Here is a 72,089-nt window from a genome sequence, read left to right as displayed (position 1 = left end):
ACTGATTTGTGGGCGTGTCAAGTTGTGTGCATAAATTAAAATATCACCTGATTCATGTCACGCCACGGTATGTATTCCTACGCCTAGAATATCTGTTCATCTCGACATTTTTGTCTTCTTTGATATTTGAATCTATTTTGATTAAAATATTGACATAACACGTGTTTTCGTAGTCGAATTTAATTTTATGGATTGACTGTGTATTTTGTTCGGTTCATTGTCAATCCTTAAATACATATTCATCTTTGCTAATCAGTACAAACCATGATGAATTGGTTACAGGCCGGCAAAGCCACATTTCGAAAATAGATAGCCCAAATTGATGTGGCTCTCGCGGCAATGGTTATGGTTGCGTGATTGTATAATGTGGCTCTCGCGGCTATGCTGTCAAAACATGCTTTGTGATTCTAACAGGTTACCGTATATAACAAAACAAGTCTTGTTTTCTCATTTTCTATTCAACAAGGATAACATATTCATCAAAACTTTACATTGATGAATATGAATAGCATATGAATATCATAATGCAGATGAAGGAGGTCGCCCACGTAGTCAGCATATTCCATCTCACTCAGGTGTGGGTTCAGGAGCTGGATCTTGAGGGACACAATACGTGCATCGATTGCTCTGTACTTCTTTCTTCGTGAAGGTTCTGATCACTGGTGTGAGAGTCTCAGGACTGCAACCTCTTTGAGTGACTTGTCTCGCTGAAATAGCTTCACTACCTCGTAGATGTTCGGGTGGCACTTCTTGGCAAGTTTCTTTATCTTGTTGTGCAACACTTCCAGGTGATTGTTGGTACGGTGGCCTTGGTTTTCGAAATGGTTCCAAATCTCTGGCATGAAGGCCCCTCCTTGAACCCAACAGGTTGTCACGTAGTCCATGAAGGCAGTCACTTTAGGGCCAGCAGGAGAGTCAGCAATGGCATCAAGCCACACATCATCCACTTTGTCACGAGGTACTAGAGGGAGGGCAGCAGCTCTTGTCACCAGCTTTTTCACCTCCTTATCTTCCTTATAGTCCAACACCAGACCTTCTTTCTGCACCCTCCTCCAGATACATTGGGTGAAGTGAAAGAAACACCCTCTAACTAATGTCCCAGGAAATACCTCAGTCACAGCATTGTGAGCTGCACGTTCAAAGTCCAACTGAATTGTAAGTAGGGCAAACTCTATACCTCCTCTACTAGCAAAATCGCATAGGTACTGAAACATGTTGACATAACTTTTGTTCGATTGGACAACAAACAGTAAACTAATGGAAACATATGGCCAAACACCTCAGCATGTAAACAATAAATCTGATCAAACAACTTGGGACAGGCATAAAATGTACCATCACAAAATACAATGTCTGCAGTACACAAATGTTCAAAGTTCTTGTCTGTAGTGAAGATGATGATGTCGTCACTAACACGGTGTAGGAACTGGTCGCCTCGCTCAGTCTGGGAGTACCGCGCTTAGTAATTTAAATGTGGGACACTCATATAAAGGTATCGGTAATCGGATTAATTAATTACCCGCTAGAATAGGCGAAATGCACTCAGCTGAAAATGTGGCTTTACCGGCAATAGCCATTTCTGAAATGTGGCTCTCCCGGCTAGACACCGATGAATTCCAGAATCTGTCCATGTTTATTTATTATGCAATGTTACATAGAAAACATATTACACTTTAGTACAAGTAGTATTGTTATGTAATAATGTCTGCAGTGTACTATAAGCCTGTGGCTTCATGGGTACCGAAATAAATAAATATAATATTAGTTGTAATGTTTCATTTGATACCTTTACTACTTTCGTCACCACTCGCCCCTTTCCGTTACCTGCAATATTCGGCTTGTCCCGGAATAACACGAGTTGGTCACGAATGACCTTTACTAATGTGGGCGGTGGTGTAGCCTATTGGTCTAGCCTAGTGGTTAAAGTGTTCGCTCGTCACGCCGAAGACTCAGGTTTGATTCCCGATATGGGTACAATGTGTGAAGCCCATTTCTGGTGTTCCCCGCCGTGATATTGCTGGGATATTGCTAAAGGCGACGTAAAACCATACTGACTCACTCACTCACTCTAAGCGTGCGTACGTCTCGCCGAAGACCCGGGTTCGATTCCCCCCCATTGGTAGAATGTGTTATGTCCATTTCTTGTGATATTGCTGGAATATTGCTAAAAGCGGGTTCATTGTCAAGGAAACTACCCCATGTATGGCAGAGTATTTTACCTGCAGACGACGACAACACACACACACACACACACACACACACACACACACACACACATACAACGCCATTCTCACTGGAAACACGCTGAGGTATGGCTGAAAATCTTTGTTTTAGCTGCAGATGACACGAGAGAGCTGCTCATGTGATGGATGATTGTGTGGCTTTAACTCAATATATGGAATGTATACAGTAATTAACGGTCATCCTCCTTCATTGTTATATGCAGTGAATCGTAGCATGCTGATAGACTGATGTTTTCATTAGGACAGGTTTTATTTATACAGGTGGAATTAGATGTATGATTTGTCCAATCAGAATCAAGCTTTCTTCAGTTTCATTGAACAATTTCATTAGGTAATTTTGGGCTGTATGAAAAATGCAATAACATCTCAAATCAGATACTTTGGTCAAAGCGACATAATAAAATATCACCATAAAATATATCCTTCTTGAGCACTTGTAATAGTTTTCTGTCACATTCACTTTGCCTGTGTTAATAATGATGGGACCCGTGAAGATTCCGGGGTAGAATACGTCTTCAGCAACCAATGCTTGCAGTAAAAGGCGACTATGCTTGTCGTAAAAGGTGACTATGCTTGCCGTAAAAGGCGACTATGCTTGCCGTAAAAGGTGACTATGCTTGCCGTAAAAGGTCACGTAAAAGCATAGTCATGCTTGCCGTAAAAGGTGACTATGCTTGTCGTAAAAGGCGACTAACGGGATCGAGTGGTCAGGCTCGCTGACTTGGTTGATACATGTCATCGATCCCAATTGCGTGGATCGATGCTAATGATATCAATCACTCGATTGTCTGGTCTAGACTCGATAATTTACAGACCGCCGTTATATAGCTGGAATATTGCTGAGTGCGGCGTTAAACAACAAAACAACCAACCAAATAATAATGTCCTCCACATATCTACCATAAAACGTCTTAAAAGCTTTACTGAGGCCTTGAATGTTGTAAACTTGATAAAAAAATAAAATAAGTTCCAGTGTCCAAAACTTCCAAACTGCACCATCAAATGAGTTAATAATTATCATTTAGAAGACAAACAAGCTGGGCTTGAGGTAGTCTAACTGTAGATTAGATACCTCCTATTTGTATTTTTAAACGATGGCTTTAGTGCAAATGTAAATGTTGATGACCTGGTCGCATGCTCTTTTGTTATCCCACCTATCCCCAACAACGATTTCACAACTGCTTGTTTTGCTTCACTTTCGTTAATCCCATCTAGTTATCTTCAAACCTTAATACACAATGTACTACACAGTGTAGACATATCAACCTGTTAATATGCTTATGTATCAGGCGGCCTCTCACGAAGCTCTTATGGCAGTCGTAATTTTTATCGTAAGTAGCTAAGATTTGTCTTAGCTAAGACAGCTTCGTGAATAGGCCGCCTGAACTTCACATGTACCTATTCTCTATTTATCTCGAAAAGTAACCTAATCGTTAAAAACGTCCGCTCATCAAGACGAAGGTCAGGGTCGATTCCCCATTTGGGTACAATGTGTGAAACCCATTTCTGGTGTCCCCAGCCATGATATTGCTAGAATATGGCTGAACGCGACAAGAGGTAGTATTCAAGTATAACCTATCGAGTAATGAAGTATTTGTAAATAACAGTCCTCATGTTCTTCGACATTGCAATTGTGCCAATCAAATAAACGCGACAAAACTCCAATGTAGGTGCAAACCCATGGAAGCACCTCTGGCTTCTGACCAATATGGCGGCGGCCACGTGACTTTATTAGATAGTTTATCAACGTAAATAAAATACAACTCTTATCTATCAGCGGCTCTTTAAAAAGTCATTCCGTTGCCGTTTTAATACATGTCATTTAGGAGTTAAATTATAGCATTTTTTTCAATTCCAAATCTAGTCACACACACTGACGCTTTGGGCAGAAAACGTCCTATAAAGTTGACCAGTTTTCTGGTCGACTCTAACTGTAATTTGACAACGCAAAAGTGTCACTGTCAGCTGTCCCCGGACCAAGGCCAAAGACTTCAAGTACAACGGGTATGACGTCATCATCGCCAGTTCTGACGTCATACGTTTTATGTCGTCTGCAGGTTGAGCTGTAAGTTGGGCCCCGTCTCTAATATCACAATATACAGTAAGCTGGGCCCCGTCTCCAATATCACAATCTAGGAGCCGGTAGAGGCCAATGAGACGATGGCTGTGAACGAATGACATAATGGCTCTGTTACGTGCGTTTCTATTGGTTGCTATTTTTGGACCACGCTGCTTCGTCTGCTATGTTTACGTTTCGGCTGAGCGTTCAAACTACTGTATTTCTTTATACATTTTTCTAGTTCAATGGCGAAAATTGAAGACATGTTGAATAGAGTTAATGCTCTTAAATGTGCATTAATTCGATACTCTGTAGATTTAGATACTTCTGTGTTTTGTTTGAAGAAACAGCAAATTGACATTGTTTACGCTTCAGAAAACGGTGATGTAATGACTGTTCTGCCGACTGGTTTCGGTAAAAGTCTGGCATATGAATTGATTCCTTATTATATGGGAGTCAGGCGTTGTCAGGCAGCTTGTTCATGCGCTATGATATGCAAATGCCCTTTGCAGGAATATTTAACATCCATATTGGTTGTGAGTCCACTGAATGCAATCATCCATGAAAAGGCTAAGTATTACGGCCAAAGGTGTGTGCAAATTATACCAGAGCGTTTTGGATTCGAAAGTGTCATGTCCCATATGCCAACATATATTCTTGGGCACCCTGAGCACTTGTTACAGAAGGGGTTCCTTGGTGAGCTAAAAAAAAATATATATCAGGAGAAGGTATCGCATATCATTGTGGATGAGGCTCACTGCATTGAAACGTGGGGTGAGAGTTTCCGCACTGATTATCGACAACTGGACATGTTACGGGCTATACTACCACAAGCAAAAGTTGTTGCTTTGACAGCAACAGCTACAAAAACGACAAAAAAACACATTGCAAAACATCTTCGGTTTTGCGCAAACTACAGCTTAGTATCCGCATCATGTGATCGCCCAAACCTGTTTTACTCAGTGAACAGTAGACCCTCCCATAACTCTGTAAATAAAACACCAGAAGAAGCATACGAAGAAGTTCTCAAGCCCATACTAATGGAATTAAAGGTAAAGAAATATCCCACCACTGCAACTGATTATGTAATGTCTTGACAGAATCAGCAGCACAGAATGTAATAATCCCACCCTCCTTGATTTCATATAAATAAAATCGTACAGGACAATCCTAGAATGTACTTTGTGGTAACTAAAATATATAAAATTTCCACAGAAGAATATTTTAGCTTGTGATAATGAACAAAAAAATAAAACAGTGGGAACGAAGTCAGCTTGTCTGTTACCATCAGGGTTTTCCAATGTCTATTTTTAGATCAAGGCAATAACATTTCGATTTGCTTCGAGGTTAAATATAAACTTGTAGCGACTTTGTCTCGAACTATTAAAAACAAAAAGAGAAAATTGTGACTGAACATTGTGTGAATGACATGTAGGTCTAACTAAGTTACTCCATTACCTTGAACATGTTGAAAGAATAAAAACCAGGCAATTTTCACATGTTTTATTCAATTGTTTTTTTAATTGTTTAAGCTTCATTGGGAAAGACAAACATAAGTTGACGACGCGCATAGGGAGCCGGGAACCAGCTTAAATATACAGTTGACGACGCGCATAGGGAGCCGGGAACCAGCTTAGTTAAGCTGGGCCCCGTCCATATTGTGATCTTAGGGACGGGGCCCAGCTTATCCAGCCAGTGTCACGAACGTCTCAAATATCGCGCTTAGAGACAGGAAACCAGTTAAAAAAGCCAGACTGGTTTGACTAAATTATTCTGTGCGCTCTTTTATAGACGGATCCAAGTTTAGTGTGCGCGTGGAAAGACGAAATCGTTCTTTAAATTGGTGGTTCGGATTATGTAAAGGAAAATGACAATGAATTCGCACCTTTTAAGTGGAAAACATCATATAAATACTTTCCTTTGGTCCCCAGAGGTATGTTACATATTGAATTGTACTTGATTCATATTAGTAGAATAGATATCACAGCCTATCAGTGTGGCTGTAAATGCGCTAATCACTTTCCCTCACTAATCATTTGAGTAATTATCACGGAACTGCAAGCGATAATCCCACCTAAACTAATTGTCCTGGTAATCCCTAACCCACAATGAGTTGACACGGAGTTCATTTCGCTAATGCATGAGCTCGAGCTTTTGTTTGGGTAACAAGACAATATACAACCAAATGCGTCCAGAAGAGTGTCATAAAGAACGTGCGGTAGGCATGTGGCACGCAAGTGGGAGTTGGCTCAATAGAGAATATTTCCTTGTCCCTCCATTTTCTACCGTACGTGAACTGTCCCTTCATTGAGTCATTGCATAATACATACATAATTATGTTTTATATCTACCCGGTGTATTTATTAAATCTCTTCACTTTTCACACAAGCCCCATTTGAACATACAAAAATATATAATAAAATAATATTTATGAAAACGTTGCGAGATTTTTTAATATTGATTAGAAAAATTGGTCCGGCTAGTCAAAGTCGTCCTTTACACACGCCAGCTTTCACACCAAATATTGTATTAATTTTAGTGATGTTATCCTCAGTATCAGTTTACCAACTCCAAATCTTTCTAAAGAGGAAGCTTCATTTTTCTCTTTGAAAAATATGCGTCCTTCATATTTGTTATCCTTAAAAAAATTACAGGTTTTTTTCTAAAAATGCCATACTCCTTTAGTTTGGGTATTACTTTTTAGTTTGAGGGTTTGTTTAATTACCTTCATATTTTGGGGTTAGATTATATAAATACATTTTCACATATTAGGGCTACGAGTTTTATTACTTTCCTATATTAGGGCTAGTTTTATCCTATGTAGGCCTGTACCAACACAAATATTACCAAACAAGGTGCACACCGACTAGCTACATGTAGAACAAGCACAGGTCGGAGTCCCTCTTGTCCAATATCCCGTAATGAGATGTTTTCAAAACATCCGCAGCACACTGTCATGGGCGGACCATTTGATTTCTATTTTGTGTAAATAAAATAAATCAGCCACCATCTGCTTGAAAAAAATATAACTGAGCCTCCATAAAAAGTCTCATCGACACAGAGTATCTAGTAAGCAAAGCCATAATCTGCCATAGAGAGACATCACCATGAGAGACAATATATGTCTGTAACCCTAATTGATTGTTAATCATTTCAAATCTTTCCTTGGTCAGACGCTCTATCTATTCACCAGACCACGGCGGCGGTAAGGACTATGGAGATAGACATGTGTTTGGTATGACGCGACCAGGGATCGAACCCCGACATTCCGCTCTGTGGTCAGACGCTCTACCCATTCCACTACACCACGGCGCGGTAAGGACTATGGAGATAGAGATGTATTTGTTATGACGCGACCGGGGATCGAATCCCAACCTTCTGCTCTGAGGTCAGACGCTCTATCTATTCCACTAGACCACAGCGCGGTAAGGACTATGGAGATAGACATGTGTTTGGTATGACGCGACCGGGGATCGAATCCCAACCTTCCGCTCTGAGGTCAGACGCTCTATCTATTCCACTAGACCACGGCCGCGGTAAGGACTATGGAGATAGACATGTATTTGGTATGACGCGACTGGCCGGGGATTGAACCCCGACCTTCCGCTCTGAGGTCAGACGCTCCATCCATTCCACTAGACCACGGCGGCGGTAAGGACTATGGAGATAGAGATGTGTTTGGTATCAGAGGCCTTATGGCCAACACTACACATGTTACACACCAGAACTTGTGCACTTGTTCAGGAGGAACAAAATCTAGACAATATCATATAACATCTAAGATCCGTGAAGATCCGGGAAAGAATTGGTCTTCATAAGAGGCGACTTACAGGATCGGGTGGTCAGACTAGAGAATTATTTTCAGCAACCCATGCTTGTCGTAAGAGGCGACTAACGGGATCGGGTGGTCAGGCTCGCTGACTTAATTGATGCATGTTATCGTATACCATTTGCCTAGATTCATGCCAGTCACTGGAGTGTCTGGTCCAGACTCAATTATTTACAGACCGCCGCCATAGAGCTGGAATATTGCTTACAACTTATTTGAGTGAGTGAGTGAGTAAGTATGGTTTTACGCCGCTTTTAGCAATATTTCAGCAATATCACGGCGGGGGAAACCAGAAATGGGCTTCACACAATTTACCTATGTCGGGAATCGAACCCGGGTCATCGGCGTGACGAGCGAACGCTTCAACTTATTTGAAGAAGAGTAATGATTATCTACCTCTCATGAAACAATGTTGAATGTTACAATATTAACTCGCAACAGATAATCTGTATTTTTTCATACTTCGTAGGTTATTATCTAAACGTCAGTTTATAGAAAACTGTAATATACTGATGGAAATAAGCAAGGGAACGGTATTCAGGCAAGCACCTGTTGGATGTGTCCATCCTGTTTACTTCATCCTCAGTTGCAGGGGATGCGATGCTGATGGGCATTGTCTTATGGTTGATCAGCTGAGTGAGTGAGTGAGTGAGTGACTTTACCCAGCTTTTAGCAATATTCCAGCAGCATCATGGTGGGGGACACCAGAAATGGGCTTCACACATTGTATCCATGTGGGAATTGAACCTGGGTCTTTGGCGTGATGAGCAAACGGGTTAACAACTGGGATACCCCACCTCGTCTGTAATATAGACCCTGAAACAAATATATCCAACAAAGCCCATGCAAGTCTATAATATTGGGCAAGTCTAGAATACTGCAGTATCAGTATCTGAAAATGAAGAAACCCATGGCTCCTTTTGATTCTAATTTGAAACTACAATTTAACAATTGTAAAATATGTTCATTTCAAACTAGAGGCGAGTCTACCCACTGATGTTATCAGCATCTGTTTCTACTCATATGATGGGGATGGTAGGTTTTGTTTGCACGCTGTGCTGTCGAGCCATGTTTGTTTGTTGTTTAACGCCGCTCTCAGCAATATTCCAGCTATATGAGAGCCGTCTGTAAATAATCTGGACCAGACAATCCAGTGATTGACATCATGAGCATTACGCAATTGGGGTACGATGACATGTATCAACCAAGTCAGCGAGCCTGACCACCCCATCCCATTAGTCGCCTCTTATAACAAGCATAGTCACCTTTTACGGCAAGCATGGTTTGCTGAAGACCTATTCTACTATTCATATGATGATGGGGATGTCATGTTTTATTTGCAGGTTGCACTGTCAAGCCATGAGAATACATTGTATCCATAGTAATAAGCTCACTCCAGTGGTGAGCATGTATATATTCATGGTAATGACGCTGTTGAGGATGGTCATGATGTTGCTGATGCTGACGATGTCGATGATAACGTGGATGTGCGTTGATGAATAACTAATGAAGTACCCCAGTGTGTTGTGTTGTAGTTTTGTATGGTGTTGTAAGTGACTGAGCTGGATTTAGCAGGCTTTTAACAGCATTCCAGTTATATCAGCTTAATGTGGGACGAAAGCCCGAAGTGATGCAGGTCTCAGGTGTTTACCACTTTGGTTAAACCCAAGGTGTTATAAAGCTAGAAACATAAATGGGGCGAACCGGGATTCGAACCCACAATCATAGGTTTCTGGCGTGCCAAAGGGACCCAACTCTGCACAGCAAATCGCGGGTTACGACTGGGTTACCCTTGCCCCCTCTTAATCATGAAATCTCTTTGGAACAGTTTTGAACTTCTGAAGAATGTTTTACTGCAAATAATAGTCTAAATCCTACTTGCTGGCTGTGAGTTTGTTTCTACACACAGAGTAACAAAAACAAAGTCATTTGAAAAATTGGCACTTTATTGCTCAATCATCATGGCAACACATTCAATAATTCAGACAATACACCACCCTCTCTATTAACATGCATCCATGAGCCTCTCGTTCCTCCACATCCTCACTAACTCACACACGCACATGCAAAGTTCAGAATATCAACAGCAAACTGCAAACTGTCACATTCGGACAAAATAATCTAAAATAGATGACATCCATACAAATATAGAATTGTGGTCAGTTTTATAACATTGTCAAACACAGGCATGGCTGACCAAACCACCTCTGATCTCTGGGTTGGGTCAAAGTACTTGTTTACTTGCTGTAGTTAGTTAATGTAACTTCTTTCATTTGTTTGTCCCACTTTCTCAATTCTTTCATGAAGTACCAACACCTCGATGCAGCTCTTCCTCGGCCAAATCCTTGACTGGAACTGAGAGAGATGGTCTAATGCTGTTTGGAACTGTATCTCGGTCACACCTCAGTTGTCAACTTATGTAAGACATGTCGTACTTTGAATCAACACACGAGCTCTGGCAAGATACTGAAAACAAAAGCTCCTAATCATGGTGCTTCCTCTTCTTTAGAAAAATAGTTCAAAATTTAAACCAGAAATCAAACAATAGTTATCTTTTAAGTAATGCGTTTAGATGTTAAATAGGCAACTTAATCCAAATAAATAACAGATTATGAACTTGAAGACGAAACATCAGAACGTATAAACAAAGCTTACTATTTTGATAACATTAAGTCATTCAATATATTATGATAAATTCCAAAGGCAGGAAGTATTCTATAATCCAAGGTATTGGTACTCCATCAGAAAGACTGGTTCAACACAAACATCATAAATAGGAGACAACCCATACTCACTGTCTAGGACATGTGGTAATGATGTCTGACTGATCAAAACATACAAAGCTCAGTATGGCGCAAGGGAGATAACTGGCAAAACAGGGGAAGTAACTGGAGCCGATTTTGCATAATGCCGCTACTAACGTTGGATTGTTCATGTTGGGCATCAAAACCTTTTTTACACAGATAACAAAAGTTACCTAACTTTGAGAGAATGAAAATGATATAGATTACAGCTGTAATTCAAAATTACTGCAGGCTTTTCAGACCTACATTTAATGAGCAACACCATCTTAAGACATTAATGAAAAGAAAGAGATTTACATATGAAAGAAAAAGGTAATTAGCAATTTTGAAATTCAGAAAAATTGACTCATAAAGTAATGATATAGGATGTAAATGAACATCTTGGAGCATTCAACCTGAAAGTATGTATCAACATGTTCACAGTTATGTAATCTGACATTTATACTTGACATGGTATTGGTGAACCGAAACATGCTGGAGTCTGTGTCATACAATAGCAATTCTGCAGTAGAGTACAAGTAGTATTTCAATGAATAAGGATTGCAATGAATCAACAAAATAACAGTTCCATCACAGCAGGAAGTCGCTTGTCAAGCCATGAGACTGACATAAACAGGCAATCAAACAAGGAAGTATCCATACTGGGACCTTGTGGCAGCCTGATACAAGTTGCTCCTAGCAACAAGCTGGGGGACCTTGTGGCAGCGTGATACAAGTTGCTCCTAGCAACAAGCTGGGGGACCTTGTGGCAGCCTGATACAAGTTGCTCCCAGCAACAAGCTGGAGGACCTTGTGGCTGCCTGATACAAGTTGCTCCTAGCAACAAGCTGGAGGACCTTGTGGCAGCCTGATACAAGTTGCTCCCAGCAACAAGCTGGAGGACCTTGTGGCAGCCTGATACAAGTTGCTCCCAGCAACAAGCTAGAGGACCTTGTGGCAGCCTGATACAAGTTGCTCCTAGCAACAAGCTTGGGGGACCTCCTGACTGGGGACAGTTCCTACATAGGTAAGAGTGCATGTCTATCGTTTTGCTTAAAGCTTCTCTCCATCTGCATCTCAACTGCAGACTGAGTGAGTGAGTGAGTTTTAATTTTATCGTCACATTGGCAATATTTCAGCCATATCGGGACGAAACAAAACTGTAGACTGAGTGAGTGAGTGAGTTAAAGTTTAACGTCACACTGGCAATATTTCAGCCATATCGGGATGAAACAAAACTGGAGACTGAGTGAGTGAGTGAGTTAAAGTTTAACGTCACATTGGCAATATTTCAGCCATATCGTGATGAAACAAAACTGCAGACTGAGTGAGTGAGTGAGTTAAAGTTTAACGTCACATCGGCAATATTTCAGCCATATCGGGACGAAACAAAACTGTAGACTGAGTGAGTGAGTGAGTTAAAGTTTAACGTCACATCGGCAATATTTCAGCCATATCGGGACGAAACAAAACTGCAGACTGAGTGAGTGAGTGAGTTAAAGTTTAACGTCACATCGGCAATATTTCAGCCATATCGGGACGAAACAAAACTGCAGACTGAGTGAGTGAGTGAGTTAAAGTTTAACGTCACAAACAAAACTGCACACTGAAAACATGACTCTACATATGCAGAACTTGTTACCGGAATCCTAATTGTTGAAAGGCCATAGATTCAGTTACGCCTGTCGTATCATAGTCAAAAGCTGTGATCTTACCCATATTATGCACTTCTAAGCAGTACAGCTAAAACCAATTTAATTTAGACTTCAGTGAAACAGACCTAGCTTTTAGCAAATATAAATCACAATGTGTGACAGAAGGCATCAACACAGCAAGGGTTAAAAAATATGTACACTCTGCAATCGACCCATGAGAACAATCAGAGATACTTGTTCAACATGCTTACAGTATTATGTATTACAGATCATAGATGCTAGTATCCAGGAATACTGGTTAGGTGTTCTTTATCATCCTAGAGCCAACTATATCAAAAGTATCTATCGTAATGTGACGTCCACGGTTCAGACATTCCAAAATAGAAAAGTAACTCGACTAGTTACATATACACCTGAAAAAAAGTTAAGCACTGCTTACTATACTCCTACTGAAAAAGAGTTAAAGAACATCCAAATATTTTCAAATGACTATAGTTTATGTCAAAGCCATGACAGGTTAACCAGAGTCATATAAAAAAATCAGGTGTTCTTTAACTTCTTTTGAGTAGTATATATATTGCAACATGAAAAAGCCATGTCTGTATATCAGATCCTGTAATAATTTTCCAGAGTTAAATCCTCATATTAGCAAAACTAAAACTGATTATGTAATGCACTTTGTAGCTATTCCATGGTAACAGATGCACTTAAGTTTGGAATATATGACAAAGGCTGGGTGGTGATTAACTTTTTTCAAGGTGTATATTTTAAAAATAAATATTGCAATGTTACATAAGACCGGAACCACATTTTTTAACCCTTGCAGTATCAATGGCTGATAACATGACATGTATACTGTGTATGTCATTGAACTCCAACACAATACAATCCTGACATCATTCAGACAAGAGATGCTGTACATTATGCATAGTTTACTTGGAAACATCTTTGTTGGAGATAGGAGTGTTGTGACAGCAGGGATTCTGCTCCTAGCTACTGGATGAGGTGGAATCTTCATGGAACGTGTGTTGACACGCACAGCAGCCCAGGAACTGGCTCAAGGTACTTACAAGCTTGTAGAATGACACCATTAAGAATTAATCAATAACATAATATTTAAGATATGATGGAGTCTTCTAATAAACATTTTGAAAATGTAATTTCCGCTCAAAGTGAATTAATATATGAGCTGCTACAATGATGTACATTTGGCAACATCCTGAGTGGACTACTTTATCTGTTGAACACTGATTCTATTAAGATGTTGTGAGATGAAATATTAGCCAAAAGACAGTAAGAATCCATTTAAATAGATACCATGTAGGCAGTTCTATGTAAATGGACACACACTGCCTTCAATAAATCCATTACCGACATTATCATCCATGAAAGTCTGAACTCTCGATATTCATGACATCACAAACTAAACAACACGTTCCGAGTCTGTTTGTTTTGCTGTATATTTTGTCTGAGTCAACTGTGTCGTGTCTGGAGACAAACATACAGCAGAATTCTTGTCTTCTTATTTCAGCAACTGCGTTAAGCTATTACCGATGGGATTTCATTCACGTAACACCCAAATTCATTCAAGTATAACATTGTTACATAAATATCTAGATCGTTAAATTCGGTGCAATATGTTGGATTGAATTAAGTCAGGTTATTGCTATGATAGCAGCTTGATGGAACAGAGAATAATCTCTCTGAATAGCAAAGCCTAAATTTCAATTGTGTTTTACTGGTAACTACATAATAATTAAAAAACAACAAATCTCACTTCGGTCAACTTATGTGAAGCAGAGAACCTGTATAAAAGCCAAGTATCCGTTTTGGATAATTATGCGATAACAATAAAAGTATGTTAAGAAATGCAGAAAATATTCAGGTTATCCTGGGCTTCATAAAGACTTAACATTGTGATCCCTGACAAATTCAATTAAAATTCATCGTGCTTAAGTACTTGTTTTCTCCGGAACAATATTTTCACTAAATACCAACACGCAATTAAAATAACAAAGGCACAAGCACCTTCTCAATATTAGATTGAAGAAAGAATGTATTGACATGGGACACTGGCCGCCTCCAGGACATATGGCAAAGAGAGGCCTGGAGTTGCATCATCGCTGTCATGTTGCGTCTCACCAAGCAGCAGAAGCGGTCCATGACGCACCAACGTCGTCTTCAACTATCGACTTTCTTCAGATTTCTTTCCTCCTTGTTACTTTCCCTGTTGTGCAGCAGCCTCTGACGATGGAAAATAGTATTTAGTATCACAGATATTTGCTTCAGGTTTGGACTATGTGTTGGCTGGGACGACCCGATCACAGCGTTGGAGGAATCCTGACCGGGTCCATCCTTCACCAAGCATATTCCATCACCAACAGGCAGATAGTCAGTGGTGTCCACCCGATCTACTTTCAATGGGGTACAGAAGTCTGTTGCTGAACAGTCACATCAGCCAATCAGTTGTTGAGGCACCAGCATTGGAGTTGGCGTCATCTGAATCAATCCACTATATACTAGCACACCAGTTAGTCACCATTCTCGTTCAATATCTGTGCCAAGACTGAAATCTGGAGGACAATGTTGCAAGTAACAAGCAATGAGGATATCATCTCAAATCTTGACTGGGCTGTGTCCAGCTTTGCAAACAGCAGGTCCAACATTGCAACAATCTCGGCAACAGAAAGTAAAGGAAAGACCACATTTCATAGCACCAATGTTCAGTCCACGTTCTCGATCTCGCCAGCGTTGACCCGTGTGGGGTCGGCATGGACCGTGAAGCCAAGGATGCTCTTGTCAATCTTCTGCATCTTGCCCTTCTTCTTCTTGTTCTTGTTGCGGGCTGCCGACTCAGCATCATTGTTGTTGCTGGACCGGACCTCCTTCGGGTTGACTGCAGGTGCTGGGCCCCAAATACTGTCCTGTAAATAACAGGTATAATACTGTCCTGTAAATAACAGGTATAATGCTGTCCTGTAAATAACAGGTATAATACTGTCCTGTAAATAACAGGTATGATACTGTCCTTAAATAACAGGTATAATACTGGGCCTAGATTTTCGAAACGATCTTAGCTAAGATAAATCTTAACAACTTACGTTTAAAGATAAGATATCTTAAGGCTAAGATAAGTTAGATTTTCGAAACTATCGTAAACCTGTCGCAGATCGCTCAGAGCTACGATACCAATCGTAACTCTGACAGAGAACTAATTTGTGTTGGAGATAGAAAAGCGGGGTGTTTCCCAATGACGTCACAGGGATTCCCCAGCTGCTGACAATAACAACAACATAGATAAGTGACACGGAATTCATGATTACATTGTCAGGTCACATTGTTTAACATGCACATATTTGAGTGAAATTCTGTACAATCCTACATGTAGACGTGTTGTTCTTATGATAAAAGATGCCATGACTAACCGAAAACAAAAAGCATTCGTGTGCCATGCAATAGCATTTTTCAAAGCCAAAAAATGTTATAATCAATAAGTATAGTGTTACCACACTTTAGCTATTAGAATGGAAATAGTGTGCGAAAAGATACTTCACTATTTTCACTTCAAATGGTCCTCTCGTGACCGCGCAGAACTTTATGATATAAACACATCGCATACAAAGTCAAGGACGAAAGTAAGGGACGTTATTCTAAATGACAATGACGAGACCTTTGATCGAACAGCATATGCGTTCAGCATTTAACATGCGTGTTCAAGTCTAATGTTCAGTGATGTATACTGTATATGTTTGTGTTTATGTCAAAAGTCAAGTTTATATTAGTGTAAACACCAACATTATACGTGGAAACACTCAAAACAAAAATTGTTCAGGAAGCAGCGCACCCACAAGCAGGATTTTATGACAATCTAAGCTTGTTAAGTTTGTTTTGTTATTTATGTATCCAATATATTTCACGAATTAACCAAGGACTTAAATACAATATCAAGCTATAAGTATTCAGATGATGAAACTATTTTTTATCTATCTATCTATTTCCATAATTCTTTCAAAATTTTAAAATGACACTAATTTTCGTTCGCAAAGAGAGATAATTTCGGAATTGCCAAGTTATGTTGTCTCATTGAACACGCCACAAGTTAATGTAAACATACATATAATGTAGTCATTTTCTATCCTTTTAAATCAAGTAGAGTTAATAAACTGATTTGTCTGATTTCATTTAAATCTGACTAAGGAGCGAAATACTTTGTAATGTGTCAAATCTATTCCAGAACGTAGTTCAATGATGTTTGGCTTGTCTGACAGCATTGCTGAGGATCGTTTACTAGTATTTGTCCGTTGACCCTAAACGTGACAACGATTTTATTGTTTGAATGGTCTCAAGTATATCTATATATTTTTTAAACATAAAACGGGAAGATGTAGACTTAAATGTTAAAAACATCAAAATATTTTAAAACCGGTTTATTGAATGCAAAGATTATTGTGTTGAAAATGTGTATTTTATGTTGATCAGTAAATTTCATTCAATAAACTTTGTTTCTGCGAGCATATATTTGAAAGTGAATTTTAGACAATGTGCAATCTATGCTACATTTTGACGAGAACCAGAACGAGCATGGGAACTCATTTTTTATTTGATTTGTTTGTCAATACAAAAATCTGTGCTTAACTTTTGCTGTCAAAATTTCAGTAAATTGTTATATTTATAAGGGAATACATCTATATGCCGTTAATCACCTGTTTTTAAAGAATGCAATTGTTCAACAGACAGTTTTTAATCACTTTTTATCAAATATTTGTCTTTCAAGAGGATATAGATAACGTAGGTATTGAATTTAAAACGAAACAAATTACAATTACTTTTGCAAGAAAAATATTAGATATTGTATACAAATATTTGATCACATGTATTTCCTTGTTAAGTCAATAAATACTACACTGTATAGTTAAAATTCAATTATTAAAACCACACGTCCAACACGATTTTAGATGTAAAAACTTATGCGAAACCTTTATGGTTGTTTTTACGCATATAGATTGATACAATTTTATAAAATGCGAAAATAAAGACTAAAGCATTGACACAAATGCGACTCAGAAAATATAACAGCGGAACTCTGCGCTTTATGAAAACTGTACCATTGAGCAAGGTGTCCCGGGCGAATACAAAGGGAAACCACTCTCAACTAGAGTTTGAACTAAGATTAGCTCCCCCTAAACTATCAATAAGGTCACGGTCATTACTGTAGCCCGCCGACACCTTCCGTTTTTATCCTTCCCAAATTATCGAAAAGGTATGTTGTTTCACACTTCTTCAGCATGGACTCGGATAGAAAAATAATGTAAGCTATCGACTCCACAGTTATGTGTATCGCTGTCGCGATTAAGAACATTTTTGACGTGAAATCCTTGATGCGTTCTTCGTGTTTTCGAAGTGTCAATTTGAATCACTCAGTTTTACAAAATGAAATGTCAATGTTTGAACGTAAGCGGACTAGTTGTTTGGCACAATATCTATGGAAAAGTATGCCGCCATCTTGGATGAAGATAAAATAAACTTACGACAGGTATAGGGCTATCTTAGATTTACGACAAACTTAAGATATCTTAGGGCTACGATAGTTTCGAAAATAGGCTACGATAGCCTACGATTTCCTTACGATAACTTTACAATAATCTTAGGGCTAAGATCGTTTCGAAAATCTAGGCCCTGTCCTGTAAATAACAGGTATAATACTGTCCTGTAAATAACAGGTATAATACATACTGTCCTGTAAATAACAAGTATAATACTGTCCTGTAAATAACAGGTATAATACTGTCCTGTGAATAACAGGTATAATACTGTCCTGTAAATAACAGGTATAATACTGTCCTGTAAATAACAAGTATAATACTGTCCTGTAAATAACAGGTATAATACTGTCCTGTGAATAACAGGTATAATACTGTCCTGTAAATAACAGGTATAATACTGTCCTGTGAATAACAGGTATAATACTGTCCTGTGAATAACAGGTATAATACTGTCCTGTAAATAACAGGTATAATACTGTCCTGTGAATAACAGGTATAATACTGTCCTGTAACAAAATGCTCTTCTCTTTACCCCCCTTCCCACCCCCTCCTGGTGTCAGAGCTACAAGCCAGCTACCCACCCCCTCCTAGTGTCAGATACATCCCTGGTGTCAGTGCTACAAGCCAGGTACCCCCCCCCCCCCCCCCCTCCTGGTGTCAGTGCTACAAGCCAGGTACCCCCCCCTCTCCCCCCCCCCCTCCTGGTGTCGGAGCTACAAGCCAGGTACCCCCCCCTCCCCCTCCCCACCCCCCTGGTGTCAGAGCTACAAGCCAGCTACCCACCCCCTCCTAGTGTCAGATACATCCCTGGTGTCAGAGCTACAAGCCAGGTCCCCCCCCCCCCCTCCTGGTGTCAGTGCTACAAGCCAGGTACCCCTCTCCCCCCCCTCCCTGGTGTCAGTGCTACAAGCCAGGTACCCCTCTCCCCCCTTCCCACCCCCTCCTGGTGTCAGTGCTACAAGCCAGGTACCCACCTCCTCCTGTTGTCTCTCTAGTCTGGCCTTCTGCTTATACTGGCTCCGTTTCTCCAGGAACTGCCGACCAAACTCCTTTGCAGCACCAGACTCACCCAGGTACGACCTCACATAATCATGGACCTGCGGCACAAAATATCTAAAAGTATATACAAGTGATTCATTCAGAGACTTAGATCTGTTATAACAGGAGTTGTCTGCCAAATTGAGTCTCATACCAAATCAGACCTTCCTTAATCAAACAATAATAGACACACATTGTGAGTGTTTAATGCCGCGATCAGCAATATTTCAGCTATAGACCGGTCTGTAAATAATCAAGTCTGGACCAGACAATCCAGTGATTGACATCATGAGCATCAATCCACACAATTGGGATACGATGACATGCATCAACCAAGTCAGCAAGCCTGACCACCCGATCCCGTTAGTCGCTTCTTACGACAAGCATAGTCACCTTTTACGGCAAGCATGGACATTGTGAGAGAGTTGGGTTCAACATCCCCAGGAATACTATTTCAGTCACATGGCATACTAAAACTAATGAATGTCCGTATGTTGTTTAACACACTCAATATACCAGCTCTACCATGGTGGCCTCTAAATAATCGAGTCATCGCATCACAATACAGAGATTTGTAGGACCTGGTGGATCCAAGCAGCTGATCCCACCATGCACCAGTAACGGATACAAAGTAGGACTTGTATCAATGTTTATGATAATAAGGAAGAGAATGTATGGATGTCAACTTTTTATCATGAGGAACACAACATTTCGGAGAACATGCTTACTCCTTCATCAGGTGAATGATACTTCATCGTCTCCATCTTGATGTTGGATCAAGTCTTTGAAAGGCATTTAGAAGTGATACACATAAGGAAGAGAACTTATGGATGTCAACTTCTTTAATATTTATTTATGATAACAGACCACAATTCCTACCTCATATGGAGAATCAACCTCTTGCAGAAAGGCAATGAATGTTGGAACTGAAAAATAGAATTGTTGAATAAACATCTGTAACAAAGTGATATTCCAAAACACATCCTTCATTGTAAGCAACAGATCCTACAAGTTGCTCGTTACAAGAACTTCGGAGGGGATTCCAGTCTGGTTTTGTTCACACTTCTCACAATTCAAACCCGAAATTGAAACTAAGAGAGTGAACATGATTCCAGTCATAATTGAAAGAGGAAGGGAAAGAACAATGAGTGAGTGAGTGAGTGAGTTAATATTTAACGTCACATCGGCAATATTTCAGCCATATCGTGAAGAGAAGTTTTACGTTAAGAATACATATATTTAGATAAAATCGATGTACAGTAAAATAACTGGACTATCACAGATAATAACTAGCATACAACCAAAAACAGATATCACCATATGTAACGATACAGCAGCTGAAGGTGGATCCCCATGCTGGGGTCCATGGGGACTTACAGTACCTTTGCTGCCTGCGTGGACCCCAGCCAGATTTACCCCATCCCTTCAGATATCACTATATGTAACGATACAGCAGCTGAAGGTGGATCCCCATGCTGGGGACTTACTGTACCTTTGCTACCTGCTTGGACCCCCGCCACATTTACACCCTCCCTTCAGATATCACCATATGTAACGATACAGCAGCTGAAGGTGGATCCCCATGCTGGGGTCCATGGGGACTTACAGTACCTTTGCTACCTGCATGGACCCCCGCCGGATTTACACCATCCCTTCAGATATCACTCTATGTAACGATACAGCAGCTGAAGGTGGATCCCCATGCTGGGGTCCATGGGGACTTACAGTACCTTTGCTACCTGCATGGACCCCCGCCGGATTTACACCATCCCTTCAGATATCACTCTATGTAACGATACAGCAGCTGAAGGTGGATCACCATGCTGGGGTCCATGGGGACCTTTGCTACCTGCATGGACCCCAGCCAGATTTACACCCTCCCTTCAAGTGTTGGCAATTAGTGTCAAATTTAGCTACAGTTAAATTAACACATATTCTAAGATTAAAAATGTGACAGAGAAAAATGACTTTGAATGACGAGATACAGGCAGTAGACATTTAAAATCTCAATGAAAGATACCAGCATAGATGATGTCAGAGGTGAACCTAGTATATGAACCCTTTATAACAGAGTGAGTGAGTGAGTGAGTGAGTGAGTGAGTGAGTGAGTGTGTGATAGAGTGAGTGAGTGAGTGAGTGGTTTAAAGCTCCTTTTAGCAATATTCCAGCAATATCACAGCGGGAGACACCACAATTGGGCTTCACAAACAGTCCCCATGTGGGGAAATCAAACCCGGTTATTAAATGTGAAGAGCGATCACCTTAACCAGTGGGCTACCCCACCGCCCCATCTTTAAGAGTGAGGTGTATGTTTTATTGCTTTCAGTTTCACCAGCAGTTCACTTAAATAATGTCATGTCAACTGAAAGCGTGAGGAAAAGAGCAAAAGACACAGAAAGTAGATGTGTCCCGCTTCGGTAAAAGCCATGAGCAGGGATCAGATTCAAGGTGGACCTGGAATATGAGCCTGCAATTAGCGGATCCTGACATGACAAAGGGACGTAACTCCCATGTCACCCACTCCCCAGATTAACATAGGCAAGTTTTCACATGACCTACCATCCACTGACGATGCGAGTCCTGCGAGTGCCTTCTCACACCACTGAGTGAAATCGTCAACAGGCCTTGCTAACTGAAACATCTTGTGCACAGCATCCTGCAACACAAATTATTTCTTATATCAAACAACAATAACAATAACCATAATAAAACCATATCAGGATAAGAATAAAATGCACAAAATATTCAAATTTCTGTGATATCAAATGTATAAATGTACAAATACATTTGAAATTTCTTGCACTTCCGCTACGTCCATCAGAAACTAATGTACACTTCGTGGAGAGGGTCAAACTGCTTTCTTATACAGACGCCTTGAGTGAGTGAGAATGGCTTTACGCCACTTTTAGCAATATTCCTGCAGTATCACGGTGGGAGACACCAGAAATGGACTTCATATATCCTACTCATGTGGGAATTCGAACCCGGGTCTTTGGCGTGACGAGCGCACCCTTTAACAACTAGGCTACCCACTACAGATGTCTTGAGTGAGTGGGTATGGTTTTACGCCGCTTTTAGCAGTATTCCAGCAGTATCATGGCGGGGGACACCAGAAATGGGCTTCACACATTGTACCCATGTCGGGAATCGAACCAGGGTCTTTGGCATGATGAGCGAACGCTTTAACCACAAGGCTACCCCACTAGAGAGGCCAGTAGTGTGATTGAGCTATTCTTAAAGTCACTTAAAACACCATGAACACAATGGGTCCTAATATGGATTCCAGCAGACAATCAGCACAACAAGTTGTGCACCAGTGCCCCACAGATCTCGTGAGTGAGTGAGTGAGTGAGTATGGTTTTACGCCACTTTTAGCAATATTCCAGCAATATCAGGGCTGGAGACACCAGAAATGGGCTTCAAACATTGTACCCATGTCAGGAATCGAACCCAGGTCTTTGGCGTGACGAACGAACGCTTTAACGACTAGGCTACCTAACTGCCCCCATATCTCTTGAAGAGAAACTAGACTTTGTGGATCATTATAGACAGGAGAAGATTACAGTGAAGATGTAAATATAAAGTGCTAGCCTTCATACACGTTGTGAATGCTCAAAGTGCTAGTGTTAGCACATATAATACTCAGATTAGCTGAGATTTGAACATGTCCAAAGTTTAATGCTAAGAGGTAGTCAGTTTCACAATTCTGGGGAGGCAAGACTGAAAGATTTTTCATATTTTGTGAGTTTGTAGTGTTTAATTGATAAGGGTGTTGATTTTCTGAGCCCCGAGACCCAGGGGCTTATCCTCAGCCAGGAACTTGATGATCAATGGTGGTGTTAGGCCATGCGGTCTCTTACATGTGAGGCGGAGTACTTTGAACACTGTCTGGCCTAAACCTTCAGCCAGAGAAGTGACATCACGACTGGTGTAGTGTGGGAATATTTTGCTTACCTCCTCTTTCTTTGGTTTAGTCTGTCTGTTGCGGTTTGCAGTAGCGGCGGCAGCTGCTGCTGCTGCCGCTGCAGCTGCAGATGCATTAGTCGTTGCATTATTGTTTTGTTGGTTTCGTTTCTTGCCCCCTAACGCAGGAAACTCACCACTGAAAAAGTGTGGACTTGAGTGAGACACATGGAAAATGAATACACATACCTCCACACACTAAACAACTGAAGAGACCTATCGTCAAAACTGGGCAGGGTTTATGGTTTTGTAGAATTTTCCTATTCGGAATATTCTATAAGTAATACGTTACCACTGTTATACCGAGGCTGTTGTCTCCCACAACTGCTGCTATAGCGAAATCTACCACAGAGATCTCAATTACCTCATGCAGCACGTGCGTAGCCACCTAGCTGCCATGTGACACCCTTCACTCTTGTCTCCTGCGAGAGCAAGTGCTCGGGGGACGGACGGGCGGGCAGCAGCCCAGTGGTAACGTATTACTTATAGAATATTCCGAATAGGAAAATTCTACAAATTACATTAAGTAATACGTTACCACTGTTATACCGAGGCTGACTACCACAGTAGGCGGTGGGGAGCACCGACAACCCGAATCCTGACTGCTAGCGTTCCTTCCGACCAGCGGAAGTAAACACCAAGGCGGAAGCACTCGATGCGCATGCACCTAGCTAGGCGTTACCCTATAGGAATACCAAAGCACTGTCAAGCGCATACCGTAAGGCTCAATCGTCATTGCCAAAACGATTGGTGACTCCAAACGGCCCCACTGGATAGGTATTTCATCGCCGCAGCGGATGGGAACACTGTATCCGCGTGAGCTTAATCTTAGATCAGGTTAAACAGTCGAAAAGAGGGAAATTAATTTCCTTCAGACCGTATATCCCAGAGCAAGCCTACTTAAAGTATGCATTAGGCGCGTGACCTAATTCCAGTATTCGTAAGCAGGTATCACAAGGTTGGAATACACGACAGACAATTAAATGAATAATTGTCAAAATACAAATAAGGATAAAACACACAAAAAGCCGCCTCACCTGTGGTGTGAGTGCGCTGGTTTGCAGGACCCCCACTCCTGTACCCACGGCGTGGGAACATTGGAGACGACCCAGATTGACCACCGTGCAAGGACTGACGACTGCGGAGTTTGGAATTGCGCTGGACACACCCCCTAGATGACCGCTTGTGCCGCGATCAGCGGCCCAAGACGGTGCACCCCCTCCACGTCTTCATCAGAAACCTTTCTGAGGTAATGATTGGCAAAAACCGAGTCAGAACGCCAGTAACAACCTCGTAATATTCTGTGAACAGAGATATTCGAGTGTAGGGCAAATGTTGCCGCTAGCGCCCTGATCTCGTGCGGGTTTGACCCCGCTACCGGTAACCCCCGAGACCGGTACGCCAGATTGATGACAGAACGAAGCCACAACGCAATCGAGTTGCGTGTTATGTCAACCGTGCGATTAGGGTTACACGATATGAACAGACGGTCACGCCCTTGTCTACGTTCATTCGAAGCCTTAAGATAATACTTAAGGGCCCTAACCGGACACAGCGCTCTGTCCTCAGTATCAGCAGGATGTAAGATTTCTTTGAGGGATCTTACAGTGAATTCTCTCTCCGTTTGCCCGACTCTCTGATTCTTGGCGACGAAGCCCATGAGCAGGCCCAGGCGGACCGCTCCTTCGTCACCCCTATCGAATCGTACCTTGGCGACATCGAGTGCATGAATTTCGGATACACGTGCCGCCGTGGCAAAGGAGAGGAGAAATGCTGTTTTCCAAGTCACATGCCGGAACGAAGCACTATGCAAGGGTTCATACGGAGCTTCCGTAAGTGATTGCAACACTAGGGAAAGATCCCAGGCCGGTGCCCGAAGGCGGCCCTTCTTAAGATCGTGCTGTTTGAAACCCTTGATAATACCCCGTATCACCGGCTCTTTGGAGAGACTGGTACCCATAGCAACGTCCCGTACCGTAGCAACGGACGAAACATAGTTGGCAATGGAACCCCCGGAGAGTTTCCGGGTCTCTCGCAAGTGAGACATGAAACGAGCAATATCCTGCACAGATACCTTATCTGGCGAATGAATGTGATGTTTACAACACCACTTCGTGAAAATAACCCAACGTGCATTATACACCTTCTGGGTAGAATCACGATGCATACTAACGTATGCCCGAGACGCCCGGCGAGAAAAACCCTTACTCCTCAGACGCTCGGTGACAACATCCACGCGTGCAGATTGAACTGCCCTGCGTTTGGATGAAGCTGACGGGTGTGAGGGTGGATCAAGAGATCCGGTCTCACAGGCAGTGGAAGTGGCGACTGCGTGACCTGGGTCAGCAAGTCGGGGTACCACGATCTGTTCGGCCACATGGGCGCGATCAGTAACATTCGACAGCGAACTCCTCGAAGCCGGCTTAGAATGTGTGGTATCAACGCTGTCGGCGGGTAAGCATAAGCGTCCAAGCCCGTCCAGTCTAACGCGAGAGCATCGTGATCGATGGCCCTCGGGTCCGGGACTGGTGATACAAACAACGGGAGTTGATTGTTGAACCGTGTTGCGAACAGGTCGACCATCGGACGACCCAAACGTTCGCACAGCCACTGAAACACTACTGGGTTCAGCATCCACTCTGTGGGGCTCGGATCCTGAGGCCTCGATAGAGCATCGGCCAGTACGTTCCGCACACCTGGGATGTGACGGGCGCGTATCTGGCACGGGACACTGTCCACCAGAGCGTAAAACTCGAACGTGAGATCGAGTAGCGAGTGACTGTGGGTTCCCCCCAGTTTGTTCACATAGGACACTACCGTCGTGTTGTCGGTCGCCAGCATGAGCCGGGCGTCGACGAGACGATGCTTCCAGTGATTGACTGCGTTGATCACTGCCTTGAACTCGAGACAATTGATGTGAAGACCTAGTTCGTCTACGCACCACAGCCCCGAGCTCACCTCCCCCTCCAGATGGGCGCCCCAGCCCACTAGAGAGGCGTCTGTATACAGGTTCAACGTGGCCCGGTAGGGCCGCATAGAGACTCCTGATAAGACATTGTAAGGGAGCGTCCACCACTCCAGATGCGGTCGGAGCCGATCCGGGAGGGCGACGGTCGCACTGTTCACCTCCGTTGCTAACAACTGGATTAAAAACCGTTGCAGCGGGCGGAGTTGGAGACGACCCCGTTCGGTGCAGTCCTGGGCTGATACAAGTAGCCCTAACAGCTGTTCCCAAAAGTGAACAGTCTGTTGCACCGCTAAGACTTTGGCAATCATCGCCTGAATTTTGTGCCACCGGTCTGGGGGGACAAATAGGCGATGGGACACCGTGTTGAACCGACCTCCGATGAACTGCAAGTTCTGAGAAGGGGTTAACTCGCTCTTGGGGAGATTGACAATCCACCCCAATTGCTCCAAGAGCCGACGTGCGAAAACGAGATGGCGTGACAGGGTGTCCGTCATTCGATTTGCTACTAGCGAGTCGTCCAGGTACGCGAAGTACCGGACACCCCTCCGGTGGAGGAACCCCACTATGGGGGTGGTTAACCGGGTGAACAGCCAGGGAGCGGATGAAAGACCGAATGGGAGTACAACCCACTCGTAGTGCCTGCCTTGAAAGACAAACCTGAGATACTTGTGATGATCCGAGTGAATCGGAACATGCAGATAAGCATCCTTCAGGTCGATCGAAGCTAGCCAGTCGGCCGGCATGATCAGTGCTTTCAGGTCCGTCAAGCTCAACATTCTGAACTTGGGCGGCTTGCGCAGGTAGAACTCGTTGAACGATTTCAAGTTGTGAATCATTCTGAGTTCGGCACTGTCCTTCTTGGGAACGAGAAATATCCTGGAGTAAAACCCCGGTGTTATTTCTGGTAGAGCTAACTCCCGAACTGCCCTCTTCTCCACCAACCTGCCGATGGCATCGGCGAGGAAGGGAAGATCGGTTTCCGAATAGAAACCTGCCGACGGGGCAACGGTGAGCGGCGGATTCGCTTTGAGATCGAGCCGATAGCCGTACCGAATCGTGTTGACCACCCACGGGTCGTCGAACACTTGTTCCCAATTCTCCCAATAAGTCTGGAGTCTGGCTCCCACTGGGGACAGAGAGGGGGGCCGGACGGGCTGCGGCAGGCGCAACTGTCCAGGGCCAAGTGACTCGGGTTCGCCTACGGGCCAACCGAAGTTGGCGCTGTCGGCATACGAACCCCTCCAATGAGAGTCACCTGGAGGGGCCCTTGCCGTCCTTAGACGACTTGGGCTTCCCCCAGTTCCCCTTCTTCCCGCGAAAGGGCTGCTGAGAACCCTTACCGGAGCCCTCAGAGCGGGGCTTCTTCCCGGAGGAAGAAGGACCCGACCCCTTAGGCCTGCCGGACGCAGCATCCTGGGGCGCGCTCCGCTTCGGAGCGGCACCCAGGCGCCTATGCAAGGACCCCACAAGATCCAGTGTGTGCCGAGAGGCATCGGCAGACACAGCGGCCTGTTGTTCCTTCAGAACCCCAGGGATCTTGTTATTAAACAGGGTCCGAGCAGACCAAGGCTGCGAAAGGAGCACCTCCTGATTGGCAGCGTCCAACCCTGAAGCAGCCAGATACGACTGGCGCCGAAGAAAATGGCACGTGCCGGAAATAAAGGCCGAAGCCCCGGCAACGTACTCCAGGGAAGCATTCAAACCGAGCAAGCAGTTGTAAATGCGCTGGTCTCGGTCCGTGGGAGAACCTTCGACCAGACTGGCCGCTGCAGCCAGGTATGTGTCTCCGTGAGACAATGCCAGCATGGAGTGTCGAGCGAGGGTGTCCAGCTGTTGCAAGGTACCTTGTGGTACCGTGGCAACCGGTGGGGCACGGACCCCCAAACGCTCCACATGGGCTTCCGCAGAAGGACCAGCCTCGGGAAAGGCAAGGTCATGTACTGGGAAAGACCCTTTTCTCCACGACGGGGGAGGTAACGGGAGACCCCGACCGGAGGCAGCCGTGAAGGCCTTCTCCAAAGAAGGCTTAATCCCGCGCAGCAAGGTTGATGCCGGGAAAGCCTTGTCGGATGTCTCGTCGTATACCTCGGAGGAACCCACGGAACCGTGGATTCCCCGCGGTATCGGCAGGGGCTTTGGCATGTCCTCGAAGAGGTCATACACCATGGCCACGCGGTCCTTAACCGATAGCGGAAGCAACGGTTCGGGGGAAGGACCGGTAACCACGGCAGCCGCCGCCGTACCGGTGGACCCCGCGTCCGAACCCGCGGCCACCGAAGAGGCCGGGGACGGAACAGCCAGCGGCCTATCTTGCGATAAGGCCGCCAGCTTGGAGTCCACAAGTTTCGACAACAATGCGGCGACGGAATCCCCAGACAGCCCGAGGGCCGCAAGGGGATCCGCCGCAGCCGAGGAGGTGGTACCCGCACGGGGACCCCGACCGGACGAACCAGCCACCACAGGGGTGGAGACGGACTGTACGTACAGCCGGTACCGCTCAAACTCCGCAGGCCCCAGACCTTCGCACAGGGTGCACCGGGTGTCCCCGCAAGGAACCCTGCACCGCGGGCAACGATCGTGGGGATCCCGGGACGACAAAAACTTTCTGCACACCCCACAACTCCGAGGAGCAGGGGTAGAGGGGGTGGATACTGGGGACATATCCATGTCAGACATTGATTGTTTGCTATAAACAAAGAACAAAACATGGTTACAACGCACGCACCACAATGATTCACAAACGAGCATTTTCACAAGAAAATAAACGAGCAATGTGAACATATAACATACACATATAACTTTTATTAAAGAAATAAGTTATGTTAACCCCCAAAACATACAAGAACAGGGGAAACGTAAAACACAACGTGCATACGCGAACCCCGCAAGTATATAGAAAAAAGGGCGGGAAAAATTTTCCGTTTGGCGGGAAAATTATAACCAAGCGTAGCTACCGCAACGCCCCATAAAAGCACAGTTTATTAGAGAATAAACTATAATAAATATCACCAAATCTTCAGGAACGCTTCAGCAGGAGAAAAAACACGTCTTGCTTAGCAGACGAAAGAGACAAGAGTGAAGGGTGTCACATGGCAGCTAGGTGGCTACGCACGTGCTGCATGAGGTAATTGAGATCTCTGTGGTAGATTTCGCTATAGCAGCAGTTGTGGGAGACAACAGCCTCGGTATAACAGTGGTAACGTATTACTTAATGTAATTTGTTATGTTCAAAGAATGAAAGAAAAATGTAGAAATAGAGGATTGTTTTGTTGGTCAGATTCACATCAAAATTATTGAATACGCTCGCTCACATCACATGAAGTGATCTACACCCCTAGATCAACATACAGGTCCCCAATCCACAGTTGTAAGTCTTTGGTAAATCCTATAGACGTACGATAGTCGATAGTCGTAGCACTACAAACATTTGACTTGGGGCTCAGGTCATTAAGTAAGGAAGGAGTATGGTCTTACGCCGCTTTTAGCAATATTCCAGCAATATTACATCAAGGGACACCAGAAATGGGCTTCACACATTGTACCCATGTGGGGAATCGAACCCGGGTCTTCAGCGTGGCGAGCGAACGCTTTAACCACTAGGCTACCCCACCGCCTCTAGGTCATTAAGTACACATACATTTGTCTTGTGCTTCTATCATTCTGTAAGCACCATCAGGAGCTGCTATTTCTCACCAACCTTTCTTTCTCTTTGGTTGCTGGCCTTCCTGAAGATATCACAGCCTCATCCCAGAACCCCAGGCCCCCCCCTGCCTTGTCCGTCTTCCACACAGCGTTCCCGCCCCACCCCGTGGACTGGGCACCATTGCTGGCCACGTTGCTCCACATGCTAGGTGTAGCCATGGTGGCAGCTGTATTCTGGGGAGAGAGGAAGCAGGTCTCAGTATCATCTGACAAACAAACTCGTTTCATTTTCTTTAACTTTTCTTCAGTCCTGAAAGTATTATTCAGGGCTCCAGCATTCTTTTGGACATTTTCTTTTCGACATGTTATCATTAACTTTGGGTTCTGATAGTTTTCTTTGGGTTTCCAAAATTTTTAAACTCCCTTACAGGGATAGAATTATACTTTGAAAGTCTACTAGCCCAAATAGTGACATGGAGGAACATTCCCAAAATGTTTGAAATTCTACCAGCCCTAAGGATGCCTTTAGCATTAATGTAACTGACCTTGGCTAGTGGGCTAGAGCTAATGTCTAGCCCTGCTTGGGTCCATTTGGGTAATTTAATACTGATGAGTGAACCTTCAGCAAACCATGCCTACCGTAAAAGGTGACTATGCTTGTCGTAAAAGGCGACTATGCTTGTCGTAAGAGGCGACTATGCTTGTCGTAAAAGGCGACTATGCTTGTCGTAAGAGGCGACTAACAGGATCAGTTGGTCAGGTTAGTTGATGCATGTCATCATTTGTTTGTTTGTTGTTTAACGCTGCACTCAGCAATATTCCAGTTATATAATGGTGGTCTGTTAATAATTGAGTCTGAACCAGACAATCCATTTCTTTATATCATGAGCATCAACCTATGCAATTACCATACGATCAACCAAGTCAGCTAGCCTTATCACCCGTTTGTCGCCTCTTATGGCAAGCATAGGTCACTGAAGACCTATTCTAACCCAGATCTTCACAGGTGCATGTCATCACATCCCAATTGCGTGGATCTGTGTTCATGATGTCAATCACTGGATTGTCTGGTCCAGACTTGATTATAGTATAGGTTGCTGAAGACCTATTCTAACCGGGATCTTCACAGGTGCATGTCATCACATCCCAATTGTGTGGATCTGTGTTAATGATGTCAATCACTGAACTGTCTGGTCCAGACTCGATTATTTACAGACCTCCGTCATATGGCTTGAATATTGTTGAGTGAGGTGTTTAACAACAAACAAACAAATTACAAACAAGATATCACAGGACACACAGCCATGTCACACATCCGATTGTCATCTAAGTCGTATCTTAGGACAAACAGAGTACTAGTGACCTATTCAGACCTGTCTCTCTAGGAGGTAGTGACCTATTCAGACCTGTCTCTCTAGAGGTACAGGACCATGTGGATTGTGATGGTGCATACCTTGGGCGGAGTGGGCTGAACTTGTTTGGCTTTCTTCTTGTTTTGGTCTGACTGTTTGGCTTTCTGTTCCTCCTGTATGTCCAGCAGTGACTTCAGTGTGTTCGTTGCAGCCTGGTTGACCGTCCTGTAACAGTGTTACATCATACAGTGGAGGATCTCTCAGATACTCAGGCCATGAAACAAGAGACAGAGGTAGCAGGAACACTCTGTGGAACCAACGAGAATGGGGATGCTGCTGACAACCCAGGGGTGATGAGATGGTGATGAGATGTAATGTGACTATTGGCCTTGTGCCTTGTGCTTGGGTAGTATACTCCCCAGGGAGATGAGAATGGGGATGGTGCTGACAACCCAGGGGTGATGAGATGGTGATGAGATGTAATGTGACTATTAGCCTTGTGCCTTGTGCTTGGGTAGTATACTCCCCAGGGAGATGAGAATGGGGATGGTGCTGACAACCCAGGGGTGATGAGATGGTGATGAGATGTAATGTGACTATTGGCCTTGTGCCTTGTGCCTGGGTAGTATACTCCCCAGGGAGATGAGAATGGGGATGGTGCTGACAACCCAGGGGTGATGAGATGGTGATGAGATGTAATGTGACTATTAGCCTTGTGCCTTGTGCTTGGGTAGTATACTCCCCAGGGAGATGAGAATGAAAATCACATGCACACTGATTCACTGACCAGGGGAATAATATAAGGGTAGCGCTATTTTCCAGGGCATTATCATTTGCAGAAGCCTGAGGACTTATTAATGGCCCGACGACGGAGGGCAGGTGAATATACTGGCTGTGTTTTTTAACAGTGTGGTTTTGCACAATTTCTATACATACTGGGTGTTGAGAAGGGGGCGACTTACATTTGTGCTCCCCATGACTTCTGCTGTTGCTGTTGTTGCTGCTGCTGCTGTTGTTGGATGGCAAACATTTGCTGCCTCTGAATCTCAAGTTGGCGCTGAAACATAAAATAACATTCATAATTTCCTTACAGATATGCCATCTAGACAATCAAATCATATCATGGGGTCTTAGTTTGAGACAATATTAAGTTACCATCACTTCCAACATTTCAATCCATCACTATCTCTAACTTCCCCTCAACGTCACGGACTAATTTCCAGTCCTTCCTCACACTGTCATCCTATCAATTCCCCACAAATAACACTCCCATTCTATCAGCCACCGCTTGTCAACTCACTTCTCTCTCCTGCATCTGTCTCTCCTCCTCCTGCTGTATCTCTGCCAGGGATTTCCTCACACTGTCATCCTTAAATACCGACATCCTATCAATTCCCCACAAATAACACTCCCATTCTATCAGCCACCACTGGTCAACTCACTTCTCTCTCCTGCATCTGTCTCTCCTCCTCCTGCTGTATCTCTGCCAGGGACTTCCCTTCGTTCGCCTCCCTCTGCTGCAGCTGACTCGCCCACTGCGCAGTGGCAGGAAGCTGACACAAAACAGGCAAATCAAAATCAAGTCAACATTTCAAGCAATCTCCAGTGTTTGTCCATCATATTACACTGCAGTCAGCAGCACTCCTACCATAACATGGTGACTTGTATATAATCAGTCTGGACCAGGCAAACCCGTGACTGAAAGCATGAGCAACGTTCTATACCATCAGGGGGTGGTAACATACAATCCATCAAATCAAAAAGCCTGACAACCTTGTTAGTTTTAACAACAAGCATGTGGCACTGGGGATCTTAACCCAGACAGGCTCCACAGACTCCACACAGGGATATTTGTCTGTCTGTTTGTTGTTTAACGCCACACACAGCAATATTCCAGCTAGATGAAGGCGGTCTTAAATAATCAAGTCTGGACCAGACATTCTAGTGATTGATATCATGAGCATCGATCCACGCAACTGGGATTTGGTGACATGCATCAACCAAGACAGTGAGTCTGACTACCCAATCCCGTGAGTTGCCTCTTACAACAAGCATAGTCGCCTGTTATGACGAGCATGAAGACCTATTCTACCCCGGATCTTCACGGGTCCACACAGGGATAGCAAGTAAAACTTGTATCCAAATTTCCTGTGAATTACTATAAGCTCTGATCAGTCAGGTGACTCCAAAGTATCTTATATGGTATCCGTTCGCGTACCTGCATTCGAGCCAACTGTTCTTGTTGTTGTTGCTGGAGACGTCTTAGCGCCTCTTGCTGAAGTTTCTGTTGTTCCTGACGCTGCATCTCCTACAACAAAAAGTAACCAAATATAAATCATGCTTAAAGACTTTGTCAATACTCCTGATTTTCTAAACATCCAATCTGAAGCTGTCATAATCCTTGCTTATAAACTTAAAGGTTTGAAATTTGACTAAAAGTTTTCCAATGCAAAACTATTGAAACTATTGTCTTTTTTTAACACTATCAACAATACCATCAGCCTTATTCTTATAGACAGTACAATCGTAGGACAAACAATTGCAATACATCAACAGTTTGATAAATAAAAACACACAGGGATCACAAACAGTTCAGACATGGAGGAGGGTTCGTTTGACTGCCATAAGTCATAAACAGACTCATTTCGTTACTTGACTAAAAGTAGACCCACATCACTACTACAGCGCAACGTGGTCATGTATTCACAGGCGACAGGTCTGTGATGTATACAAAGCCCATGAAGTATTGACAATATACTTGGTGAGTGAGTGAGTGCTGTTTAATGCTGCAGCCTGTAAATAATGAGTGAAGGCAAGACAGACCACAGACTTATAGTATGAGCTTCAGCCCAGAGCAGCGCGTCGTGAGTGAATGAGTGAGTGAGTGAGTGAATGAGTGAATGAGTGCTGTTTAATGCTGCAGCCTGTAAATAATGAGTGAAGGCAAGACAGACCACAGACTTATAGTATGAGCTTCAGACCAGAGCATCGCATAGTGAGAGAGTGAGTGAGTGAGTGAGTGAGTGAATGAGTGAATGAGTGAGTGAGTGAATGAGTGCTGTTTAATGCTGCAGCCTGTAAATAATGAGTGAAGGCAAGACAGACCACAGACTTATAGTATGAGCTTCAGACCAGAGCATCGCATAGTGAGAGAGTGAGTAAGTGGTATTTTCCACCACTTTTAGCAATATTCCAGCATCACCAGAAATGGGCTTCACACATTGTACCCATGTCGGGAATTGAACCTGGGTCTTAGGCGTGCAGAACAAATGTTTTAACAACTGGGCTACCCGATCAACCAAGCCACTGAGGCCCCATCTGATTGTCGCCTCTTCAACAAGCACTAGAGAGCAGGCAACCAGTGTTAACCCAGTCCCTGAGGATAGATCTAACCCAGTCCCCCCAGGAGAAATCTAACCCAGTCCCCCCAGGAGAGATCTAACCCAGACCCTGAGGAGAGATCTAACCCAGACCCCCCAGGAGAGATCTAACCCAGTCCCCCGAGGAGAGATCTAACCCAGTCCCCCCAGGAGAGATCTAACCCAGTCCCTCCAGGAGAGATCTAACCCAGTCCCCCCAGGAGAGATCTAACACCGAGGAGTACCTGTTGTCTGAGCATCTCTCTCTGTCGCTCCTCCTCCCGCTGCTGCTCCTGCTGCATCTCCTCCTGCTGTCTCTGTACTTCCTGCTGCCGCAACATCTCCTACACACAAGAGTAGCGTCATATAACACACTTTTACTAACTTTCAACACATTTAAGTTGTTTGTTTTGTTTGTTGTTTAACACCACACAATATTCCAGCGAAATGATGGCGGTCTGGAAGAGTCAATCATGTCATCGATATTGGGAGCAACTATCAACACCAACGGCATCATGGCAGGCAATCAATCAAGTCACCAAGTCTGACCACCCGATCCATTTGGTCGCCTCTTACAATCATCATAGATTGCTTGGGACCTATCCCAACCAGGAATGCTCACGGGGCATATATTTTTTGTACTTTCAAGAACATTCAAAGTTTTTAAGAAAATGTCTTACTCTAAAAACTCCATCTGCACCTACATCAAAGATCACGACCAGTCTTCCAGTGTCATCTCCAATTATTATTCAACAAATAAACCCTAAGTGCAGATGACTTATTCATCCATGGCAACCCATTGGAAAGTTAATCAAAATTGGGAACTAACATATTCTTCTCAAAACAGTAAAAGTGAGTGAGTATGGTTTTATGCCGCTTGTAGCAATATTTATACAATATCACGGCGGGGGACACCAGAAATGGGCTTCACATCTCGAACAGTTTAAAGCCTGGTCTATTGTGCTGATATATACCACTCAATGTTTGATAGAGATAATCAGATATGTGCCATCTAAATATACACTTGACATTTCATGAGAATGAGTTTTGTGTATCAGGGAAAGATAAAAAGTCCCCAATAAAAGGTGGAGTACGTTGTCATTACAATACTGTAAGACAACAGATCAGTGCTAAAGTCCCCAATAAAAGGTGGAATAGGTTGTCATTACAATACTGTAAGACGACAGATCGGTGCTTGTTGTTTCAATTTGACAAAGGTACCCACCTGTTTCTTGTGTTCTTCCTCCAGCTGTTGTCTGTGCGTCTCCTCTTGTCGCCTCCTCTCTTCCTCTATCATTCTCTTCCTTTCTTCTTCCTGCTTCCTGCGAGCTTCTTCTTCTCTCTGGACAACAAGCTCTTCTTCTCGGCGACGCTGCTCTTCTCGCATTCTCTCTTCTTCTCGTTTACGTTCTTCCTCCATTTGTCGTCTCATTTCTTCTTCCTCCCGACGACGGATTTCTTCCATACGCTATATGGAAAGTAAGGACTCTTTTCAAATCATTTTTATTAAGACATTTTAATTCAGAATTTCGCACAACAGATCTTTTCAATGCTGAGGACATCATTCACACAAAGCAAATACATCTCATTTCATGCCAAGTGTTTCCTCAACGTCAAGGACAATATGGACATGTCTTCACAATCTGCATCAAGTTATCAGATCTCTCGGCAAGACCTTGTTCTTGGACACTCCAGTAATTATGGTGAGTGAGTGAGTGAGTGAGTGAGTGAGTGAGTGAGTGAGTCTTCAGTAATTATGGTGAGTGAGTGAGTGAGTGAGTGAGTGAGTGAGTGAGTCTTCAGTAATTATGGAGCTGATGATAGCTATTCTAACACAAGGAACCCATATACTTCTTAGCATCTAATCAATGGTGTTCCAAATATTCTTCTAGGCAGTTCAGCATTTATGTCATGGCAGATACATGCTGTGCATGCAAGAAACATCTTCGAGAGGCATTTAAAAGTTGGAGGACTAAATAAGGATAAAATATATGGATAAACAACTTCTTTATAACAATTAGGAGCGATGATGCTTGATAATGGTGTTAGAACCTACACTGAAATGTTGCTCATAATTGTAATAAAGAAGTTTTTCATCCATATATCTTCTCCTTACTTTGTGCAAGCAAGGCTGGCCTACCTTCAGCTCGACCTGTCTCTGTCTCTCCAGCTCCTTCTTCTCTCGTATCATCTTCTCCCTCTCTATGGCTATCTCCTCCTGCTGTCTCTTCAGCTCTTCCTGAGTTCTCTGCATCTCTATCTGACGACGTCTTTCTTCTTCCTCCTCCTGCTTCCGGCGAATTTCTTCTGCTTTCTGTTGCTGGTTTAGAAAGAATAAGGTTACGACACTGGATGATAAGGGAGAACTGTCAGCAAGCCCTTGTGGACAAATATTCGCCACAACAGTGTCAGTGAGATGGGTTAACACACTTTGAACAGTATTTCTGTTCCATCACAGCATGTCAGTGTAATATGGGAGGAATACAGGTCTTCAACATCTACCACGTTAACCCATGAAACCCAAGTGAGTGAGTATGGTTTTACGCCGCTTTCAGCAATATTCCAGCAATATCATAGCGGGGACACCAGAAATGGGCTTCACACATTGTACCAATGTCGGGAATCGAACCCGGGTCTTCGGCGTGACGAGCAAACGCTTTAACCACTAGGCTACCCGACCACCCTATGAAACCCAAGAGCAAGGGTATGGTACGGACAAACCAAGGTCATAGTCAGGGTGAATCATGGGATACCAGCACACTAAGGGACATAACTCTGCACAGTGTCCTGCAGAGCCTTAGACAACTGGGTGCCGTTGTACAAAACAATCTTAGCACTTCGTAAGGCTGTGTTAGGTATGGGAGTTACGATCACCTTAGCGCTAAGATAGCTTTGTACAACGGAACCCTGGACTACCGGTGCCCACTCTGCCATAACAAATCATTAAACCTGGCTCATGCAAATATATCTAACTGTCTAGGCTGACATGAGTGGCCACACATTCTACATTCAGTCTAAACATGAGATAAGTCTTTTTTTTTTTTTTTTTTTTTTTTGTCAGGCAAAAAAGTGTTAAATTCCATTACTCCAACCTGGAACCCAAAGAAAACCAAATTGTCTAAACTGACAGTGGATGGTAGTTTAAACAGCGGCTTTTGTAACAACATTCTAAGTCACGCATCAAAGGATGAACATTTTCATAAGCAGTAACCATAGCAGCACTTCAACAGGTCCGATTTTGATGGCATTTTTGAGCAAGAACTGACTAGTTTTGAAAGTTACAAGTTATAAGATAGACACAGCATGACCCTACACACATATGGGGAATACTCACAGCTTGCAGTTTTTCCAGTTGCTGCTGGTTCACAGAGTTGGGTGACATGTCACTGGGCGGCGTCTCCAGGTCCCACACACTGCTGGGCTGAGACCAAGCAACTGCAACATACACAGAGCTACAGATAAGCAGCGTATTGGCGTAAAATACCAAACAAAATATTCAAAAACCAATTACTTTCAATTAACTTGCGTACAGAAACGCATGCATTAAAGGAAAAACTCTAATTATAAAAACAGCACGCGTAAATACCCAATGAAGCGTATTCAGCATGCGTACAATGGAGCTAATTTCCGAAACACAATTACAAGCTAATTTACTTTCCGAGTCAAGCCTATATTTAGAACCGTTATTTACATTTATTAAATCAAAAATGTTTACTCATTTTGGGAAAAACCCAATAGAGTGATGAATAGATAAGTGAAAAAATATAGATTACCCAATGAAAAATGTAATAACTCAATTAAAATGGAAACCTTGAATCCTTGTGACTTTTGCCCTTGATCTTAAATAGCGGGTCAACACATGGTTTTAGAGGACTTACCTTGTCCTGGAGGGTGCCCCTCCCCTTCTGCAGCAGGGCCAGGCTGGGGCATGTGATATGCTGGGTGGGAGGTAGTAGGGGTGCCCTCTGCTGTCTGCGGCCTGGAACACAGTGGTAGCTTCCACATCATCTCTGCACAGACTCATAGCACTACCCCGTTATTGGGATGGGCAGTCTTTTTGTTTGTTTGTTGTTTAATGACACACTCTATATTCCAACCACACAATATTAAACATAAATTGAGAATACAGTAAACTACAATTATCACAAACTCAAAGGGACCACTAATTTTAGTTCATGATAACCGTAGTTCGTTATAAGCATATATACAGCATGTATACAACAAATGGCCGGGACTAAAAATAAGTTTGTTATATCGGTCAGTTCGTTATAAGCGTGTTCGTTATAAACGTAGTTTACTGTATATGTTAATAATTGACATTGCAGACCTGGGGGACACTACAAGGTAGGGCTGCTTGAATCAACAAAACAAATGAAAAATGTAGATTGTATTTCGCATGTAACATACATTTCTCTCTGGTACAAAAGGGTTCAAATTCCAATGGCTGACTGGTTAATTTCAAAGTGCCACGGACTCAAAGACCTAGGTATACCCCTACTGCCGACATAGCACTTCTGTATGACTCCAGACTTCTGTCTTAAAGCACAAATACTAATTCAACTCACTGTGGGGACAGCCTGTTCTGTTGTTGTTGTTGTTGTTGTTGCTGTTGTTGCTGCTGTAGTTGTTGTAGCTGCTGAAGTTGCTGCATAAACATAGGTTGTGTCTGCATCAACATCTGCATCACCATCTGTTGCTGCTGTGGTGGAGACATGTTCTTGAATGAATCCTGTTCTTGCATCTGTGTCATCATCTGGACCTGCATCTGTCTGCAATAATCAACACTCATCTTGCACTTGAAACACCTCAGGGTCCTTAGACGCAAACTATTGCCTCCTTATACTCCTCTGGCAAAACATATTGAGAATGGACATAAATACTTTGTACTGCAAGTCCTGGGTTTAATTGTTTGAATCATAAGAGAATTTCACAATTGTTCATGGAATGTTACAGATAACATTCCTATTCTGGTAAGAAATACTCAAATATCAGAGTGGCAATAGCTTATAGGCTTAAGGCTTCTGAGCATGAGCTATGATATCACATCAGTTTTGTTTGTTTGTTTGTTGTTTAAAGCCGCAATAAGCAATATTCCAGCTATATGACCACCCGATTAGGTCAGTCGTCCGTTACAACAGTAGTCACCTTTTACAACAAGCACGGGTTGCTAAGATAATGAAGCCTGGGACAGCGGTTAATGGGCTAAACAAAGAAGCATGCCATGAGTGCAGGAATACACACTGCCTATTTGATCCACACAGTTCATCAGCCAGGATGGGGTTCTGCCCTGAAACTAAAACTGTTATTTAAATATTCCTGGTACTCTGTGAGATTTCGGTCTCCCCTTACCTCATGAGCATCTGTTGTTGCATGAGCTGTTGAAGGAGAAACTGTTGAGGTATGATTCCAAGCAGGTCCTGAGGGGGTGGAGGAGTGGGCGTTGGCTGCTGTGGGGGCGGGGTCTGTTTTACGGGGGCTTCAGTATTGGCAGCTGTTACTGGGATGTTCTGGCAATGAAACATGGAGTAACAATGAATGTGGAGGAGGAAATTGATTTATTTTTTAACATATTGTAGCTTGAAAGGGGTAGAATATTTTTCTTTTCAAGAAAATATATAAATTCTTCCTTCTACATTGTTCAAAGACACTAAAAATTACTAAAATACACCATTTGTTTTGATCATGGTTTATTCACTGTTTTCAGTAAATACTGACTTTGACATGTATGATCACAACACGAGGAACGTGAAAGTCCATGTTCATAGTTTATTCACTGTTTTCAGTAAATATTGACTTTGACATGTACGATAACATCACAAGGAATGTGAAAGTCCATCTTACCAGTAATGGAGGTGGTGTTGGGCCAGCTAGGAATGGAACTCGGCCCCATCTCTTGATCAGCTCTCCTGGAATCGTACAAATAACAGTGAATTGAAATGGGTCCCCAATCAAAATTGCGCAATGAAATCGAAATCCGGTTCATCAGGCTTTGGAACAACGAGCACCATCTTTTAACGTCCTTGGGCTGTATCCACTATGCTTCTCACAATAACAGTTTACTGTAAATCTCTCCGTTCATAAAGGAAGTTGAATAAGTTGGATGAATGTTACTTTAGAATGCATTTTTCAGTCTTAGAGTTTGATGTGCCGATGACAATGACCTAAAACAAGGTTCCAACTTACTCGGATATTAAAAGTCTAAATTTGTAATGGCATAGTTAAAACAAGCATGAAATACTCATATCCCCCCCCCCCCCCCCCATTCTCAATTATAACTGCTTCATATCTAACCTTCAAAGTTCAAAGATGGATCAATAGTATACATCTAGTTGACACACTTTCATTCCAAGTGGCACAGTTAAGGCAAGTGAAATGGGGTTTAACGTCGCATCCAACATTATTGCACTTAAAAAAGGTACGTGCACGTGGGTGTGGGTGTGGTTGTGGGTGTGGCTGCTTGTACTAGTTCAGACTGATGCTGATTTAAGAATGCTTGCACACTGAGATACCATGCCGCAGTTTAACATGAATACCCCTCTCAGACACAACATACTGACTCCGAGCCGACCAGTCCTTAATTTAGACCCTTAATGCCGAGCGCCAGACAGGGTAACAACTGGTACCATCTTTTAATGTCTTTGGGTATGACACAACCGGGGATCGAACCCAGGACTTCCAGCTCTCCAGGCGGCCGCTCTACCACTAGACCATGGAGGCGGTCTGGCACACCTAAACATCGTTATGAGCATGAACAACATGGTGATGGAACTTGTACGTACCTAACTGCTGGAATCGTTCATCACATCCCCTTTTAACCAGAAGACTCATTGTAAAGTAACCAGCACTGAACCACTGGGCCATCTCCTCTGGGTTAAAAGGTCCTGAAAAAGTGGAGTGAGTGAGTGGGTGAGTGAGTGAGTTGATGAGTAAAATCTGATTTCAGGATCTGCACACAATACATGTTATCTCTTCATCTTACAAACTAGTAATATACTTCATCTCCAGTGTTTGTGAGCCTGGTAAGTTTAGGTAGAGCTCAGAAACTTCAAGGAAACATTATTGCAGCAGGAAAACATCTAACTGAAAGAGACAAACCAGCAATGGAGACTCCCATATGTTAGTCAACATGCGCTAAGGTCACTTTGTCAAGCGGAGCCCGACTGGTTACTTTGGAGACATTGCGGTAACTTGACTCTGTTTTAGGCACCTTATCTGACAAGCAAGGGTACTAGGATCTTTCCTGATAAAGGAGACCCCTTATTATATATAACACACTAAAAGTTATTAGAGTCTGTGTCTAAAGCTTTTGAGTATTCAAGCCCTAAACTTTCACTTGACATCATTTTTAGTAGATCTCAGTGTTATTACATGGACTTAAGCAAGGCTTTCAGGACCAAAAGACATTTTACTAGAACTATTACTGGAGATTTGAACTACTGTATTCGACATAATAAGTGCCCCGCTCTAATAAGCATCCTGGCAATATTTGCTAATATATTGTCTAAAAAACAATCCTAATTAGCCCCCCTTCCGATTGATCAAGATTTATTCGCGTATAATACGCACTCGTGTGTGGGCAATTAAATCCTGGAAAAATATATCTGTCGTACATAAACATTTCAGGCTGTCAGCATAAACCACAAAATTTATCTTTCAACTCTTTTTTTGTCACCAAAATAATATTCTAATAAGAGCCCCCTATTTCTAATTTTGAAAGCCCTGGGCGCTTATTACGTCGAATACGGTATTGGCTAAAGTAACAGACTGGCATTACTCCGGTGCTCAAAGTCATGGATTTAACCCATACCACTCAACATTTGCTAAGGTTCCACACCTTGGACTTCAGATAACTATTTTAGGCCTTGGCAAGAGAATCTAAATATTCTAACAATGCCTCCTAAGAAAGATATTTCATGTCATGTCCCTTGTGATGTCCTTGTGGGTAAATGTGTACCTTGGACATCTCCTTGGGGATCCCTGTAAAACCACTTGAGGGACTCTTCATGACTAAGTGGGACACCTTGAGTCCGAGGGTCCATGGGACCTCTCTGTAACCTGTTCTCTTCATCCTGATCAGAAAACAGCATTTTTATCTCATGGAAATTCTACCTTCCATGATTATCATCAACCTTCTTCCACTCAACAAAGTTTATGGTGAATGTGTTTACAAATTTTCATAAAGATATCTCTAATAATTTTCAAGTTCTGCTCCAGAAATGAAACCCACTGCTTTCATTCAGTTTACGGGACCAAGTCCAATTTATAAAATTCATATAAAAGAAAAGGCAATTTTGGGGGAATCATAAATAGCAAAAGGCACATATACACCATACGCTGAATGTGTTTACCAAGTTTCATAAAGATATCTCTAATAATTTTCATGTTCTGCTCCAGAAATGGAACCCACTGCTTTCATTCAGTTTAGGGACCAAGTCCAATTTATAAAATTCATTTATACACCATACGGTGAATGTGTGTACCAAATTTAGTAAAGTTTTGTCTTATGGTTTCCGAGTTCTACTCCGGAACCTCCGAAAACCACACGTTAAACCACATCAAATCCACATCACACCCACATTACTTTGGCACCAAAGCCCACATGGCATCACACCCACATCACATTGGCACCAACGCCCACATGGCATCACACCCACATCACATTGACACCAATGCCCACATGGCATCACACCGATATCACATTGGCACCAATGCCCACATGGCATCACACCGATATCACATTGGCACCAATGCCCACATGGCATTACACCCACATCACATTGACACCAACGGCCACATGGCATCACACCCACATCACATTGGCACCAACGCCCACATGGCATCACACCGATATCACATTGGCACCAACGCCCACTTGGCATCAATAACCGAAATCAACAAGCATATTTTGTACCTCAGCTGTCATTTCAGCCACCATGTTCTCAGCGGCCTCCTTTAATCTATCCAAGGGATCACTGTCCGCTGTTGGCAGGCCACCCTTAACTTTCTTGACAGGTACACTCACTTGGTTCACACTCATAGTGTTTAATGTCTGTTCAACTGGAGCACTGTTTGAGTCATTAAGATTTTGTGACACATCCCCAAACTGCACAGATTTTGAGGGATCTATTCTCTTAGGTTCCTGATTGGATTTGACAGCAGGCTGTGGAGACTGAGACTGGCTGTTGCCATGGTTACTAGCACTTTCTTGTTTGACCTCGGGAGCACTTGTTGAGCGCTGATTCTTCTTATCCTGAAAGTTCAGAAATGTCTGGTGACAATGATGCTAATAAATCATACATCCAGGATCATGTGATTTGAAGTGCCAGTATATTCCTTTTAGATCACAAAAGATATTCTTGTCTTTGAATTGGGTTTAAGAAGTTAAACACATAAGGAAGAGAATTTTTGGATGCCAACTTCTTTATTATGAGGAACGGTGAGTTGTGTTTTAATGCCGATTTGAAGAGTATATACGGTAATAATAAGCTGGATAATCAAAGAAGTCAAACAACAGGCGTACCCTTCTCTGTTCTCGAGGTGGTTCCTTGCCCTGAGGAGGCAAGTCTGTGTTAGGCTGTGACGGTGACTGATTGGTGTTCTGTACATCAGAGTGCGGACTCTCTCCATTTCTAAAGCCCTGCAAACAACTGTATTATGACAACCTGACATGCACAAACATCAACAAGGTCAGTTTTGTTGGTTTGTTTTTTAATGCCGCACTCAGCAATAGTCCAGCTATATAACATTGGTCTTCAAATAATAGAGTCTGGACCAGACAATCCAGTGATTGACATCATGAGCATCGATCTTGCAATTGGGATATGACATACATCAACCAAGTCAGCGAGTCTGACCACCCGATCCAATTAGTCGCCTCTTGGGACAAGCATAGTCACTTTTTACGGCAAGCATGGGTTGCTGAAGACCTGTTCTAACCCGAATCTTCATGGGTCAACAAGGTCAGCGGTCAAATTTAATGGTGGTCAAGAGACCCTTTAAATATTGCAAAATTTATACATATAAATATTTAACACGTTCAAAGAAACTCATAAAACAGCGTGACCGCAGTAAGCTTAATAATCTGAGGAAAATGAAATTGAATTGACATCCTACCTTCGGATGAGAAGTAACAAATGCCCCACTGGCATCGAACGTTCCCAGCTCTTCCATATCATCATCACCAGGAACACTCCATTCAGGCAAATCTACATGAACAAGTCCGCATAAACACAACTCTGTGAAAGTGCCATGGTAATATACATGTGGGGGATGTTCGATGGGTGGGTGGGTGAGTGAGTGAGTGAGTGAGTGGGTGAGTGAGTGAGTGAGTGACTGAGTGAGTGAGTGAGTGAGTGGGTGAGTGAGTGAGTGAGTGAGTGTGTGAGTGAGTGAGTGAGTGAGTGAGTGACTGAGTGAGTGGGTGGGTGGGTGGGTGAGTGAGTGAGTGAGTGAGTGAGTGTGTGAGTGAGTGAGTGAGTGAGTGAGTGAGTGGGTGAGTGAGTGAGTGAGTGAGTGGGTGAGTGAGTGAGTGAGTGAGTGTGTGAGTGAGTGAGTGAGTGAGTGAGTGAGTGAGTGAGTGAGTGAGTGAGTGGGTGGGTGGGTGGGTGGGTGGGTGGGTGAGTGAGTGAGTGGGTGAGTGAGTGGGTGAGTGAGTGAGTGAGTGAGTGAGTGAGTGGGTGAGTGAGTGAGTGAGTGAGTGAGTGAGTGAGATGAACACCACGAGTTATGTAACAGTATGTTGGCTTTCTGAGGAGGGTGATGCAGATCTTCAATGTATACTGAACAAAAAAAGTAAAGGATCATGAATATTTTTAGGGACATTTTCATGAAATTGTGTGCTCAGTTTTCACTACAAAAAGCACCATATCCCAAAACATATTCATGATCCACAACTTTTCTTGCTCAGTATATTCAGACAGGGTTTGAGTAAGATATGGCTTAGGGATTTGAACAACTGGCTTTCAACCCTCCAAGCAGACCGTTTTAAGACCAGTGTCCTAATCCTTATTTTAAACTAATCCTCACTCTAATCATTTATTTCAGCACGACTGAGTCATGAGGGACCTATAGTGAAAGAGTCCTTCATCATGCTGATTGGTAGGAGTCTAAATATTCTGATTTTCAGAATATGTAGAAGTATTACCAAGACACACACAAGTCTACAATGTCTATCTCACACTTCCATGTTCTGATACTGACAAATGAATACTTATGAGCGTGTTCAGAATGTTCTGCAACTTGCAGGCCTTACCCAACACAATTAACGACAAGCTCATGATGCATGACAAGAGATTATGTGGGCAACACCACATCGAAGCAACTCTTGAAAACTCAATGGGAAAACTGATGGGAGTCAGGACAAGATCATGTGGACTCTCCCCCTGTTTCTGCAGCAGGGTACAACTCTGTACAAGACATCAAACAACCATACTTGCATAAGGTCTAACATTCTTAGTGCTTGCTTTACGGATCTGCCAAACAAAGAGGGGGGTGGGTGGGGGGGGAGAAACTAACAGTCAAGATCACTTTGACAACAAAATTTGTACAGGACTAACACAGAATTTTTTTAACGACATACATCTCCACTGGTGCTTTAAACTGTCCTCGGTGCATATGGTTGTCATGGTAATAAACCCTTATCAACTGTCAGCCCATCCAAAACCAAAATCAAAATCTGGAAAAAGAAGAAGAAAAGAATTCTTGCCTAATGGACATGTGACCAACTATCAATACCCGGTACTGACGTAAAAGTAGTGGTGTCCACGGCTCCGGTCCATAAACCAATGCTACCACAAGCTACAACAGTCATACATCTAAGTTCAAGTGTGGGTTTTCTGATGATTGGTGTGCTCAGGTCACTTTGAGTCACAGGTCCAGTTGCAGAACCTTCTGAACACGATGATGTGCAACAGGGTAACTCATACAAACACAGAAAGTGAAACAGACACTTTCCTGGTGTATTGCCTAAAAGTATAAATGCCTCACAGATTACACCGATATTTCAAAGTAAACATTACATCTATTTCTTTCATCATATTCAACTCAAAAGAAGTAAAAAAACACCTGATTCTTTTATATTACTATCTGAAACAGCCAGTCCATCACAGAGTAACCATAGCAACATGAAAGAATCGTGTGTTGCTTAACTTCTTTTGATTAGTATATAAGGAAAATCCAATTAAACGAAGTTGTCCTTGCATTACCAAAGTAGAATTGAGAAGAACGTGTAATCTGAACATTTATAAGTTTGGGCATGACCATGTTTGGTTGGTTGAGTGTTGACTGTACCATCCGTGTCCCATGATTCACTACTCCTACTGCGTCTGTACAGCTGGTGCTTAACATCGGCATCCGAAAGTGTTCGGTCTTTATTGGGACCATTTTGTCTCCGCTCACCATCAAATCCACCTCGACCAATAGGTTCTCTCCAGTTGGTCCGTGTGCCTAAAAACATAGAATGCCAACTCAAAAGAACTGTCAGGACTGATTTTTCTTAAGTCTTTTTTTTTTTGTTTAATGCCACACTCAGCAATATTCCAGCTATATGATGGCAGTCTATAAATAATCGAGTTTAGACCAAACAATCCAGTGATTGACATCATGAGCATGGATCCACACAATTGGGATACGATGACATGCATCAACCAAGTCAGCGAGTCTGACCACCCGATGCTGTTAGTCACCTCTTACAAAAAGCAAAGTCGCCTTTTATGGCAATGATGGATTGCTGAAGACCTATTTTACCCCTGACTTTCAGTGGTCGAGTTTCGTTAGGAAGAAGCATTCTTGATCATCCAGTATATTTTATCGATACTACTCTAAAGAAGTTAAAGTACACCCACTTTTGTCACGACAGATTACCTATAACCATAGGAAATATTCAGGTGAAATTTAACTTCGAGTAGAATATATTCTATTATGAAAAAAACAATCAAATCATTTGAGGTGAAATGGTTTTTTTTCAAAATAATTGCATGGAGGTGGTCCGTACTAATATAAGAGCATATTCATCTGTTGGCCAACTTACTCCATCTTTCTTTCTGTGGCCCTGCCCTTCGCCAGTCTCCTGCATCATCTTCATGTGTCTCTTCTTTCTCTCGCCAATTATCACTGCTCAGCGATCGAGAGAACTGAGGGTGTCGCCCCACTGCTTGGACGTCCTCAATAGTACGGGTGGAGAAGCTTCGGTCATACTTTTTACCGCTGGAAAACGCAATGCACATGAAATAGATATTTTACAGCTGCTGTTGTTAATTTCCGTGATAGCGTGACACTGTGTCATCAGTTTTCTACGACAACCTTACCAAACAGGTCACACGGAAAGGAAACTTGAACAAAAGTTTCCTCATCATGAAACCTGAGAAGCAACAGTCAGAGAAGGTAGTCACCTTTATTGTATGACTAAGGTAGTAGGGATGAGTAAAACTGGCAGTTTTTGTGACGACTCGGTTGACTTATGGAATTCAACTTCTTTATTATTTCAATGCAACACTTCGGTAGGTGCTGAAACCGTTATCACTTGGTGGATAAAGATACCTTAACCTGCGAGTAGATTTTTTGTGTATTTCGTTTTCGATGGCGTAACCAGTAGTCTAATGGCAAATGGAAGTAAAGTCAACCTAACTAATGGTAAAAGTTGTAGACAATACGGAAATGTCACGATTCTTTCCTGAATCTTACTATGTTCGGACAAGCTGACTCAAGGTAATTTCAATTCCTGAAGAATATGTTGGTGAAGGTGTCAATGATTCAGCAGTAATTACTGATTGTGATCTTGTTGCTACGTGCTCTGAAATAATCTTAATGTTCACAACATGTTTGATATTTGGATTACTAGTGACCTTGACGAAATTATCCCAAAATATATTCCAACTGAGTCTGGCCAAGAGATAATATCCCAAGTTCAGTAACAACTATCCAAAAGTCAAATCAATAATGGCCTTAACCATTTCTACATATAGAACATTTTGACACTTCCAACTTGGCAACAATAACAGCTGTGCTTAAAATGTCATCATCTGCATCAAAAACACAGACAGCTGTCAGCATCAGGCTTACACTTCTTCCCATCCATCTTTGTTCTGACCCCGCGATCTCCCAAAACCACCGCCGTTCTCTGCTTGGTCAAAGGGCTGAGTTCTTGGAGGGAAACCATCGCCTCGTCCCCGCCCTGAAAAAGTGCCATCTTCGTAAGAATGACACAACCATCATGAATTACTTCACACTTATATCTACAGTATCTGGTGATGGATATTTGAAGACTGTACATGGAGATGAACTTCTGAAGTACTTTAAACACATCATGGAAAATCTCAAAGTAAGGTCTTAATTCCAGCCTTGAGTGAGTGAGTGAGTTGGGTTTAACACCGCTTTTAATATTATTCCAGTTATATCACGGCGTGTCAGCTTAATGTGGGAGGAAATCCCGAAGTGATGCAGGTCTCAGACGTTTACCACTTCAGTAAAACCCACGAGCACGGGTATGATGCCAACAAACCTAGAAACATAATTGGGGCGAACCAGGATTCCAACCCACAATCATAGGTTTCCCACATGCCCAAGGGACGCAACTCTCCACAGTGAATCGCAGAGCCTTAGACGACTGGGCCACCCGTGCTCCTTCCAGTCTTAAATACCACAGAATTCATAAACAGGTATTCTCACTAACTGAAGCCACACAGTTCTCACAGAGGGCTGAAACGATACACCAACGCACTGCCATATCAAGCTCGGGATGATGATGTCTCTCATTCTAGATTGATATCTAGTCTTCGATAAATGGTTCCAATAACATCTGCACATCAGATAGTTCACAAACTATTTCTGACTAACATTTCAGCAATATTCATTATTCAATCTGATCATGTACTTGTGTTGTCATAAAGCATATCTAAAAAATATCCTGTGAAAAGATTTGACTTTTGTTTGGTTATTCATTCACGATTATGTCATCTTAGCCAAGGGTACTCTGGCAAGGATCACGTTTTTAATGACACAGTGATACATATATTGCGACGTTGGTGCATTGTTTCAACCCCTGTGGTCACCAGGTGATTGTTGGGTGCCTACCTCTGCCTCTCCCCCGGTCTCCACCCCCTCTGCCACCCCGGACTGGCTGCCCCCCTCGACCCATGGACCGGAGCACTGTTGTACTGTTCACAGACTGAGACATCAACCTCTGTAAAAGGAAACAGAAACTTGTGATAATTCATGTCCAGGCTGACCAAGGGTTCTCATAATAGCTGAGCAGTCAGTTCAAAAAACTCTCCTGAAACAGCCTCATACCAATTTTCTCTTTGATCCTACCTGCAAAATGTTAACGAGAAACTTAGGTGAGGTAAGGTGAAATGGGGTTTAACGTTGTGTCTAAGATTACTGCACTTCTATAGCAACGAACATGCACGCCTATGTGTGTTTGGCTGCTTGAACTAGTCTGAACTGATGCCGATTTATAGTGCTAGCCCACTGAGATACCATGCCGCAGTTTAACGTGAATACCCCACTCAGACACAGTATACTGACTCCGAGCCGACACAGTCCTTGTTTTAGCCCCTAATTGCTGAGCGTCAGACAGGGTAACAACGAGTACCATCTTTTAAAGTCTTTTGGTACGACGCGGCTAGGGATCAAACCCTGGACCTTCCTTTAGCTCATATCTCAGTACACAATCCAGTGATTGATATTGTGAGCAATTATCCACGACGTCCTGGTAGAATGACACACTATTAAACTCATCCAGACTACCCAATCCATCAAGTGGCGTCTTTAAGACCAACACAAGTTGCTGGGGACATTCTCACCTGGAATCCACCCAAGGCACTTAAAATGAATAATACTAAACAAGTCCTCAAAAGCATTTTAATCCCTTACCTGTTCTTCCTCAGTTAGAGAAATTAGAGCTAGTGGTTTCTGCGCCTCTTCAACGTAGACTGGCGGGAAGTTGACAAGGTCTTCAGGGGCTTTGTAATTACTGTGAAAGAGGGCTAGCATCTCCTCCCGCCCATATCTGTATTCTGCTAGCTTGAATTTGCCCCCTAACCCAGGTGTGGGCGGGGGAGATGCAACACTGTTCCCGCCAGACAGCTGTCGGAGCCTGGGGAACACGAGCAAGGCATTTTAACAATATTCTACATCCATCATCAGGAATGGCTCTCAAGAGTAGTGACACGGTGGAAGTTAGTGTGTCAACACTATACACTGGCTGGTTATACACTGGCTATCGATATAGATCATGGAGATCGCTAATCACTAACTATGTATCAATCAATTATCAATAAATATCAGAGAAGTAACATTTAAGCAAATATGCAAGAAAAAAAGGGGTGGGGTGGTGAAACAGCATTTTAGTCATATCACCTGGACTTTAACGCTTAATTTCACACATTGTAATATACAGCCTCAGCTATATCACACAATACACATCTGCAGTGAGGAACTGAGTCTGATTTTGACTCTGGTTCAGCAATATTCTGCAGCTGTTTCATAATCTGACAGTGTTGTAGCTAGGTGCTCATTCAAAGTCAGCACACACCATCAAACACCTCGCCCCTCATTAATACGCCATGCATATATTACTTATCTTCAATGAATACTCTTCCTCTTTGTCATTCATATATTAAACATAACAAATTTTGTTTTAGACACTGTTCTTATTTAACGTGTTCAACAATGCATGGTAGCTTAAACACAGTTTAATACAATCGTCATTGTACATAGCATGGTTCCAGTAACTTCAAATTTCTGTTTTCAAGGCCACACTTTATTTTTTCAATTGCTCTACGGATCCGCTAACCCTAACTTTTTGTTGAAATGGAAAAAAGAAAAATTCAGAATCTTTTCTATATCCTGCCAATAAGATGAATGTTCCATAATAAAAATATTTTCCAAGCAAGGATCCAAAGTCAACATCAATGAAACATTGGGAGTAAAAATCATGAAAATAAGGTTTGTTGTTCATGAAACGATACATCTTCCCTGGCAAAAGCGTCCACTAGCCTTTTAAATCAAAGTCTTGTTTCCACCTTTGCCACATCAAGCCCACTTTCCTGTGCTAAATATGATTGGACTATCACACATATCGATAGGTTTCTCCTTCTTACCGACAGGTATTTTCCCATAAAAATTCTGTAAAGCAATTAAAAAAATGTGGCCTTACAGAGATAAACCCCTTTGTGTATGTACTTACCATTCAGGGCCAAATTTGAGAGTATCTGCCATTTTAATATTTGTTGAATAGCTGAAAAAAATAAAGAAAAGTAGACATAATCAAATAATCAGATACAGAAATATTATTTACAGAAAATCTGAGGAATTGGGAAAATTTTAATTCAATTTTAACTTTCATTTCCTGCTGACATGGGGCCAAATATCGGCCTCTGAACAGATCTAAATAAATCAATGTAACCTTCAACCCAACACAAGCAATATATCTGTGCACTGAATTTGAAATAAATGGAGACCCCTGGCATCTGAAAATTACGGGTAATACTTGTAACATGATATACAGGGGAATACCAGCATTTTTCTATTGATTTGGGTGTCTAAAGTGACAACTGTACCAACAACAAATAAGATATAGAGTATCTGTGAAGCATTATTATGGATGGGGATTTCCTTGTTTGAAACAAAATTAGTGTTTTGTTTTGTTTGTTGTTTTATGCCGCACTCAGCAATATTCCAGCTATATCATGGCGGTCTGTAAATAATTGAGTCTGGACCAGACAATCCAGTGATTGACATCATGACCATCGATCCACGCAATTGGGACAGATGACATGCATCAACCAAGTCAGCGAGCCTGACCATCCGAACCCGTTAGTTGGCTTTTACAACAAGCATAGTCGCCTTTTACGGCAAGCATGGGTTGCTTGCCGACCTATTCTACCCCGGATCTTCACAGGTGCATGTCATCATATCCCAGTTGCGTGGATCTATGTTAATGATGTTAATCACTGGATTGTCTGGAACAGATTCGATTATTTACAGACCACCGTCATATGGCTGCAATATTGTTGAGTGAGGCGTTAAACAACAAACAAACAACAAGATATCACAGGACACACAGCCATGTCACATCCGATTGTCATCTAAGTACATTGGATGTGTAAAGTACATTCCATATGTATGCAACCACAACTACAGCCGAATTGTACTTAATGATTCAAACAGCCATACTTTTTAAGCATCCCATGGGATATGCAGGGCACATTATGTGCGTCAATTTTCAATTTTTATGTCAAGGACATGATATTATGCATCCGGTAAAACCCTGCATAAACCCACATCAGTAAAGCAGGGGTTTATCTACATCAGCTCAGTGGCTGACAGTCAAAATTCGCCATTCCTCAGTCCAATCTTTTACCAATATCACACTGTTTTCCCAAGTTGCCTGCTAAAGGCCCTCAAGTTTGGAATCCTAGATAAATCTGTATAGAGTGAGGTATCGCTGCCTCCACAACAGTTTCAGTAATAGTATTTCATTAATGCCTCTAGTTTCAGTCTTTACATGGGGAATGAGTCCACGCAAAATGTTAAGTTTCATGGAAAACAAAGCATTGCAGTTTTACAACACATTTTCACAATGAACCAATATCAAAATGAACTAGAAAATGAGTTAAATGAGTTGAATTTTACACAACGAATCAAAATCCAGTCTGACGAGAAAACATTTCAATCACTGAGCTACTTAACACCCCAGATAATATGAGTAAGTATTACTGGTTTACTGCCTAGCCAACATGTTAGAACATGATATTTTAAGAGACAAAAGCTGAGTTCAGTACACCAAAACTGGGTTTGTATTAAAAGTAACAAGAAAAGAGCGTTATCAATATCCCCCGCCATGGGGCACATTGGAGTATTGTTTGTTCATACAGTACTTATAAAAGGGATTAACATGGAAGTAAATCTTAACTATCATAAAAAAACAAAACAGGAGTCCTAAGTTTTTGAGAAAATTTGTCCCCATTGAGTAGCGGACGGCCAAACATTCCTTTATCACCCATCCCACTTAGGATAATAAAAGCAATCAAAGAGGTTGAGTGATATTGTTTGTCTTTTGTCTGTTGTTTAATGCCGCACTCAGAAATATTACAGCCATATGGCGGCATTCTGTAACTAATCAAGTCTGGACCAGACAATCTGGTGATTGACATCATGAGCATCAATCTTCACAATTGGGATAAAATGACATGCATTGACCAGGTCAGCGAGCCTGACCACCAACCATGTTAGTCGCCTTAGTCATACAACAAGCAGTGTCGCCTCTTATGGCAAACATGGGTTGCTGAAGACCTCTTCTCCACCCGGATCTTCACGGGTGTTGATTGGTATTCACATGATGTAGCCACTAGTATGACACGGCTACTTCACGCAATTGTTCATAGTGAATCGTTTGTGTCAAATATAGGATTTTGTCCCAATGGCAGATTTTTTTCAGAAACAGAATAAACATGAGAGAACATAAGATGCCTTTACACATATATCATTCATATATACACAGTAAGATACACATGATAAAGGGCATTATTACCTGTCATTGATAAACACTCAATTATTCATGATATAGAACATGAGAAACCTAAACAAGTGTTTAACATGATAGATCTTATTCTCATGGGGTTATCAATGCAAATGAAACTATTTCCTTCGTTAATCAAATACCTTATCATTAAAGTGACTTACGAGGAAGTACATGAAGTAGCTTATCTTTAAATCTAAATAAAATTTGAAGAAATAGTTGAATTAGATTATTATATTCTTCATAACAAATCGATATCTTTGAGAAGCAACACATCCTTGTGTCTGTATGGAAATAAGTTCATCATTATAGGAGTTTTGTTTGTTGTTTAACACCGCTCTCAGCAATATTCCAGCTATATGACGACGGTCTGTAAATAATCGTGTCTGGACCAGACAATCCAGTGATTGAAACCTTGAGCATCGATCAACGCAATTAGGATACGATGACATGCATCAACCAAGTCAAGGAGCCTGACCACCTGATCCTGTTAGTCGCCTCCTACGACAAGCATCGTTGCCTTTCACGGCAAGCATGGGTTGCTCTAGACCTATTCTACCCCGGATCTTCACGGGTACATTGAAGTAGTCCTTCCCTCTTTATCAACAATTGTAAACTGATACTGAAACAAACATAAAAGGGTGGTCACATTTGCAAGGCTTCAGGAAGATGGATCACAGTGTTTCCTTCCCTGTAATATTATCAACATATTTACTCTCTTCAAAAGGTGGGATTTGTTTTAAGTTCTTAAATTCAGAGGCGTTTAAATAATTAATGACTAAAACACTGACGTCTTTTCCTCATTGATCCTGTTATGAGGAAGTCATATTAGTAATAAATACTAAGGAATACTGCAGTCTTGGAGTCAAAATATCGGCCTCTTTGCAGGTCTAAATAAATTCCTGATAGGATATTTTTTATCATGTTGATAGGACCTTCTATCATATTATGACCAAATACGTTTGAAAGAATCTTCAGGAGAAAATCAGTCAATGTCCTAGAAAATAAATCCCTTTTCACATTATCATGATAAAATTAAAGAACATGAGAAAACTGCAACATTGCCAGTATCGCCCAAAAGGCCGAGTCAGATGGTCTCATAGTAAAGCTATCCTAAGGGCTAGTAGAATTTCAGACCATGGAGGTGGGGGTGGGGGGCATCCTTACACGTTATCACTTTTCAAGCTGGTAATATGTCTCAAGTTGCATCGCTTATAACATACAGCAATGTTGCAAAGTCAACACAATTCTTCTACAAACATCTAGGCTAACAAACGACCATGTGGTCAGTCATTTCATCTCATCTTGAACCTTATTGAACCCTATAGCTAACAAGTCACATCAAAATAAGTTGCATTGTTTGGATTGGTATCTGTTACTCAATGTTATCACTTTTCAAGCTGGTAATATGTCTCAAGTTGTAGTTGCTTATAACCATGCTTATAACATACAGCAATGTTGCAAAGTCAACACAATTCTTCTACAAACGTCTAGGCAAACAGATGACCATGTGGTCAGTCATTTCATCTCATCTTGAACATTATTGAGCCCTATAAATAAAAAGCCACATCAAAATAAGTTGCATTGCTTGGATTTGTATCTGATACTCGATGAAAGAACTTTGACATCAGTGTTCAACAAATACACTAACCCACAAAACAAACAACTTGTAAGTGCAGGACTATCTCAAATGCTCCCATTAATTCATGATATTTGCATAACTTGATAAAATTGAGCACGTTAGATTGACGACATAATATTAATCAATATTTGACTTCAAGTGTTCAAGCTATAGTGGGATTATTTCAACTTAATGTGATATTATTAGCTCATTGGGAATGCATCTCACTTTTCCTTTCTTAGGACTAGTTTGTTGGTTTAAATATACATACAACACATACATGACATATGCCGTAGATACGAAAATCTCTTACATTTCCTTACAGTAACACAAAGGCTTGGAACTTACTACGGACTCCAGTGTCCTTATATAGTACAGGTTCAGACTACTCCACTGTGTATGTCCAGATTAAATGTGAATTTATTATTCTTAACTGACTATGGGTTTGAAGTACTCAGTGGATTTAGCTGTATACTGTACTGTGGTTAATCGGTGACATACATGCAATAAAACCCATCGACATGATTAAGTGAATCATTTCTTTACTCAACAGATACCTGATCAAATATTATGATGGCAGGTTCTCTTAATGCGGTCATTTGACCCAAACACAGCTGACAACAGCCATTTAGACTAACAAAACATTCAAAATTATATGGAACCTTCTCCTGAAGGCTGAGGTGATATCGTGTGGTGATGTTGTGTCTGACAACTATGTCATCTATTATCCTACAGCAGTCTCTTTAGAAGACAGATTATTGGAAAGGTAAGTTTTGTAAATAATTGTGTCATATTGTCATTGAAACGCAAAACAATTCACTTATTCACAAGTATATATTCAGTATTCATAGTCTGTCACACTACATCACAAATACAACAATACTTTACATAGGTACTTTGAAACTGGATGTGAGTTAAATGCACCAATAACATGTCAGTATGCAACCTTGCGAGATTATTGTTTCGCGTGCATGGCAAATTCTTAGGGAGTGAAATTGTGAAGACACATGATGCGCAAAAATATTCATATTACTACATCAATACTCAGTACCCACCCGACCCGAGTTACCTATCCCAGCCCTATAACAACAGGTCCGGGTAGTCCTGTAGGTACCCGGGTCCTACTCAGTACCCACCCGACCCGAGTACCCGAGTTACCTGTCCCAGCCCTATAACAACAGGTCCTGGTAGTCCTGTAGGTACCCGGGTCCTACTCAGTACCCACCCGACCCGAGTACCCGAGTTACCTGTCCCAGCCCTATAACAACAGGTCCGGGTAGTCCTGTAGGTACCCGGGTCCTACTCAGTACCCACCCGACCTGGGTACCCGAGTTACCTGTCCCAGCCCTATAACAACAGGTCCGGGTAGTCTTGTTGGTACCCGGGTCCTACTCAGTACCCACCCGACCTGGGTACCCGAGTTACCTGTCCCAGCCCTATAACCATGGGGCTGGTTGTCCTGTAGGTACCCGGGTCCTACTCAGTACCCACCCGACCTGGGTACCCGAGTTACCTGTCCCAGCCCTATAACCATGGGGCTGGTTGTCCTGTAGGTACCCGGGTCCTACTCAGTACCCACCCGACCTGGGTACCCGAGTTACCTGTCCCAGCCCTATAACCATGGGGCTGGTTGTCCTGTAGGTACCCGGGTCCTACTCAGTACCCACCCGACCCGAGTACCCGAGTTACCTGTCCCAGCCCTAGTAAGCAACAATACACATGGCCGGTGTATAATGAAACTGTCCCAACCCTAGTAAGCAACAATACACATGGCCGGTGTATAATGAAACTGTCCCAGCTCTAGTAAGCAACAATACACATGGCCGGTGTATAATGAAACTGTCCCAACCCTAGTAAGCAACAATACACGTGGCCGGTGTTTAATGAAACTGTCCCAGCCCTAGTAAGCAACAAGACACATGGCCGGTGTATAATGAAACTGTCCCAGCCCTAGTAAGCAACAATACACATGGCCGGTGTATAATGAAACTGTCCCAGCCCTAGTAAGCAACAATACACATGGCCGGTGTATAATGAAACACAATCAACCAAGTCACCAAGCATGACCACCCATCCCGTGTGCTCGCCTCTTACGAACAGTTCTAACTCAGTTACCCCAGATAATGATTGATATTATGAGCAGCGATCCATGCAGGCTTGTACTTCAGTTTAATGAGTGAGGAAAGCCTGAAGTGATGCAAGTCATAGACCTGTTCAACAAGCATTGCTGGAAAGCATCTGGATCAACCAAGTCTTATTGTTGGGATCAATAACATAGATAACACAAATAATGACATATACCGGCAATGACAAGAAATCTCTACTAGTAGCCAAGTCCATTGTACGATTTGGACCATATCTTCAGCATGTGTATATGAGTCACTATCAAATAGTGATGAATCCAGGTTTATCCACTGGCACCCATCACAAACACACGAAAAGGCAAGTCAATTGTATGATTACGACCATATCTTCAGCATGTGTATATGAGTCACTATCAAATAGTGATAATACCAGGTTTATACAGTGGCACCCATCACAAACACATGAAAAGGCAAGTCACATGTATAATTACGACCATATCTTTAGCATGTGTATATGAGCCACTATCAAATAGTGATGAATCCAGGTTTATCCACTGGCACCCATCACAAACACACGAAAAGGCAAGTCAATTGTATAATTACGACCATATCTTAAGCATGTGTATATGAGTCACTATCAAATAGTGATGATGCCAGGTTTATCCACTGGCACCCATCATAAACACACGAAAAGGCAAGTCAATTGTACGATTCTGACCATATCTTAAGCATGTGTATATGAGTCACTATCAAATAGTGATGAATCCAGGTTTATCCACTGGCACCCATCACAAACACATGAAAAGGCAAGTCAATTGTACGATTCTGACCATATCTTAAGCAGTTGTATATGAGTCACTATCAAATAGTGATGATACCAGGTTTATCCACTGGCACCCATCACAAACACACGAAAAGGCAAGTCAATTGTTGACTTGACAAAACACGCACACATATGGTACAAGTCAAATACATAAAATATCGTCTGTTTCAGGAACAGTTCATCATGTGGATGCTAATAAAATACCAGCATAAGCCCTTTCTCCATACCATCAATTTGTTTCCATGCGACTGAAATACACACTGACAATCCAGTGATCTGGACCAGACAATCCAGTGATTGATATGAATAATGACCCATACCATTGAAATACACACAGACAATCCAGTGATCTGGACCAGACAATCCAGTGATTAATATGAATAATGACCCATGCCATCATTGTTTGTTGTTTAATGCTACACTCAGCAATATTCCAGCTTTGTGATGGGAGTCTATAAATAATCCAGTTTGAACTAGACAATTCAGTGATTGACATGAATAATGACCCATGCCATCATTGTTTGTTGTTTAACGCCACACTCAGCAGTATTCCACTATATGACAGCATGCCTTGAAATAATCACATCTGGACCAGACAATCCAGTGACTGATATGAATAATGACCCATGCAATCATTGTTTGTTGTTTAACGCCGCACTCAGCAATATTCCAGCTGTATGATGAGAGTCTGTAAATAATCCAGTTTGGACCAGACAATCCAGTGACTGATATGAATAATGACCCATGCAATCATTGTTTGTTGTTTAACGCCGCACTCAGCAGTATTCCACTATGTGACAGCATCCTTTGAAATAGTCCCACCTGGACCAGACAATCCAGTGACTGATATGAATAATGACCCATGCCATCATTGTTTGTTGTTTAACGCCACTATCAGGATATAATATTTATACTGAGTTTTCATATAATAATTAGATCCACAGCAAGGGCTTTTATAAGTTATCATTGTGTAACATTTATAAAAAATTGTATACAATTATAGTTTAGCAAGTAAAAACACCCCAAGGGTCAAGAAATAAACAGGACTCTTTATGTGCCAATTATCTTTCAGTTAATCAGAGGAAGTACGGTATTATCACCCGTGTATACATACTGACAACACTGACTTGCACAAGTCTCCAAGGAAATGATTATTACTTTTAAATGATAATTCCTAGATTATAAAAATAATAAGAACAAGTGGTTCCTAAGAGTACTGTCTGCTTATCTAGACTTGCCTATCCAAAGTAAACAATGACTATACATACATGGACTTATCATTCAGTACAGACTTGGAGCAAAGCTATGTTAACCCCAACAGTAGTGGGTTGATATAGCAATATACACATGGGTATACACGGTATAGGGACATGTAATACTGAAACAGATGCAAAGACCCACTCCTACTTTCACATGAACAACAGGGTTAGTCTCTCATGAGACACTGCACCGAAACAAAAATACTTAAACTATCCCAAGCAAGTCTATAATGCTTTGCCAAATGTAGATTTCTGCTGACAAATGATGAGATTCTATGGATTCCTTTGTATGATATATTACAAGACAATTCAAACAAAAAATCTGAACACACTTTTATGTCAGAGACAAAATGTTAGCACCGTATTCACCATAATAAGTGTCCTAGGTCTAGCCACAACAACTTAAACCTGTTGTCAGGCATATAGCAGTAGAGAAGGAACTTAGTTAAGACATTTGGTGACACCAAAGTTTGTTTGATAATAATTATACATTGATGGACAATATACACAAGAAAATAGGACCTTATCATGTAAATGTAATATTGGAATGGGGTGATTTTAAGGCGAATACGGTTGCTACCACTGGTATAAAATCACCTACCTTACACAATCTTTCATCTAGAAGTGAATATCAGGAGGCTGTGTCAGGAGGCTGTGTCAGGAGGCTGTGTCAGGAGGTTGTATGGAGAGGTTGTGTCGGTTGCCGTACGCCATGTTGGTCCGGGTCTGCAACAATGTCCAACACAATGAACACAACTAATTGACAGCCAAAGGAAGAAAGATAAACCATAATTACTATGCAAATGTAAATGTTAATGCCCTGACATCATGGAAATAAAATACAAAACGAATTTCATGAAATTTTTTAAGTAAGATAGATCTATGTGATTTTTCGTGGGAGGGAGACGTGGCCTTTACGTGATCAGCAGGCCTTTACAGCAGCAATGGAATAAAGACAAAGAACTTGGTCAATGAATGGATCATAATGAATGAATACTCATAATAAAGAGAGGTGTTTTTGTGGGAAATACGGTAGTTGAATACTTCGGTTTGTTTACACTGTTGGGGCGTGGTCAGTGTGTGAAGGTACGCACTTATAATACATACAACAATACAGGAAGCACGCTGCCTGCTTCCTCGTCACACAAACACTTGGGATGTGCAGCAGAGGGCGGCAAAGACAGGTGACAATGTCTTGGAATGTCCCGTGAATGGCAAAGGCACAGGCCATGATTTTGAGCATGCCTCGTCCCTATTTGACAGAATGGCAGCTCCATGCGAGAAAAATAAACTGTCAAGTGAAATATATACATGAACTTACAACTGTCCCTGACCAGCGATGGAGATGCCACGAGACAGAATGTTGGAGTAGTGATGTCAGCCACAAGTAACGTGCCGCCATGGCCAGCTGATTGAGATAAACAAGGCCCCTTGTGATCTCGCCTGTGATTGGTGCTTGCTGCTTCCGGTTAAGGAAAGGTGATTGGTTAGACTTGCTCCAAGTCTCTACTGAATGAGAATGGCGGGTGATTGGTTAGACTTGCTCCAAGTCTCTACTGAATGAGAAAGGCAGGTGATTGTTAGACATGCTCAAAGTCTCTACTGAATTATAAGTACATGGGCGTACAGTAATTCTATCATGATTATAATGAACTGGTCTACAAGGTGTCCAGTCTTTTACAGGGACAATGTGTTCTTATTATTTCTATATTAATGGAACTAAGATTGGAACTGATAAACATATTCTAAGAGACTTGTGCAAGTGTAGTGGGCGGTGAAATGGAGACCATGAGCAGGGTGGATGTTCACAAGTTGTGGGTTTGTGTGAAAAGTGGAAATAGGTAGAAAAGAGAGGAACTATGAGGAAGAAGATATATTTGAGACATTGGTTGATGTGAAAAATATAGAGTAAAATTATGCAATAATATGTTTGTTTTTTTTCCAGAAAACATAAGACATGAAGGTAAATGCCGACATCATCATTTTTCTGTCAAATCTTACAGAAATTACATCAGAAACAGGCTATTTATGCATTCGCATGAAGGAGTGCACTTGGGTTCAACGACGTGATGTAGGTCTTAGACGTTTACCACTTAGGCAAAATCCATGAGCATGGGTATGGTGCTGAATGACCTGGAAACATAATGAAGTCAAACCAGGATTCAAACCCAGGATCACTGGTTTCTTGGATTCATTTTTAGATAAACATATTGTCTCTTCAATAAAGTTATGCATACGGTTGAATAAACATAATTCTATTAGGAACCACTCAAGTCTCCTAATTCCAGACTAGATTCAAGGATGGGATGGGATGGGATGGGATGGGATGGGATGGGATAGGATAGGATAGGATAGCATGAGTGAGTGAGTGAGTGAGTGAGTTTTTATGCCACTTTGAATAGTATTCCAGTTAAATCAGGGCATACAGGCTGATAAAGTTGATAATGGGACAAGTATAGGATGATAGAGTGAGTGAGTGAGTGAGGTTTAATGCCACTTTGAACAGTATTCCAGTTACATTACAGCATACAGGCCGATAGTGTCTAAGATGTATAGAGCTGACAATGGGATGAGTATTGGCAGATGCAGCTCTCAAGGGGATGTGAGGTGGAACAGAATGGGAGTCATTGTCTTATATCATTTGGGGTCTTAACAAGAGACAAGGTTATTTCAAACCATCAACTTTCCTCTACCTGGGCAGACATGCTTAAGGGACACAACTCTGCACAGCAAAATTGAAAAAAAAAAAACAAGTGTGCCACCCATACCACATAGGCTCGCAACAAGACTGAAAGCATCCACAAACAAGTTCTTGGTGAACTGGACCTTGGTATGTAACCAAGATAACAAAGCTACAAAAACCATTGATGAGGTTTCCCTAACCCAACCCAACCCTCATCCTAACAACAAGTACCATCCTTTACTGTCTTTCAGTTTGAGACGGCCACCAGGGGATTGAACCACCGACCTTCCACTCTCCCAGTCTCGTAAGCATGTGTGTGAGGGATTGAAAGCTGCAGCAATATTCCAGCATCACCAATGCAGTAAACAAACAAGTCTGGGACAAGGTATATGAACATGGTATATGAACATGGTATATGGACATGGTATATGAACATGGTATATGGACATGGTATATGAACATGGTATATGGACATGGTATATGGACATGGTATATGAACATGGTATATGGACATGGTATATGAACATGGTATATGGACATGTAGTGCTGAAACACTTTCAGATGTTTGGACCCAATTAGTTTAACTTGTACTTATTTTTGTCCAAATTCTCCTTCTGAGGTGAGGTGAGGTGAGGTGAGGTGAGGTGAGGTGAAATTGTGTGTAACACCTGCATGCATATGTGTGTGTCTACAAAACTATGGCAAATCTAGATTTCTCCTGAAAATGAGAAATTCTAAGTAATCCGGTGTCTGAAATATTGCCATGGTTACAAGACAATTGTACCAAAAACCTGCTATATAGGACTAAATGTTTGCTGTAGTATGCCCCGGGGAGCTTGACAAAAGAGGGGGGGGGGGGATTGACACCAAGCACAAGTTACATTTGTTGGTTGTTAGAGACATGGCGGTGCTCGAAACTTGATAAAATGGTATGGATTTTCCATAAATTACTTTGGGTGAAGTAAAAGAGATAGCTAACCCATGCCCTTCTACAGAACTAACCCTAATGATCGTAAAGGGGTGCTTGATCGGAAAGGGGTAACTAACCCTAATGATCGTAAAGGGGTGTTTGATCGGAAAGGGGTACCTAACCCTAATGATCGTAAAGGGGTGCTTGATCGGAAAGGGGTACCTAACCCTAATGATCGTAAAGGGGTGTTTGATCGGAAAGGGGTACCTAACCCTAATGATCGTAAAGGGGTACCTAACCCTAATGATCCGAAAGGGGTACCTAACCCTAATGATCGTAAAGGGGTACCTAACCCTAATGATTGTAAAGGGGTGCTTGATCGGAAAGGGCTAAAGAGAAAGTTGGGGTTAGCCTATGTTTGGATTTGAACACAAACCTGTGAAGTGAGAGCCATAGTCGACAGCCTGAGCCAATTAGTGCTAAATCAGCTGGTGCCGGTAAAGTGCATTGTTGAGTTACTCCTTCACCATTGCTGTAATATACACAGAAAAGGACCTGTCGCGTAAATCTATTTTGGGAGTATCTAGACTTGCTCGGAGGCCCATATTCAGCCTCAAGTCTGCAGCAAATGATTGTACAAATTCCCAATTTGAATCTAAAATTTCCCAATTCCTCAGAAAGTACGAACATTTAACATTACAAAATTCAAATTTAGAACTATATCCCAATTTTAACCGAATTTGCCTGCCAATTCTAGATACATCCTTGCTGTTATAGAGCGGTGAGCTTGATACCACAAATGCAGCACACCATGTGACAAATATTATTGTGAACAATGAGACCAAGGTAAAATCACCTACCTTTCACAATCTTCCATTAAGCAGAAAATATCAGGGGCTGTGGTATGTTGTGTCAGGAGATTGTGTCGGTGGCCACGGAGCCATCTTGGAGAGGGTCTGGAACAATGTCCAACACAATGAGCACAAGTGATTCACAAACCACTCTGAATGCTCTGATACTTTGGAAACCAACAAAACCATCAGTTTCTTTGAAATTTAGATATAAAGGTTTTAATAAAGATGTCACTTTTCCTGGTTCATGATACTAGGATAATTACACAACTGTAACCATGGTTACATTAAAGTGGTAACACAAAGAGACTAATGTCAACAATATTATTGACTTTTACATTAGGTAATGGTGCATATTGAGGGAAAAAGCAGATGTTAAAGGTACTAACCACTGATACAATGAACTTGGCAGGATTGGGAGGGGGGAGAGGGAGCCAGGAGGGGGGGAGAGGGAGAGGGAGGGGGGGAGCCAGGAGGGGGACTTCGGTTCGCCAGGCCTGTACCACAGCAATGGAATAAAGACAAAGAACTTGATCAATCGAAGGAGCATAATGAATGCATACTCATCATAAAGGGATGTGGTTTTTTTTATGGAAATACGGTAGTTGGATACTTAGGTTTAATTACACTGAGGGACGTGATGTAGTTGATTAATGATAATAAATTGCAGTTCTTCTGTGGGATGAAATACGGTAGTGGTTAGTGCGTGAAGGTACTCATTTATCATACATACAAGAATACAGAAAGCACGGTGCCTGCTTCTTCGCCACGAAAACACTTGCAATGTGCACCAGAGAGCGGCAAAAACAGGCGACATTTTCTGTGATGAAAGAAAAACTTGCAAATAGCCAAGGGAGGACAAGGTTTGGAACGTGCTTCGTCCCTGATTGACAGAATGGCCGCTCTGTGCGGGAAATTAAAGACGTGGAGTGAAATGTATGAATGAACTTACCTTCAGATGCATGTGCATAATCGTCCTCCTCTCCGTCGATGGAGATGCGACGAGACCCAGCGAGCCAGCACCTTGGGTATGTTGATGCCAGCCAGCCACGATCAGATAGGTGAGCCGCCATGGTCAGCGATTGCGGAAATGACGGCCTTGGCTTTCGTGATCTCGCTTGTGATTGGTGCTTTGCCGCTTCCTTCCGGGTGGCTTGGTGCCGGCTGTCTAAACTGCGTTTTTTGGCAGTCGGTGCAGTGGCCAGATGCTCTCGGCGTAGCCGGTGGCCTTCGAGTGGCTTGGTACCGTCTGGCTAAACTGCGTTTCTTGGCGGTCGGTGCAGTGCCGAGATGCTCTGGGTGTAACCGGTGTAGTCACGTGGTGGATTTGCGTGAAAAGTGGAAAGAAGTAAAAAAAGTGGAACTACAACTACTACTATTCCCTATATTGGCAAAATAAAGTATAATGATGCAATAATTTGTTTTACAGACAACAGAAGACGTGAAGGCAGCGTTATAAATTAGCACTAGTTAATCCTGTAGTCCTTACCAAACTGGCCAACAGTAAAGGTATCCTAAGGACGAGAAGAAATAAGGGTTTTGCTATATGTTATGATTATAAGGACTAGTGGGCTAAAAGTGTTAATTAGTTTCTAACCCTGTGAAGGTAAAGTAATGAAGAGTATAAAACAACGGGAAATTGCAAGCAAGCAAGCAAGCAAGCAAGAGAAGAACCAAATTATGCCACATAGTGAAGGAAGTAAAATGAAGACTTTTTTGTTTTGAATATTTCGTGAATTTTTGTGTAAAAAATGTGATGAAACGAAAGACAAGAGAAGTTAATTTACAATATTTTTTTTGTTTTGTTTTTTGAAATTGTAGTGAAACGTTGTGAAAAATACATTGTGTTTGAAAGCGAAGCCGTAAACATGGAAGAAAGCGGGTCAAAAGCGGGGCGTGGGTAATGGAGGCAAGAGAAGGGAAGGGGAGAAAATCGAAAAGGGCGAAGCCGAGCGAAAGCGCGTTAAAAGCGGGGAAGAAGCGGGGCAAAAGCGGGGCCCGGGTAATCGAGCCGAAAGAAGGGAAAGGGAGAAAAGCGATTAGTCGGCCGATGAAAAGAGAGCGATTGGATTGGCTGGGGTCGAAGGGTGAGAGTTGAGTTTGGGGTTCATGTAGTATGTAAGAAGTCCCTTAAAAAAAGAGTTCCTACTAAAAAGGGGGTTTGCACCCAGCCAGGGTGCCCCTGGGCCAAAGCGAGCGGTGCCAAGAGACTGCCGACCGAACCTGGAGACACAAGCACTTGCGAAAGAACCGAAAAGTACGCCGAAGTTGATTTCCAGACGGGTGTGACATGTCCGGAAAACACCCTTTCTATTAATAAACGTTCGGATATAACGCGAGATTAATAAAATGACTGGTGGCGACATTAGCGTTGTGAAACAACGCATTCTGGCTTTTGTGCCACAGGATCGTTTGTCTGGCAGGTTATAAGCTCGCAACATCCCCCGCTAACCACCAGTGCAGACTTCTTCCTGGGACCTGAAATTGAATAGCATACGTGAGATGCACGTTGCATGATATCTCAAGTTTTGTAAATACGCCAAAGATGCCTAAACCACAAAGACAAATACAATGGATTGATTTGAAATCAGAAAGAACAAGACTGTTTGCTGGATATGAATAATTTTTATGGAATGTTATATGTTATATTTACATAGCCCTTACCCTATTTCAGGGCACTTTTTGAAGTATAACTAAAAAACAAAAAGTTAGTAGTTGTCTCGTCGTCATGACAACCGTTATCAGATAAACAGCGAAGCCATAAAACATGTGGGCAGTGCTTGACTATGAGCTGTAAATGCAACACGAAAGCTGTTGGATGTTATGGATGGCCCTACCATGATCCATGATATTGATATAGCGCGTAACTGAATAAAGATAGTTTCCTCTGAGAATGTAACATTGAAACACCTTGCCGTGCAGTGCTTCCACGTTGTGGCCTCAGACCACAGTTGCCTTGTGACCTTGTATTCAAGGAAGAGGTGACTAAAACTCATGGAGTATGGGGTAGGGAGACTGAACGGCCGTTTTGCTCTGGATGATGTTGCACAATGTTCCACAATGTTCAACAATGTTGCACATTATATTCATCATAGCTCCTAAAGTTTCATCTGGTTTCCGGATCCGGATCCGGTTTCCCTGATTTGTTCTTCCAGTGTGGCTCATTTCCGGTTCCGTTTACCTGGTGTCCACTTCCGGTGTGCCCGATTTCCGGTTCCGGTTTGCCTGAATTCTGGTTCCGGTGTGGCTTATTTCCGGTTCCGGTTTGCCTGATATCAACTTCCGGTGTGACCTATTTCCGGTTCCGGTGCGCCTGATGTTGGCCTATTTCAGGTTCCGGTTCCGGTTTGTCTGAACTCCGGATCCGGTTTGCCTTATTTCCGGTTCCGGTTTGCCTGATATCCGGATACGGTTTGCCGGATGCCGACTTCAGGTGTACCCGATTTCCGGTTCCGGTTTGCCGGAATTCTGGTTCCGGTGTGGCTTATTTCCGGTTCCGGTTTGCCTGAATTTTGGTTCCAGTGTGGCTCATTTCCGGTTCCGGTTTGCCTGGTGTCGACTTCCGGTGTGGCTTATTTCCGGTTCCGGTTCGTCTGATTTCCGGTTTGCCTGATTTCCAGATCCGGTTTGCCTGATTTCCGGTTCCGGTTTTCCTGAATTCTAATTCCGGTTTGCATGATTTCCGGATCCGGTGTGGCTTGTTTCCGGTTCCGGTTTGCCTGGTGTCGACTTCCGGTGTGACTTATTTCCGGTTCCGGTTTTCCTGAATTCTAATTCCGGTTTGCATGATTTCCGGATCCGGTGTGGCTTGTTTCCGGTTCCGGTTTGCCTGATTTGTGGTTCCAGTGTGGCTCATTTCCGGTTCCGGTTTGCCTGAATTCTGGTTCCGGTGCGCATGATTTCCGGATCCGGTTTGCCTGATTTGTGGTTCCAGTGTAGCTCATTTCCGGTTCCGGTTTGCCTGGTGTCGACTTCCGGTATGGCTTATTTCCGGTTCCGGTTTTTCTGAATTCTAGTTCCGGTGTGCATGGTTTCCGGATCCGGTGTGGCTTGTTTCCGGTTCCGGTTTGCTGGATGTCGACTTACGGTGTGCCTAATTTCCGGTTCCGTTTATTTCCGGTTCTGGTAGTATTTTTCTGAGTTAAGTCTTTTCGTTTACCCAAATAAACAAATAATTGCAAATAAATGGAATACAGATAAAGGGAAATGCCTGTAATTGCTATCGTCACCGAGGTACCACAGGAGTAAAGCCCACAATGAATTCGTGACTCCATATTTACCTTCAAGGAAATACTGCTGCAGACTCTGTGTGTTGAATAACTATTGTTTACATCGACGGCCTGGCCTTCAAGTAGAATCTTTGATACAAAGGTTTGTGTGTATATCAGGTTCAACTGTCAGAGTGGTGCCAATAGTGGCCTTGTAGACACCCTAACAACAAATCATTTAAATTCATGATTTTATTTATGAATCAAATTTAAATGTGTTTTGAAGTGCCAACTTTGTTCATTTTCTGGGATGTTTAACACTTTCCATAGCATAGCATAGCATAGCATAGCATAGCATAGCATAGCATAGCATAGCATGCTTTGGACACATGGCTCCAGAATGTGAAACGTAGACAGGTGTTTTGGAACGCATCTCATGACAATGTTTACAGAGAAGATAGAACTGAGATGAATTTAACATCAGTAAACATACAGTGTGCACTCCATGGAGACGCATTTGAATAAAATGATACCAGGTAATGTTATGTCTTATTTTTGGCCTTTTAAATAGGTATAAACAGAGATCACTTATTGTTTGAGTATGTTGAGTGTTCGTGTTATTTATGAATAGGTTTACTCATGTGTTTACTAATATACTTTTTTTCTAATATAGGTATATATGCACCACATACAAGTCAAACATGAATCTCGTCTTCTAAATACATTTTGTCATTTAGCCTTCAATGAGGACATGGCATGGCATGGCGTGGCGTGGCGTGGCGTGGCGTGGTGTGGTGTGGTGTGGTGTGGTGTGGTGTGGTGTGGTGTGGTGTGGTGTGGTGTGGTGTGGTGTCGTATGGTATGGTATGGTGTGGTGTGGTGTGGTGTGGTGTGGTGTGGTGTGGTGTGGTGTGGTGTGGTGTGGTATGGTGTGATGTGGTGTGGTGTGGTGTCGTATGGTATGGTATGGTATGGTATGGTATGGTATGGTATGGTATGGTATGGTATGGTATGGTATGGTACAGATCACGTTTCCCAGGCAGAACCCCGCACCAGGGGGATTATACTGAACACCACATGTAGGAGCCAATGTATCAAGGGATTTAAAGTTTCTCACAACATTCTATCCTGTTTGCAGGTTTTCATAAAGAGGATACAATAACACATTCTGTGTTGTCCCAGTGGTTCACAGGTCTGAAGTGTCGAGCTGTGCAGGATACGAAGCCTTGCCAGGGTCAGCTGGTCTGTGGTGCTGAGTGTGTCTATAGTTCAAAAATATATAGTTCAAAACAGGACTAAATCCTAATAATCCATCCAGAATGACTCAGTACCTGTGTCACACTTTGCAAGCGCATGTGCTGTTTGTTCTGATTCTAAGGATCACATCACCAAAACAACAGCTAACCCTAAGAAGATGTTTTGGAACATTTGGTCAAAGGACGCCAAAAAGGGTAGCCAAATTGGCCATAGTTGCCTAACACACTCAAAAGGGAGCCCAACCCTTGCCCTGGTTCCCTAACCCTAAGACACACAATGGAGCCCAACCCTTGCCCTGGTTCCCTAACCCTAAGACACACAATGGAGCCCAACCCTTGCCCTGGTTCCCTAACCCTAAGACACAAAATGGAGCCCAACCCATGCCCTGGTTCCCTAACCCTAAGACACAAAATGGAGCCCAACCCTTGCCCTGGCTCCCTAACCCTAAGACACCAAATGGAGCCCAACCCTTGCCCTGGATCCCTAACCCTAAGACACCAAATGGAGCCCAACCCTTGCCCTGGATCCCTAACCCTAAGACACAAAATGGAGCCCAACCCATGTCCTGGTTCCCTAACCCTAAGACACAAAATGGAGCCCAACCCTTGCCCTGGCTCCCTAACTCTAACACACAAAATGGAGCCCAACCCTTGCCCTGGCTCCCTAACTCTAACACACAAAATGGAGCCCAACCCTTGCCCTGGCTACCTAACCCTAAGACACAAAATGGAGCCCAACCCTTGCCCTAGTTGGCTAACCCTAAGACACAAAATGGAGCCCATCCCTTGCCCTGGCTCCCTAACCCTAACACACGAAATGGAGCCCGGCTCCCTAACCCTAGGACACAAAATGGAGCCCAACCCTTGCCCTAGTTGGCCAACCCTAAGACACAAAATGGAGCCCAACCCTTGCCCTGGCTCCCTAACCCTAACACACAAAATGCAGCCCAACCCTGCCCTGGCTCCCTAACCCTAAGATACAAAATGGAGCCCAACCCTTGCCCTAGTTGGCTAACCCTAACACACAAAATGGAGCCCAACCCTTGCCCTGGCTCATTAACCCTAAGACACAAAATGGAGCCCAACCCTTGCCCTGGCTCCCTAACCCTAAGACACAAAATGGAGCCCAATCCTTGCCCTGGCTCCCTAACTCTAAGACACAAAATGGAGCCCAACCCTTGCCCTGGTTCCCTGACCCTAAGACACCAAATGGAGCCCAACCCTTGCCCTGGTTCCCTAACCCTAAGACACCAAATGGAGCCCAACCCTTGCCCTGGATCCCTAACCCTAAGACACCAAATGGAGCCCAACCCTTGCCCTGGATCCCTAACCCTAAGACACAAAATGGAGCCCAACCCATGTCCTGGTTCCCTAACCCTAAGACACAAAATGGAGCCCAACCCTTGTCCTGGCTCCCTAACTCTAACACACAAAATGGAGCCCAACCCTTGCCCTGGCTCCCTAACCCTAACACACAAAATGCAGCCCAACCCTGCCCTGGCTCCCTAACCCTAAGATACAAAATGGAGCCCAACCTTTGCCCTAGTTGGCTAACCCTAACACACAAAATGGAGCCCAACCCTTGCCCTGGCTCCCTAACCCTAAGACACAAAATGGAGCCCAACCCTTGCCCTAGTTGGCTAACCCTAACACACAAAATGGAGCCCAACCCTTGCCCTGGCTCCCTAACCCTAAGACACAAAATGGAGCCCAATCCTTGCCCTGGCTCCCTGGCTCCCTAACTCTAAGACACAAAATGGAGCCCAACCCTTGCCCTGGCTCCCTGACCCTAAGACACCAAATGGAGCCCAACCCTTGCCCTAGTTGGCTAACCCTAAGACACAAAATGGAGCCCAACCCTTGCCCTGGTTCCCTAACCCTAAGACACCAAATGGAGCCCAACCCTTGCCCTGGTTCCCTAACCCTAAGACACAAAATGGAGCCCAACCCTTGCCCTGGCTCCCTAACCCTAAGACACCAAATGGAGCCCAACCCTTGCCCTGGCTCCCTAACCCTAGGACACAAAATGGAGCCCAACCCTTGCCCTGGCTCCCTAACCCTAACACGCAAAATGGAGCCCAACCCTTGCCCTGGTTCCCTAACCCTAAGACACAAAATGGAGCCCAACCCATGTCCTGGCTCCCTAACCCTAAGACACAAAATGGAGCCCAACCCATGTCCTGGTTCCCTAACCCTAAGACACAAAATGGAGCCCAACCCTTGCCCTGGCTCCCTAACCCTAACACACAAAATGGAGCCCAAACCATGTCCTGGTTCCCTAACCCTAAGACACAAAATGGAGCCCAACCCTTGCCCTGGCTCCCTAACCCTATGACACAAAATGGAGCCCAACCCTTGCCCTGGCTCCCTAACCCTAAGACACAAAATGGAGCCCAACCCTTGCCCTGGTTCCCTAACCCTAAGACACAAAATGGAGCCCA

At 42.8% G+C, this 72,089-nt stretch overlaps 3 protein-coding genes across 3 annotated transcripts; 1 reads left to right on the top strand and 2 right to left on the bottom strand.

Moving 5' to 3' along the window:
• The first annotated feature begins 4,403 nt into the window (after nucleotides 1–4,403).
• On the top strand, nucleotides 4,404–5,399 carry LOC139471457 (ATP-dependent DNA helicase Q1-like). The gene is made up of 3 exons (XM_071253818.1): nucleotides 4,404–4,409; nucleotides 4,647–4,757; nucleotides 4,986–5,399. The coding sequence occupies exons 1-3, from the start codon at nucleotides 4,404–4,406 to the stop codon at nucleotides 5,397–5,399; spliced, it is 531 nt and encodes a 176-aa protein (XP_071109919.1).
• Nucleotides 5,400–12,343: 6,944 nt separating this feature from the next.
• LOC139471317 (GRB10-interacting GYF protein 2-like) lies at nucleotides 12,344–60,358 on the bottom strand. Its single transcript, XM_071253624.1, has 30 exons — nucleotides 60,342–60,358; nucleotides 51,620–51,670; nucleotides 50,305–50,527; nucleotides 49,504–49,612; nucleotides 48,493–48,619; nucleotides 47,462–47,637; nucleotides 46,723–46,878; nucleotides 44,548–44,639; nucleotides 43,955–44,071; nucleotides 43,346–43,684; nucleotides 42,389–42,503; nucleotides 41,214–41,315; nucleotides 40,276–40,340; nucleotides 39,784–39,941; nucleotides 39,000–39,203; nucleotides 38,313–38,413; nucleotides 37,769–37,869; nucleotides 36,575–36,754; nucleotides 35,660–35,902; nucleotides 34,680–34,778; nucleotides 33,294–33,383; nucleotides 32,518–32,628; nucleotides 32,038–32,132; nucleotides 31,177–31,300; nucleotides 29,779–29,957; nucleotides 23,105–23,252; nucleotides 21,710–21,806; nucleotides 20,030–20,076; nucleotides 19,087–19,209; nucleotides 12,344–15,493 (listed from the first exon to the last, which is right to left on the bottom strand). The coding sequence occupies exons 1-30, from the start codon at nucleotides 60,356–60,358 to the stop codon at nucleotides 15,293–15,295; spliced, it is 3,990 nt and encodes a 1,329-aa protein (XP_071109725.1). The 3' UTR covers nucleotides 12,344–15,292.
• Nucleotides 27,324–29,146, bottom strand: LOC139471312 (uncharacterized). Its single transcript, XM_071253618.1, has one exon. The coding sequence runs from the start codon at nucleotides 28,860–28,862 to the stop codon at nucleotides 27,333–27,335; it is 1,530 nt and encodes a 509-aa protein (XP_071109719.1). The 5' UTR covers nucleotides 28,863–29,146; the 3' UTR covers nucleotides 27,324–27,332.
• Nucleotides 60,359–72,089: the final 11,731 nt, after the last annotated feature.

This window comes from Haliotis cracherodii, unplaced genomic scaffold, assembly GCF_022045235.1.
Source record: "Haliotis cracherodii isolate W230 unplaced genomic scaffold, xgHalCrac1.p SCAF_22, whole genome shotgun sequence".
In the NCBI taxonomy this organism is placed as follows: domain Eukaryota; kingdom Metazoa; phylum Mollusca; class Gastropoda; order Lepetellida; family Haliotidae; genus Haliotis; species Haliotis cracherodii.
The sequence above is the reverse complement of the archived record's forward strand: the minus strand, read 5'-3'. Positions and strand labels throughout refer to the sequence as shown.

What these genes read in the sequence shown, in the direction of transcription:
- LOC139471457 (XM_071253818.1), top strand. An exon ending in TGATTCCTTATTATATGGGA is followed by an intron (nt 4,758 to 4,985) that starts GTCAGGCGTTGT and finishes CACTTGTTACAG; the next exon opens with AAGGGGTTCCTTGGTGAGCT.
- LOC139471312 (XM_071253618.1), bottom strand. Translation starts at nt 28,862, where the DNA reads ATGTTCACATTGCTCGTTTATTTTCTTGTGAAAATGCTCGTTTGTGAA.
- LOC139471317 (XM_071253624.1), bottom strand. An exon ending in CTAAACCAAAGAAAGAGGAG is followed by an intron (nt 21,807 to 23,104) that starts GTAAGCAAAATA and finishes TTTGTGTTGCAG; the next exon opens with GATGCTGTGCACAAGATGTT. An exon ending in ACTCGCATCGTCAGTGGATG is followed by an intron (nt 20,077 to 21,709) that starts GTAGGTCATGTG and finishes TCTATTTTTCAG; the next exon opens with TTCCAACATTCATTGCCTTT.